We start from the raw sequence: 72,089 nt of genomic DNA, 5'->3' as shown, positions 1-72,089 counted from the left end.
GTCAACAACTTTTAAACTATTTACCTTCAACTTTTAAACTGTCTACTTTTAAACTATCATTAAACTATCTATTAAACTAGCTGTCTATCAACAACTTTTAAACTATCTACTGTCTATCAACAACTTTTAAACTATCTACATTCAGCTTTTAAACTATCAACTTTTATTAAGCTATGCAACCACCATGTCTATCCTAGCATCACCGTAGTAACCATCTCTGTATTATCTGTTTTAACTATACATGATATTTTACATCACAACTTTAGCATTTTCATGCACTGGTAATTCCTTGGAATTGCATTTCTAGTTCTTCTTCTTACGTAGGTCTTACTTAGGACAAGAGTGCTATGTATTTTTCAGCTTTGTAACTTTTATACTTTTTAAACTATTAATTAAAAACTGTTCAAAATTTCCCCATAGACTTAACATGGGCTGATGACATCACAATAGAGCCGTTAAGCAATTAGAATCCTATGGCAGGTGTTCAGGCCACCTGGATCAACTGCCAGTCTCAGGCTTTAAGCATACAAACTAGCTTTATTAAGACTACACATCCTGTTCAACTGCTTCCTCTTCCAAAAACTGTTTCAAAATAAAAGTCCTCACTACAACATTTCACTGTTAAACAATTTAACCCTTTAAACTACTGAACTTTTTAACTGTTCAGCCATTGTAACTGTTACTTGTCATCAACTATGACTCCTGTCCACTGTAGCTAGTTAGCATGGTTAGCATAATTAGCATTTTAACATTGTTAGCAAAACTGCTAAAAATGGTTAGCTAAGTAACATGGTTAACATTGTTAACATGTTAGTATTGTTAGCATGCTAGTTAGCATAGTTAGCATAACTGCTAAAAATGATTAACTAGGTTAGCTAAGTCACATGGGTTAACATAGTTAGCATGTTAGCATTGTTAACATGCTAGTTAGCATAGTAAGCATAACTACTAAAAATGATTAGCTAAGTTAGCTAAGTCACATGGTTAGCATGCTAGTTAGCATAACTATATGTATGATTGGTATGATTAGCACTTTAATAATAATAATAAAGCTTTATTTGTATAGCACCTTTCATACACAGAATGCAGCTCAAAGTGCTTTACATTTGAAGCATGTAACACAATAATAGTCAGTCAGTCATTATCAATCACTTTTCTTTGCTGTTTATGTTATACTCAGCAACATATCAAAAATATAGAAAATGACGTCATAAGACTGGCAGCCTTAACCCTCTTACCCCCCACAAGCACGCCATATGGCAACTGTGGCAAGGAAAAACTCCCATATTCCAGGAAGAAACCTTGAGCAGAACCTGACTTAATAGGGGGAGCCCATCTGCTTCTGGCTGGCTGCGCCCTCCAATAGTAGCAGATGTAGAATAATCTGAAAATGTAGTCTACAGGATAAGATGAGTTAACTAAAAGCTTTCCTGTACAGGTATGTTTTCAGATCTTTTTTAAAATATTTACTGAACTTCGCCTGCTTGATGTACAGAGGCAGGGTGTTCCATAGTTTGGGGCATAATGGATAAACGCAGCTTCTCCACTTTGTTTGTGGAGCACTTTGGGTACGATTAAAAGATTAGAATTGGATGATCTAAGTTTCCTTTGTGGTTGATAAGATATTAAAAGCTCAGAGATATATGAAGGTGCTATGCCATTCAGAGCTTTGTAAGTAATTAACATAACCTTAAAATCAATTCTATAGGAAATAGGAGCCAGTGCAGTTCAGCCAACACAGGGGTGATGTGTTCTCTCTTCTTAGTCTTAGTTAAAAGTCTAGCCGCAGAGTTCTGTATGAGTGCCAATTTCTTTAGATGTTTTTGGGAAGACCAGTGAAAAGTGCATTGCAGTAGTCTAACCTGCTAGTGATAAAGGCGTGAATTAGTTTTTCTGCATCTTGTTGAGTTAAAAGGGCCGCACTTTGGCAATGTTTCTCAAGTGGAAATAGGCTGTCTGAGTAACTTTACTGATATGGGGCTTAAAACTTAACTCTGCATCTAAGATGACACGAGGCTTGTTACTTTTGGTTTGACCTGGTGTGCCAAGTTCCCCAGATTACTAAGAATAATATCTCGCTTTAGTTTTGGTCCAACCAGAAGTACCTCTGTTTTGTCATCATTTAGTTTCAAAAAGTTTTTGCTCATCCACTGATTAATGGAGGTTAGGCATGCAGTGAGGGAGCAAAGGCCATCTGGGTTAGTTGGCTCCACAGAAAGATACAATTGGGTATCATCTCGTAGCTGTGGAAGTTTACATTATGCTGACTTATGACGTTTCCCAATGGAAGCATATATAGAGAAAATAGCAGGGGACCAAGGCAGCTCCCTGGGCCACACCAAAAGGCAAGTCATGTTTTTCAGATACATGATCTCCTAGACTGATATAAAAATCTCTGCCAGTAATGTAGGTTTGAAACCAGTTTAGAGCATTATCAGAGAGACCCACCCACTTCATAAAGGCGGTGTGAATTAGGATGCTATGATCAATGGTGTCAAATGCCGCACTCAAATCCAGAAGAATAAGGATTGAGACTTTGTTTGAGTCGGTAGCTAGTCTGAGATCATTGACTATCTTTACTAGAGCCGTTTCTGTGCTGTGATTTGATCTAAAACCTGATTGGAATTTTTCAAGGATACTGTTTTTCGTTGAGGAAGGTATTTAACTGATTGCAAACAACTTTTTCAAGTACTTTGCTCAAAAACGATAGATTTGATATAGGCCTGTAGTTGCTCAGATTGGTATGGTCAAGTTTTGACTTTTTAAGTAAAGGTTTCACAACAGCGGTTTTAAAAGCAGTTGGAAATATACCTGTTTCTAATGAGGTATTTATTACCTTGAGAAAAAAAGGGAGCTAAGCCATCATATACTTTTTGAGGAATGTAGTAGGGATTGGATCTAAAACACATGTTGAGGAGCCGGTTTGAGTTATAATTTTACCAAGCTCAGATTGAGTAATAGTGCTAAAGGACCTTAATTTTGGGGGCTGTTTTGGGTGTACTATCAAACATATTACTTGTGTTACCAATAGCCTCCCTTATAGAAATGACTTTGTTTTTGAAGAAGTCTGCAAATTCTTCGCATCTTAGAGAGGATGCCTGACTGAGTGTATCAAAAGGTGTTTGATGCAATAGCCTATCAATGGTAGAGAACAACACCCTAGAGTTTCCACTGTTTTCAGCAATTACCTTAGAGAAGTGGTTCCTCCTCTCATTCGAATAGCTCTATTATAATTTGCAATTGTTTCTTTTAGAATGGCACGGTGAACCTGTAACTTAGTTTTTCTCCATGTTCTCTCAGCTTTCCTACATGATCTTTTTAGATCATGGATATTTTCGTTCATCCAAGGTGTCAGTTTGCTACAAGGCCTTTTTTAGTCTTTAAGGGTGCCACTCTGTCAAGCAGAGCCTAATTCACGATTAAGAGCCTCTACCATTTGATCAATGGGATGATGTAAAATATCTAAATTTATGGAGTCTATAAGAGCTATGAACTGCTGTTCTGCTCTAATGTCCAAGAGTCATGATTTGATTGCAATTTCGGGATGAATTTTTGGAGTATGTAGTACAATATTAAAAGATACACAATGATGATCAGACATATTTATATCATTTACTGATAAGTCTGTGACTTCTATCCCTCTGGAAATGACTAGATCGAGGGTGTTGCCAAGGTTGTGGGTGGGTCCTGTAACATGCTGCTTTAGCTCTAAACTGTCCAACACATTAAGGAACTTACTGGCTTTAGCATCAGTTGTCTTATTGACATGAATATTGAAGTCGCCATTTACAATTATCCGATCATAGCTAGTGATGATGAGCGACATAAGTTCAGAAAACTGGTCGAGAAAGCCAGTCCATAGTTTAGAGGGCGGTATAAGGTTAATAGAAGTACAGCTGGGTCAGCCTTCAGAGTGAGGGCAATATACTCAAAGGAAGCGAATTCGCCCAAAGTTGACTCGTGTGCAACTATATTTGTTTGAGAGAATGGAGGCAATTCCACCACCTCGTTTGCCTTGTCTAATTGAGTGGAAGAAATTATAATTTGGGGACAAGTCTCAACAAGAACAGCTTCGCTGTTTGAAGTCAGCCAGGTTTCAACAAGAAACAGAAAATCCAATTTTTTTTCACTAATAAAATCATTGATTGCAAAGGTTTTGGTAGTAAGTGCACCTATATTTAGTAAACCCATGTTAGCTGAAAATGACTGGCTTTTGAGGAATATGCTGAGGTATGGAAAGAATATTTGTTAGGTTTCTAGTTTTAAATTTGTCTTTTCTTTTTACTATACGTTGGGTAGAAATCAACGTTGGAATAGAACTATAAGCATAAGTCATGCTATTGCATGACACAGCTTGATCTATGGTAGTAGTATTGTATGTTACCCTGCAGAAAACATTCTCAGACTCATCCACATGTATAATGCCATTCGAATCAATACCTGGGGGGCGTGAATCTGTAATATTTTCTACAGAATGTCAATGTCTCAGTGTGGACGCTATGTTGTCAGAGAGTAGCCTGGCTCCATGTTGGTTTGGGTGGAGACCATCACGCTTCAGCACACTGGGCCTCTCCCAGAACAAGCCCCAGTTGTTGACATAGGGGATAGGGACACAGTTGTTGACATAGGGGATTACTTTCACCTATCGCAACCAAACTTGGTATGTGGACTTGGGATTACATCCTGAGGATGCACAATTAATTTGGTATGCTTTGACCACTAGGGGCACTATATTTATCAACACTTTCACCGATTTAAACCAAACTTGGTATGTGGTCTTAGGAGTACATCTTGAGGACACACAATAAATTCGGTGACCTTTGAATCCAGTCCAGTCCAATCCAATCCAATCCAATCAAGTCCACATCCATTCCAATCTAACACAACACAGTCAAGTCCAGTCCAGTCCAATCCCAACTTCTGCTCAACTGCTTACCTGCTTGGCCCCCTCATTGCTGCTTGCAGCTATATTTAGGGGTCTGAGCAGCATAGCACCCAAAGGTGGCGCTATTGGCAAAAAAGTTAAGCTTATTTCTCCTTACCAGACGACACAAAAATAATCAAATCTTCACCAATTCTCACAGCCAATGTTTAGACCAAGACTCAGAGAAGTTACTGCTCAGAATTTTGAAACTTTGTTCCATTTCCGAGATATAGGCCAATAAACTTAGACCACTTAGGCCTTTTTTCCTAGATCACCTATATTCCTATAAACCGTAGGTCCTAGAAACTTGACATTTTCAAGTATTGTTACCAGTACCCCCCACTACCCATAACCCAAATTTGGGGTACTGCACCCAAAGGTGGCGCTCTTGTCAAAAACGCTTATTTCTCCTTACCAGATTGACCTAGACTCAAAATTCTTTCATCATATGAATCTCTACATTCAGATGCATCTTTTTCATCCTGGTCTTATGCTCTAAAAATGTTTACTTTTGGCACAATTTCAGAGAAAAGCCAAACATCATAAAAGGTTTCACAGGCTTCAAAAATTATCAAATCTTCACCAAAATTCTCACAGACAATGTTTAGACAAAGCCTCACAAAAGTTATGAGTATTTTTTTTCTTGGATAACAACCATACAACCATCATTATGTGGGTACCATTAACAGTGCACATTTCAGATCTGTACTCTTTTTTATAAAGCCCTTAATTCTATTGTCAAATGTATGCTAGGAATTTTCTTGATGTTGTGTGTTTGCCAACACACATTTTCAGCATGTGAATGTAACTGCCTAATATGTAGGATTGTCAGTGGCTCAGTGGGATAATGCCTAGTGCTGGTGTTAGGTTGAGAGTTTGAATCCCCGGTAGAGCTTTAGGCCAAAGCTCGAATACTATTGGTTATTGAAGATTCACACCATTGAACAGCACCTGAATGACATCAGGCAATCAACATACACAGTCATTAGTTGCCAAGAATCAGAATGCTGAGACACTCCAACATTTAGGGGAACTTCTTTGTTTACTATTTTTCCTTCATCATTACGTCATCATATTTATATTTCATCCATTAGTGTTCTTCTCTACAAATGTCTAATTGCCCCAGAATTTCAAAAAGTTTTCAGGTGCACCATCATTCTCATCTCATTTGCACCATCACCATGTGTTTATTTACACATTTACATTTACACATTAACATTAAATGGTTCAAGGAGGGAACGAAGCCCAATGGGCTTGTACAGAGCTCCACCCCTTTCAATAATCACACATTTAATCATGTACGGCTGGCAAATAAACCATGAGAGGAGATAAAGTACAAATATAATCAATGACAATAAGGGAAAAGAAAAACAGGAGACAAAATACAAAAACCATCCAAAATGGAAGAAGATGCGGCAGATCTATGGATTTGAAGGATGCATTAGAGATGTTAGATAGTATAATGACAAGAATTGAAGCAGGCAGGAATTAAGTAGATGATTCATGACAGGAGAAGATGTTTTTTAAGCTGTTTTTTAAAGAGAGAGTGGGAAGCTATGGCTCTTAATGGGGGAGGTAATACATTCCATAGTATGGGGCCTCTGTATGGCATATTAAATTGGTGATGAGATGAGCGAGTGAAGGGTACAAATAAATTATTATTGTGGCTGTGTCTAGTGCGATGAGAATGTATGTCTAATGACCGGGTAAAGAAAGATTGAAGGGAGGCTGGAAGATCTTGAGTACTGTAAATGAACTTGTGAATGAACAAACAAATCTGGTAAGTATTCAGTTTGTGAATAGAATAGAGAAATTAATAAAAAGTGGTGCTGATGGAGCATATCTGTTTGAATGTGAAATAAATCTTAGGAACCTTTTTTGAATAATGCATAATTTTTTGAGATGGTTTGGATATGAAGCTGCCCAGACCATGTTACAGTAGTTTAAATATGGAAACAAAAAGCTGTAGTAAAGAGTTAAGTGAGCAGAGGGATGAATTAGAGGACAGACTTTTCTTAATATACCCATCATCTTTGTGGACCTTTTGCAGACGAGGTCTATATGGTTTGTCCAGTTGAGTCTTTCATCTACTAGTACTCCCAAGAAAGATCACAAAGTTAAATTTCTTCACATTTAACGTTAACTTATTAAGTTGAAGCCATTTAGAAATAACAGATAATTCATCATTTACACTGTCAATCAAATACTTAAAATCATTATGAGTTGCTATAAGCAAATAATACAAGAAGAAGCTGTTCACAGGTCATGGCTAGGTCATTTATATAGATCAGAAATAATAACGGGCCCAGAATAGATCCCTGTGGCACCCCATGAATAATTCTGGACTTGGTAGAATTATACCCATTAACTGATACATATTGTTCTCTATTTTTTAAGTAATTTGAGAACCAGCTCAGGGCAATATCCTTAATGCCTTATCTATTTAATTTGTCAATCAAAACACTGTGATTGACAGTGTCAAATGCTTTGCTTAAGTCGAGGAAGATCCCGATGTCATACTTCCTGTAATCCATGGCAGATGAGATAATATTGGTAAGATGGAGTAATGCATGTTCTGTCGAGTGTTTCTTACGAAATCCATACTGGTGCTCATATAGAATGTTGTTCTCATTTAAGTGCTTGGATAGTCTTGTGTAAACTAATTTCTCTAATAACTTAGAAATGCAAGGCAGGATGGATATAGGTCGATAATTTCCAAAGTCGTCCGCCACACCTGTTGTAAAGATGGGAACGACTTTGGCGATTTTTAAATCATGGGGAATAACCCCAGAGTTAAGTGAAAGAGTAAGAATATGGGTTATGGGCTAAATAATCAGCAGTTTCTTTAATCAAAGAGCTCTTAACACCATCATGCCCCGGCGCAGAATTGGGACTTTTTATACGTTACCCAAGATCCACAAGAATCTTGATCAACCGCCAGGCCGACCAATAGTGGCCAGTATTGGCTCTATTACATCCAGTTTGTCGACCTATGTGGATCACTTTATTAGACTTTTGACAGAAGCTTTGCCTTCTTTCACTAAAGATACTGGTCACATTGTTAACATCATTGAGTCCATTAACTCTCTGGGAGACGAGGAAATGTAGTTAGTGTCTTTTGATATCAATGCAATATATACATCCATACCACATGATGGAGGCATGGAAGCACTGGATCATTACTTACTTGATTCTATGTGTAATCCTACTAAAACATGCATTTTGGAATTGTCCAAACTAAAATTAAGACACAATTACTGGGTATTTCAAAACACATTTTACATTCAGAGACATGGAGTACCGATGGGGAGTTCTTTTTCACCTTCTTTCTCAAATTTATATATGGGTTTATTTGAGGAAAATCATATTTATTCTAACCATACTTTTTAAAGATAATATCTTTATATGGAAGAGATATTTGGATGATTGACGGAATTGACAGATTTTTTTGCATACCTTAATTCATGTTCTGAGTTTATATCCTTTAGCATGGATTATAACGACACAAAGCTGATTTTTTTAGATTTGTGGATCATCCGAGAGGGGGAGAAATTATATACAGGATCTCTACACGAAGCCTACAGCGAGAAACTCCCTCTTAAAGGCTGACTCTGACATCCCTTGCCACTAAAAAACAGTCTACCTTTCAGCCAATTTTGTTGTTTAAAACGTATCTGTAAAAAACCTGAAGACCTGACTAAGAACATGACAACCATGAAAAATAACTTTAGAAAGAGGGGCTACAAAAACTCTGTTTTGAATGAAGCAGCTAATAAAATCAATAATACCAAGAACTGATTTATTAAAAAATAAACCAAAAAAATCTAATAAACGGGTAATATTAACCACAGAGTACTACCGAAATTTTGGACAGTTAAAGGAACCATACGTAAGAAAAATATTTCAATTAATCATAAAATGGCCCTGATATGTCACCAGACATTAAGAAATCATAATTCATTTCAAATACTTATATCACTGACAACAGTAGTCCGGCCAGGATATTGTCATTTAAAAAGAGAAGTTGCAGCCCTCAACTGATGTTGATGTTGTGTTTTGTCATGTCATGTTGTGTTTTGGCCTGATGCGCCACCCTCCACCTATCTACTAATCACAAAGTCAGTAGTGTTTCGCCATCAGGTTTGGCAACCTCGAGTCAGGGGGGAGGGGATACACCGCTCTTCAGTATTTTGAAAGTGATTGCAGTACCAGTTTTGGCCACAATCTTACATATGGTTCCTTTAAAGAATATAATCATGAAACACTGGCATATTTTGGAATCAGATGATCAACTAAAAAATGTCTTTAATGAACGACCACTTGTTGTCTACAAAAGAGGTCGAAATTTAAGAGACCAACTTGTTCATTCATATCTGTCCCCTGACCCTATTGTGTCTCAAACCACCCTAGCACCGATCCCTGATGGGAATAGGTGCTGTGGCAACTGTACCCAATGCAATTATACATATATGTAACAGTTTTAAACACCCACATACGGGGAAGGAAATTAAGATCAAAGGTAAAATTTCTTGCAGTACAACGTTTGTGATATATTTAATAACCTGTCCATGTGGTAAATCTTATGTTGGTAAAACGAGTAGATCTTTGAAGACACGTATAGCTGAGCATCGAAGCACTATTAGATGCAAAAATTTGAATTATCCTGTTGCTGCTCATTTCGTTGAATTCAATCATCCAGTTTCATCCCTTAAATACATTGGTATTGAGAAGATGTCATTGCCCCCTAGAGGGGGTGATTTAGACAATCTACTCCCCAGAAGGGAACACTGCTGGATATACCATTTAAACACCTTAACACCCTGTGGTTTAAATGTTGAATATGACCTTAAATGTTTTCAAAAACTTAACACCCTGTGGTTTAGATGTTGAATATGACCTTAAATGTTTTAAACACCTTAACACCCTGTGGTTTAGATGTTGAATATGACCTTAACCCTTTAGGCGCCAGTGTTTTTTTTCCGAAACGATCAATTTTGACATCTTCATTTCAAAAGGCTATATCTTAAAAGTGATAAGAGATAGAGACTTTCTGTAAATTAGAGAAATATTAAGGATGACCCAAAGTTTATGTAGAGATTAAATGTTTATATATAATTTGCATATTATGACATCATATGGTGGCGGCCATCTTGGATTATAGAATTTTCATGAAAAGTCGCATGTTTGAATGATAAAATGCACCACTTCTTTCCCCCCAAAATGTCCCTCACCTTCTGTATGCTATATTGCACAATACTGAATGCTCAGGTAAATAGTAAGTAGTGAACAAACTGTGTAAATCATTACTAATAAATGGCAGAAACAAACCAAATGCATGTAGCGGTAGACTGGCCTTTTGCTGTAGAGATTTTCCATTTACTACATACAGTAGGCACTCTGATTCCATGTATGGGGCACATATATATTATTCAGATGACACACAAACACAAGTAGACAAGACCTGTTTAGTTCAAAGCTCATTTGCCAATGGCAAGGCACAGATCAGGAGTGAGATGAAGAGACAAGACAAGAGACAATGTTAGTATTTTTTTTTTTTTTTTGTTGTTTTGTTGATGTTTTTTTGTTTTTTTTCTTAGCTGACAAAGACACACACATCACAAGGACATGAACACACAAAAAGGAACACATAGTGTAAATGATCAGGGAAATAGATAGCAAATCAACAGTGTAAATCATTACTAATAAATGGCTGACATTTTTTTTTTTATGTAGCAGGCCTTTTGCTGTAGAGATAATGACTCCCTATCCCTATCCATACAGGGCCGGCATTCCCATCATCTTGTGATAGACTTTGCATGACCTAATGTGTGTGTGTGTGTGTGTGTGGGGGGGAGAGGGAGAGAGCGTGTCACCACCTCCACCATGCGAGCAGCATGGCCAGATCTGCCTCGCGCGCGCCAAGTGGAGAGAATTTGCGCAGCTCGGACTAGGCCTACTGTCATTCTCATTGCGACTCGCCACACTGCCACTACGTTCCCCCCTAACTGTCCTATGAGCACTTCGACCTCGTCTAACATACCCAGTGGCATTAGACAAAGGCTCCACCACGTTACTGTAGCCGCGATTGTAGAGAGGCACACTGTTCAGAGGTCAGAAGCTAGCGCTCTGGACATTAGGCTACCTCCAGCCTCGTTCGCCACACCACTAACACCCTGCTAACTTCCCAATGAACACTCCGAACCCGTGAAACATTATTCCCACCAGTGACATTGGGCAAACGATTCAACGTTTGTGCTTGGTGTAAGCTAAACTATGGAGTAAACTCTCACTTTGTCCAGCTGCATCATTGCAAGGCAGGGACGCATCTGAAGCCTCACTAAACGAATCACCGTCATTTTCTGAAGGCAGATATTCCCCTTCAGAATCAGGGTCCGCGAATAGAAGACCCAACACTTCATTTCAGGTAAACTTTTTTGATGCCATTAGACGATAATCTAATGCAAATACTCACTGACGTTGACAATATCGCTCTGATAAAATACCTCACACGCACACTAGCTCCGGTATTGCACGCACTGATTCACTGCAGCTGTAGCGCGAAAGTTTTGTTTAAAGCATGACTTTTTTCCGACTCGGGGATGACGTATGACATGTCTGCCATCTAGTGGAGTGGAGGTTGAACGAAATATGACACCCTATTTGACTAAATCGGCCGTTTTATTCAATACCGCATCTTGTCGACTAAAGTCGACTGTGGCGCCTAGAGGGTTCAATGTTTTAAAAACCTTAACACCCTGTGGTTTAGATGTTGAATATGACCTTAAATGTTTTAAAAACCTTAACACCCTGTGGTTTAGATGTTGAATATGACCTTAAATGTTTTAAAAACCTTAACACCCTGTGGTTTAGATGTTGAATATGACCTTAAATGTTTTAAAAACCTTAACACCCTGTGGTTTAAATGTTGAATATGACCTTAAATGTTTTCATTTCAATCTGTAAACATGTGTAAATAGATGTAAATACTCTGGGTCACCCCTAATCAAGACTGATTTGCCAATGAGTGAGCCTTGTGCTCAGAGGCATTTAGGGTGATCAACCAATGGATGAGCTCTATGCACTAGGGGACCAGGTGTTCACTAATTGGGATGAATATAAAGACACTTTGGATGTTGGTGTTGTGTAAGTTTGAAGAAGGCCAGACGGCCGAAACGTCACTTCAACATTAAAACATGGAGCAGAGTGTGTGGCATTCTCTTTATTTTCTTTAACATTTGTATACACAAGAAGCCAGCACCTCAGGAAAGTCTTTATTGGTGTGCGATACCTCTTTTTTTCTAAGTCCCCTGATGGTATCAAGAACTTCCTGTACAGTTGGATGACTAAAGTTATTGAGAGAAGGATATTGCCCCCTTATGAAGTGACAAGGGTTGAATATGCAATATACTGGAAGCCAGATCAGAGCTAATATTAACGAAAAAATTGTTAAAACCATCAGCAATTTCTTTGAGGTTTGAGAAAAGCCTCTCTTTCCCACGCATCTCTGCAGGTAATTCCGCGAATGCCAAAGTCAAACGCGAAAACCAAAAGCCAGCCTACCTAATTTACCAAGATAGCTCGTTAGTCTAGGGGGGTTTAACAATAGCTGGCTAAATTGAGCCCTCAGTGCAACTTGCCCTGCGTGTATGTGGTAACTTGAGTTGGGAGTCTATATCAGTGGTGTGGGTGAAGATGTTGATATGTAACTACTAAAGACTGCAAGAGGAACCAGCTTACCGACTTCCCAGGCCAGCATGCGTACCGGGCCAGCACAGGTCTTGCTCTTTCCCGAGAGTGGCCAGCTCTCTTGCGGTTGTTCGGTTTTGGGAGTTCAAGTTTTAATTAGTAAAGTCCGGGTGTCAGACGAAAACGTTTAAAGATAAACGTATAAAGATAAACAAAAGTCGCAATAGTCCGAAGGGACGTCGGAGAAACAGGTAATCCTAGTCAGCGTTGGCGAGTAGTGTGCACACTTCCAAACTCCTGTGCGAGACTGGCGTTTTCGTGCTCCTCCAGGCATTCATCAGTGTGTGTTATCCCTCAACCTGACCATAACATGCTGCTGATTTTTTCCTATTCAATATATAATTAATGAGGTTCCACGTAGTTTTGATATCATTTGAAGCATGTGAGAATTTCTCTGCATAGTACTTTTTTTCTCTTTCCTTAGATCAGCTATAAATTTGTTTTTGTATTTCTTATAGGTTTCTATGTTAGAAGGGGTTGAGTTAGCAATAGCTTTCTTATAGAGTTTATTTTTTTTTACGAGAGCGTTTCTTAAGATCATCAGTTATCCAAGGTTTCCCTTTAGAGAATTTCATTTTAGATTTAAGGCTGATCAAATGAAAGGATGCTTCTAAAGCAGTATTAATGTGTACTAAAAATAAACAATAAGCTGCACTAACATCATCAAGCCCAAGGACCTCATCCCAGGAGACGTGGCTGTTTTAAATACTTCAAGATTGTTTCTGGAAAACTTGTGGAATTTAACTGGATTAGATACAGAATTAATGGCTTTGGAGTAAGAATCAATAGCATGGACAATTTGAAACACTGGGAGATGATCGGAGATGTCACACATTAATAGACCAGAGGTGATTTGGAAGTTCAGAGAATTAAATAGAATATTATCGATTAGAGAGAGTGATGATCTAGTAATACGAGATGGCTTAGTAATTAAAGGGAAGAAACTGACAGAGTAAAGTGTGTTAAGAAAGTCTCTTGAGGGAATCTGATCGTCCTTGAGCAAGTTGATGTTTAAGTCGCCCAGTAATGCGCATAGTTTGTGTTCCTTGTTTATAGTTTCTAAAGTAGAGTACAGTGCATCATTAAATGTATTTATATCAGAGGTGGGTGGTCTATAGATACATCCGACTATAATGTTTTTACTGCCCAGAGGAATATCAATAAATACAGATTCTGCAAGTCTCGTGTTGAAATCAGAACTTAAATCTTTCCTCGTAATAAAGTTGTAGGCATTGGAGACGTACAATGAAACTGCTCCGCCTAATCTGTTAACTCTGCAAGAGTGAGCAGCATTATAATTCGTTAAATGATAAAGACAGAGAATATCGTCGTTTAACCAAGTTTCGGAAAAAGCTAGAACTGAAAATGAGTGCGACAGAGTAGATAAATATAGGTTCAGGCAATCATAGTTTTTGGGCAAACTTCGGATATTCAAGTGAAAAGTAGAAAAAATATTTGTGTCACCAACATTAAGCAGATTATTGAACTGTGTGTGATATAGTGAAATAATTACATGACAGTTTTGCAGAGTTAGAATCAATATAATTCATATCAGGATTAGAGAAAGTCTCATAGATTCCTTCATCGTCCGTATTGAGCTCGAAGGGACTGAATAATTGTGAGTCTGTGGAGGCAGTCGCCCCGATGTTTAGGGGGAAAGAGTCAGCGGAGGACGTGAAGAGGAAAAAGATTCCTACCTGTAAAGTCACCTCGTTGGCTCCGAACCGGTTCAAGGAACGAAAACGAAAACCGAAAACGAACGGAATTTTACGGAATTTTACGAGGAGCGGAAACGGAAACGAAAACAACTGTTCCGGAACAGAAACGTTATTCTGAAATCCACAAAACCGGTTAATAACGTTTTTTTTTTTCGTTCTCTATATAACAGCTTAATAATTTGATTTCTGCAGTTTGAAATAAAAAAAACGAATAAATGGACCTTTGGTCCAAATGGGTATATTTTGTCTTGCTGTTGTAGTGTAACCTATCCGTCTGCCACTTCGGATCTTAGGCCAGCTCGTAAGCGTAGGGCCAGTGTTTCTCAAAGTGTGGTCCGGGGACCACTGGTGGTCCGCGAGCTGTTGTAAAAAATAATATAGATGCGTTGTTTGCAATATTGAACCAACTTGTATGTAAATCCAAAGTTCTGCAATACTGCCTATGTAAGCTATGCCAATTTAAATCATATGAATCCTCTGACACAATAAGCAAGGTGCAAAGACAATAAGCAAGGTGGGTTCAGTGAGTAGGCCTATTGTGTCTATTAGCTATGTGGTCCGTGAGGTTTTTTCTAATGGTTAAGTCGTCCTTGGTCTGTAAAAGTTTGAGAAACACTGGCGTAGGCTACTGAAACTGATTTGGAAATTGTTTGTAGCCTATGCGTAATAGCCTATTTTGCCTGTCCATGCCTTGTCGTTTTAAAGTCGGGATTTGAAATGTTTGCGCAATTATAGCCTATTCTATGTAGCTTAGAAGAGTTAAACAGGAAATTTGAGATAGGCCTTGTCAGCAACAGACAGGTTCGTTTATAAACAGGGTTGGAATTATAGCGCAAGCCTTTGAAGATCTCCATATGGATAAAACTCAAAAAGGCTACAACCAGGTAAGGAGTTTAGCACGTATCCAGAAATATTTTTGATAAGAAATTATTTATAGGCATTGGTTAGGCCTACAGTAAGTCTGTAGGCTATGGGATGGATAGCCCATCTGAATGTTTTTGGATGCCGCCTGTGATTTATTATTTTTGGCCATAGCTACGGTATAGGCTAAATCAAGGGGAAATAATGAGTAGCCTACGTCTATTCTAAGGTAAAGTCCACAAAAATAGACTTGATAGGCCCGCCAAACACTGCCGGAACTTTAAGAACGAACGATATTTTGCGTTCCGAACCGGTTCAGGACCGATATGTTGGTGGCGGAACGCATGCAAGAACGAAAACGTTAAACATAGGCCTATCTGAACCATTCGGAACGGAACGTTTGAAAAATAATTTCGTTTTCAAGCCCTGCTCGTTGGAAATAATTGCTCTATACCTGGGATGGTCGCGGAAGTAGCCTAGGTCTAGGCCTACTGCGGTGATTGACAGGCAGTCCTTCATATTCAATCATACTGATCCAGATCCTTAATCTCTCGTATGACAACAACTTTTTCTTCCTCTTCAGTAAGTCTAATGAAAACGTAATATTTTATTATTATTATTATTATTATTATATTGTTTCTCGAATGTACTCTTAAATCTGCACAAAGTCCTTGAGGTGAAAGTGCTGTGGAGAAATTGGAGGATTGTTTGGCTCTGCCACCTAACCAGGCCCAGTTTACCTGCTGGGAAACCCTGTAGCTCTGGAGCAGGGGCTCAGACCAGGATAAATTGTTTGCTCGCCCTCAGTTCACTCTTTTAATGCTTCTAAAAGATGTTTGCCAACCGCCATTAAAAAGGAAAGAAGAAGAAGAAGAAGTTCATCTCAACCCAGCACTCCAGTGTGTCCTGCTCTGTGTGCGTCTTTGAGTTAATGTAAGTCATCACTTTAATGACCCTCACTATGACTTTTGTGATGTTTATCAGTTTGTAGAGTAGCTCTGCCATCATGTGTAAAGTTAACTTCTTTGTTTGTTGGTTTGGTGTGTTGGAGTCCCATGTGAGAGATGATTAGGTGATGTTGGTTGACTTGGGATGCCAAGTATTGTTTAGTTGTACCTTATATAGCCATATGATTTCAGTTTATTGTTCAAATGTCAATTGGTTGGTTTGTGAGTTAGGATCTGTACTGATTTACCCCATTTCACTGATTACTCCATTTTCTGTTTGTTTCCTCTTTGAATCATCACACATACAAGTAAAGAACAAAAGAACAGATGAATTGAAACTCAAATAAAGTTCACTTGTGTTGCACCGAAACCTGCCATCTCCGTGTCATCACTCCATACCATTGAGCCTTCTGACCGAGGCTCTGCCTGCTCGCCACACACTCACTCTACCTCGACCCACATCGCCCCCTACAGTTCCTTCAGTTGGGTTGTGGAGGTTAGCATACTAGAATAGAATACTGTTAACCCTTTAGGCGCCAGGTTTTAAACAAAACATCATTCGATTTTTACATCAAAATTTCAAAAGGCCATGGCTTGAAACTGGTCAGAGATAAAGTCCTACTGTAAATGTGAAAATCATTGAGTATGAACAAAAGTTTATGAAGGGGGTAAATGTACACATCTAATTTGCATATTATGACGTCACTGGATGACAACCACCTCGAATTATGCACATTTCAGTAATACTGGATGTTGAACATTATATTTGAGCAGTTTTGCTTACTTTTTTGTCATTTCACCCACATAACACCTGAACAGGAAAGCAGTCACATGTAAACCAACAATAGTAAACTATTACTATAACCACAAACCCTATTCTACAATAAAGTAGCCTGGTCAAATCAGTTCCTATCGCGGGTGACTTTGTAGTTCTTCAGAGCCCTATTTTTACTACCCCTGCTGTCTTTACTACGTCCATTACGGACACTATCGTCACCTTTACCACTGGCACCTTCAGCTACGTTGGGCAGAGGGTCGACATAAGTATGGTATGCTTAGTGAACACTGTCGGAAAGACGCAAAGACGCACCTCCATTCACTGACACAGCGTGACTAGACGGTCGCTCATATTCTCCAAAAGGCAGATATTCTCCTTCAGAATCAGACTAGGTAAATAACAGACCCAAGACTTCATCACATGTTAACTTTTTCTTCAACATTTGGTGTATTTCTGCTTCAATTTGTGCAAAACTATGGTCTGCATTGCTTCCGTGTTATGGAGGAAATGCACGTCTTCTTATGTGTTTCTCGTGTGTAATCGTGTGTAATACTACGTCCATTACGGACACTCATCATCACTATTACCACTGGCACCTACAGCTATGTTGGGCAGAGGGTCGAAATAAGCCTGGTATGCTTAGTGAACACTGTCGCAAAGACGCCAATACGCACCCATTCACAGACGCTCCGTGACTATCACTGCCAATAGACGATCGAACATATCCACCAAAATGCAGATTTTATCCTTTAGAATCAGAATAGATGAATAAAAGATCCGATACTTCATCAGACGTGAATTTTTTTTTCAACATTTGGTGTATATCTGCTTCAATTTGTGCAAAACTATGGCCTGCATCGCCTGCTATGGAGGAAATGCTGCCTTCTTCGGTGTGTTTCTGCGTGTTTCTCCTGTGCTTCCTGAACATTTTGAAAAAAAAGGTTGAGCTTGAATCGAAGCTCTGGGTGCCTGCCAACTAGTGGTGGAGAGTACAAATGAGATTTGTCACCGTACATGGATCTATCGTCTGTTTTAATCAGTGACGTTGTTTGTCGCAATTTTGCGACTTTGGCGGGTAAAGGGTTAAGAATACTGTTGGGTTGTGGAGGTGAGCACACTATAACGTTACAGCTACTTGTCAGGACTTGTCGTGCAAGGCAAGTATAACTGTATAATTATAGGCTGTTCATCGTATTGACTCCAACACAGAACCCCCCCCCCTCACCTACCACCACAAATACAATTATGTGGGAAACACTGCCTTCCATTATCAGACCCTTCATCTTATCCATGACAAATGCATAGTCCTGTAGAATAGAGTATTGTTAGAATAATATTGGGTTGTAGAGATTAGCACACTAGAATAGAGTATTGTTAGAATACTATTGGGTTGTGGAGATTAGCACACTAGAATACAGTACTGTCACAATACTGTTGGGTTGTGGGGGTTAGCACACTATAACGTTACAGCACAGGGTAATCCTAATTTTATGGATCAAATTTATTCCAATCCAACTCAAAAGTTTTGAACAACACAAAGTAAAGGTTTTATCCAGATCAAAACCAAGAATAGATGATGTGATCTGTGATGTGAATCCAATTTCAGGATCCTTGTTTCCCTTTGAACAACCCTTTTTCAAGATTTGATCCAATCCGATAGCCGAAATCCGGTAACTGAAATCCGATAACCGAAATCCCATCACGTTTCTTTTGAACAATTGGGCCCAAACAATCAAAGCATATGGAAACTAAAAAGCTATGCTACCTCATGTTCGTTTTGCTCGGACCCCGTTAATCACCGCTTGCGGTTATTGGGGGCCAAGCAGCGAAGCTGCGCGGCAACCCATAGTGATTCTACCTTTTCTTATTATTATTATTGGGGGCCAAGCAGCGAAGCTGCGCGGCAACCCCTAGTTTTTGTACCTTTTCTTATTATTATAATTCCTCTCCTCTGGAAGTCTATGGCAGCCCATAGAACCGTACAGTAAAAAGTTGTGAAATTTGGCACATTCATTCCATACATTCCCATATTCCATTTCACAAATTTTCAAGTCTGAACCCCAGGTAGTCTAGCGCCACCAATGTGTCAAAGTTGGCGTTGTATCCTTGCACTTAAAGGAACCGTATGTAAGAAATGTATTTCAATTAATCATAAAATGGCCCTAATATGTCACTAGACATTAAGAAATCATGTTCATGTCAAATACTTATATCACTGACAACAGTAGTCCGGCCAGGATATTGTCAATTAAAAAGTGAAGTTGCAGCCCTCAACTGATGTTGATATTGTCATTTTGTGTTTTGGCCTGATGCGCCGCCCTCCACCTTTCTACCAATCACGAAGTCGGTAGTGTTTCGGCATCAGGGTTGCCAGCTCCGCTCTAGTTACCAGAGCTGCAGCTGAGAACGTGTCGGTTAAAAAATGTCTAATGTTACCAAGCCTAAAAGACCTCGTTATGAATCCGAACTACGTCGTGACAAAGTCCGAAATAAAACAAGGATTTGTATAGGAGATGCCTTTGAAAGATGGAGACGGCTGAAAACGGAGAAGAATTTGAAGACAGACGTCAACGTTGCTAATTTTCTCCTGGACAGGTAAGATTCATCTATGTTTGGCTAACTTACTTGTACTTAACGTTACAGTAGAAGTAATGTAAATGGACATTAAAATATTCACGACAGTCGAACAAAGTTATGCATGTAACGCTACGTTAGCAACCAGATGGAGCCTGGTGGGTCATCAAATTGAAAAGGTAAGGAATTGTTTGGGAAACAAAACGGCGAGTCCTCATTGCTAACATTAGCAGCTAGCAATGCATTATCAGAGCCCGCTTTCTCTGTCATTATGCTGAGACGCTTGAGGAAAACAACATTAGCACGCCCATTATGGCAATGTGAAACGTAAGTTGAGACAGTAGCCTAACGCTACCTAGGTAAAAAATGATTCCTCATTCGTTCTTCTTGGCGATACTGTGGACTACACATGCTGCAAGTTGACCTGTATGCCCATTGCTAATGTTATTTAGTTAGTCTCAATCTTTTTCTGATGGGACTGAAAACAACCCTGTGATGGCCATTGGTGATATTGAACGCCGGGCATGGCGTAATTTCCCCGCGTTATACTCGCTGTGGCAAATGTGTTGGTTATTTGTTAGCCTACTTATGACAAAAACGCTTTGTCTTTTTCAGCTATTATGGCCCCAGCACCTCAACCCCCAGTAAGAGACCGTGGAAGAAGCAACACCTGACTGCACCATCACTTTCCAGTATTGATGTGCATCATCTGAAACACTTTCAAATCAGTCAGTAGTCGGTACCACAATGTTTTAATTTCCATGGCATAATTGGAAACATTTTTGGTCTAAAACAACTACACTGTACACCATTTACAGAGAGGACCTGCCGCCTATTGAGGAAAGACTGGAAGAGGATGAGCGCACCATGGATGCCTCTGAGGTTCTGGAGGAAAGGTAGATAAAGCCTCTCAAGCTTCCTAATATGCCTAATGATAAGAAATTATGTTGAACATGTACTCGTTTAAAAAAATCTATTGTGACCGGTGAATTGTTTTCTTTTAGTCTACAAAACATGAGCATTCAGGATGCTGAAACCCAGCTCATGAATGAGCAGGAGATAAATGACCTAATGAACAGTGTGTAAGTTCCACTGGGTTTGACTGTATATAGTGTAACAAGATGTTCTGCTGTGTATTAATTAACCAATATCATTTTCTTTCAAATTTGCCAGAATTGATTGGGGTGACAGTAATGATGAGGAGATTGAAGCAGATGACAGTGAAGATGAGGACTATGTCCCTCGTATTTGTATTCGGTATGTTACCATTGGATCCTCACAGATTATTCACAATACACCCTCAGACATTCATTCAATGAAATACGTAAACACATAAAGATAAAATATGTTAGTGCTTTAGAGAATTCCTGGTCCCTGTAGTACCTCAAAGAAAACCCCCTCTCTGTATTTGCCATTTTTAATTTGTTCATCTGATTGCTTTCTATCTGTAATTGGGAAATATATCTTTCATGTCTTTAGGTTGGGTGGAGCATTGCAGGCACCACCATGCCTTGACAATCTGCCTGTGATAGATGCCAGTGAGACAGTACATGACATCCCAGATGTAGAGCCTCCATCAGTCACCTTACCTCCACTTCAACAACCTGACTTTCCTGATACACAAAGGCCATGACTGAAGATGACCTAATTGGGAAACGGGCCTCCATCACTTATGAGGACTGTTTGAAGCAGCTTGCAACATTCCTTGTGCTTCCAGTCCAAAGATGCCCATACACATGTGACGCCAGCCAAGTGGAGTGTCAGTGTCGCCTCCATTTGAAGTTTCACGCCGCAGGGGTACTGCAAGCATCATGGAATGGGTAGGTGTTATAATCATACTACATTGCAAATAAGTGTCGGTTAGTGTTGGAGGCAATGGTCATACGTTGACAGTGGTTTTGTGAAACTCAATTAAGCTTCCAGAGTTGTAGTTCCACTTAGTGGAAGCAATTCTATGTTTGTATTTGATAAATAGCCTAAGTTGTGTTCCATTTATTGTCAGACCTGCCCTGTTGGCCACACTGTATGGAGATGGAGCTCACAGCCCACTGTGAGGTACGGGATGCTGGCAGGGGACTTCATGTTGGCAAGCAACATTCTACTTTCAGGAAGCAACTACGCCAAAGTCTCGCTTTTGTTTCAGTTCATGAACATGGGGATGGTGGACCGTAGTTCCTTTTTCACAATTCAGGACACGTACGGTATAGACACTGTAAAGGAGTTTTGGGAGGAGAGGAGGGCTGAGGCAATACATCGCCTAAAAAGACAAAGATGTGGTGATGGTAGGTAATGTATTGTACATGTTTTATTCATTTAAGCCAGAGTAGTGTGTTATGTCAATTTGATGTTCTGTGAAAATCCTTGATTCTTGTTTACAAATTGAATAGCTGGATGGAAGAATGGACAGCCCTGGACATTGCTTCAGTACTGTACATACACTGCCATGGAGAACTAATCCAGGGAAATCATCTCCGTCATCACTGTGGACAAAAGGGAGACTGGGCTTAAATTCTGTGATCATGGAGAGAGAGGCATTTCAGCGGACAGTGGACACTCTTTTGAATGAAGTCAAACTAGTGGAGGTCTGCACTGATGCCCATGTCCAGATCTCCGCACTAATGAGTAAGTTGGCACTGAAATTGTGTGTTACTTGTAGAATTAGAACAACTTTTTTGGAGGGGTTGGGGCATTACTATACTAATTGTACATGTTGTTTTTCCAAATAAGACAAAGGAAAGTACAAAGACCTTGGCCTGCAGCACAGCTTGGATATGTGGCATGGGGCCAAGAATTTGGCAAAAAGGATTTATGCTGTAAGTTCAGCTGTCATTTCTATGGCTTGATTTTCTGCATGACAATCTACCCTAATTTGAGCTATGTAATAATGATTACTGTTATGTCTATCCCAGGCTTCACAGGTCAAGGGTCAGTCCAGTTTGAGCAGTTGGCTGAAAGATGTTGTCAACCACTTTTGGTGGTGCTGCAAAACAGCAGATTCTTACCAAGAGTTCCTTGTAAGTTGTTATGGTTTGGCAAATAGTTATCATCTAAGGACTTTTGTCTGAAACTAACATGCAGTCTTATTAGACATACCTTGTTGGCAAAGAGAATAAGTTGGATGGTTCCTTGATGTTGGATATTGGCTTATTCATTAGGTAGTTACCCAGGGATGTCATTGTGGTCAATCATGTGACTCACTTAGATTTCAGTACTTACTGTACAAACAGCATCATCATTAGCAATGAATTATGTACAATGTGCATGCTTGTTTTTGTCTGTACATTATATTTCTATATTATTTCTAGGAGCTGTGGCTTGGGCTCCTACATCATGTCACAAATGAACACAGGTGGGTGCTGGGAGGCTGCCAGCATGCAGACTTGGAATCTGGTGGAGCTCAACAGTGGCTTGAGCGAGGCTCCATGGCACACGAGGCTCTGAAGAGCATCGTTCGAAACAAGCGGTGGCTTAATGAGGTCCACAAATACCTACACTTTAGGTAATTTACTGTAGCTAGAAAGTAATTTACTGTAGCTAGAAAGTAATTTTCAAAATCCCACAAAATGCCTCTTCTCACCCACCCCCCACAGGTCTACTGCTGATCTGGAGTCCTTCCAGAACCATATTTTAATGTACGCTAGCAAGCGCACAGCATTTAGCCCTCCTGTCTTTGAGGCCAGGATGCTCCTTGCAGCGATAGACTACAATTACCACAAGGACCGTCCAGAGTTGTGCAAATCTGATGGAAGCAAACAGTAAGTCACTTGTTCATTTCTATGCTATTGTTTTGAACAATTATACCATATTACACCATTGGAACACTATAAAACATGGGCCTTGGAATGTAAATGTCTTCTTCCCTCCCCTTTCTGTTTCTATTTCAGGTACAGGAGGCTGTACAAGAAGAATGCTCGCAGGTATATGCTTTACACTCTGAAGGCATCCAAGACGTATGGCTACATCCCAGAACTGCAAGCTATGATCCTTCAAAAGAGATTAGCTGGTAAGGGGATGCCCAGACGGAGGACACTACGACCTGATGACCCCCGAAGGTACGGCCTACGGTCCAATCCAAACTTCTGCTTATTTGCTTGGCCCCCACATTGCTGCTTGCAGCTATATTTACACATCTTTCCGCTGCCATTGAAGTCTATGGCAGCCCATAGAACCGTACAGTAAAAAGTTGTGAAATTTGGCACATTCATTCCATACCTTCCCATATTCCATTTCACAAATTTTCAAGTCTGAACCCCAGGCAGTCTAGCGCCACCAATGGGTCAAAGTTGCCGTTGCATCCATGCACTTAACTTTTGAACCGTATGTCCAATTTTGAACATCCATATACAGTTGGAACCCCTGGACCGACCTCAGTTCACTGACTCCTATTACATTACTTTCCCGCCATATTGACCTCCACCATATTGATTTCCAAAAAACCTTAAAATATAGGTCACAAATTTCATCCAAAAACTAAACTTGAAAAGTTTTCATATTGCCTTTGTCACAAACTTCATCCAATTTCCAAACAGGAAGTGAACTCAGATCTCGGCAAATCTTTCACATATCAAAACCAAACTCACTACATGGGCTCAGGACCCGATTAGGAGGAGGCTCAATAAATTTCATGGCTTTTGACCTACAGGTGGCGCTATAATTAACAAAAGTATGTTTTGGCCTCTATGGGGTGATGTGTTTGAAATTAAAACATATTAGTTATCTCTGTTAATACTTTGGGAGGGCCTTAGGCTGACACATATCAGCCATTCCATTATGCCCCCAAACTATGGAACACCCTGCCTCTGTACATCAAGCAGGCGAGTTCAGTAAATATTTTTAAAAAAGATCTGAAAACATACCTGTACAGGAAAGCTTTTAGTTAACTCATCTTATCCTGTAGACTACATTTTCAGATTATTCTACATCTGCTACTATTGAGGGCTTAGCCAGCCAGAAGCCGGATGGGCTCCCCTATTAAGTCAGGTTCTGCTCAAGGTTTCTTCCTGGAATATGGGAGTTTTTCCTTGCCACAGTTGCCATATGGCGTGCTTGTGGGGGGTAAGAGGGTTAAGGCTGCCAGTCTTATGACGTCATTTTCTATATTTTTGATATGTTGCTGAGTATAACATAAACAGCAAAGAAAAGTGATTGATAATGACTGACTGACTATTATTGTGTTACATGTTTCAAATGTAAAGCACTTTGAGCTGCATTCTGTGTATGAAAGGTGCTATACAAATAAAGCTTTATTATTATTATTATTATTATTATTATTATTATTATTATTATATCAGCTTATGACATTAACATAATTGATTGGACCGCCATATTGGATTTCATCAAAAACCTTAAAAAGTTTTCACAGGTCACAAATTTCATCCAATTTTCAATTAAACTTGGCACAGATGATTCAGACCAACCGGCCACAAACGCATTGCTTTTGGACCTATATTCAAAACAAGTCCGCCGTGATCTAATTAATTGAAACCATGCTAAGCCTCCAAACAGGAAGTGAAATGTTATCTCCGCCAAGCTTTCAACGATCAAAACCAAACTCGGTACATGGGCTCAGGACCCAATTAGGAGAAGGCACAATAAATTTGGCGACTTTTGACCACAATGGGGGCGCTATAATCACAGGAAGTTGGCTCATATCTCAGCAACACTTTCACATATCAAAACCAAACTTGGTATATGGACTTGAACCCTCCCCTGAGGACACACAATCAATTTGGTGACCTTCGACCACTAGGGGGCTTAGAGTTACAGGAAGTTAGCTCCTATCTCAGCAACGCCACATATCAAACCAAACTTGGTTCATAGACTTGGGACCCCATCCTGAGGACACACAAAACATTTGGTGTACTTTGACCACTAGGGCGCTATAATTAGCAATACTTTCTCGTGATCAACCTCAAACTTGGTATCGTGGACTCGCGGGTCACAACCTGAGGACGCACAATAAATTTGGTGACTTTTGACCACTAGGGGTGCTATAATTAGCAAGACTTTCTCGTATCAACACCAAACTTGGTACGTGGACTCATGAACACATCCTGAATAGCTACAATACATTTGGTGTCTTTTGACCACTAAGGAAAACTATGACTTGAATTAGGCTCATATCTTACTAACGCTTTTATGGATTGAAACCAAACTTTGTACATGGACTCAAGACCCAATCCCAATCCAATTCAATCCAATCCAATCAACAATCACATGAAGTAGGCTCATATCTCAACAATCCAAATCCAATCCAATCCAATCCAGTCCAATTCAATCCAATCCAATCAACAATCACATGAAGTAGGCTCATATCTCAGCAATCCCAATCCAGTCCAGTCCAATCCAATCCAATCCAGTCCAGTACAATCCAATCTAGTCCAGTCCAGTCCAGTCCAATTCAATCCAATCCAATCAACAATCACTTGAAGTAGGCTCATATCTCAGCAATGCCAATCCAATCCAGTCCATTCCAATCCAATCCAGTCCTGTCCAATTCAGTCCAGTCCAATCCCAATCCAATCCAGTCCAATTCAATCCAATCCAATCAACAATCACATGAAGTAGGCTCATATCTCAGCAATCCAAATCCAGTCCAATCAAATCTAATCCAGTCCAATCCAGTCCAATCCAATCCAATCCAATCCAATCCAGTCCAGTACAATCCAATCCAGTCGAGTCCCATTCAATCCAATCCAATCAACAATCACATGAAGTAGTCTCATATCTCAGCAATCCCAATCCAATCCAATCCAGTCCAGTCCAGTCCAGTCCATTCCAATCCAATCCAATCCAATCCTGTCCAATTCAATCCAGTCCAATCCAATGCAGTCAAATTAAATCCAATCCAATCAACAATCACATGAAGTAGGCTCATATCTCTGCAATCCCAATCTCAATCCAGTCCAGTCCAATCCATTCCAATTCAATCCAATCCAATCAACAATCACATGAAGTAGGCTCATATCTCAGCAATCCAAATCCAATCCAGTCCATTCCAATCCAATCCTGTCCAATTCAGTCCAGTCCAATCCCAATCCAATCCAGTCCAATTCAATCCAATCCAATCAACAATCACTTGAAGTAGGCTCATATCTCAGCAATCCCAATCCAATCCTGTCCATTCCAATCCAATCCAGTCCAGTCCAATCCCAATCCAATCCAATCCAATCCAATTCAGTCCAATTCAATCCAATCCAATCAACAATCACATCAAGTAGGCTCATATCTCAGCAATCCCAATCCAGTCCAATCAAATCCAATCCAGTCCAATTAAATCCAATCCAATCAACAATCACATGAAGTAGGCTCATATCTCTGCAATCCCAATCCAGTCCAGTCCAGTCCAGTCCAATCCAATCCAATCCAGTACAATCTAATCTAGTACAGTCCAATTCAATCCAATCAACAATCACATGAAGTAGTCTCATATCTCAGCAATCCCAATCCAGTCCAATCAAATCCAATCCAGTCCAGTCCAATCCAATGCAGTCCAATTAAATCCAATCCAATCAACAATCACATGAAGTAGGCTCATATCTCTGCAATCCCAATCCCAGTCCAATCCAATCCAATCCAATCCAATCAACAATCACTTGAAGTAGGCTCATATCTCAGCAATCCCAATCCAATCCAATCCAGTCCATTCCAATCCAATCCAGTCCAGTCCTGTCCAATTCAGTCCAGTCCAATCCCAATCCAATCCAATCCAGTACAATCTAATCTAGTCCAGTCCAGTCCAGTCCAATTCAATCCAATCCAATCAACAATCACATGAAGTAGTCTCATATCTCAGCAATCCCAATCCAGTCCAATCAAATCCAATCCAGTCCAGTCCAGTCCAATCCAATCCAATCCAATCAACAATCACTTGAAGTAGGCTCATATCTCAGCAATCCCAATCCAATCCAATCCAGTCCATTCCAATCCAATCCAGTCCAGTCTTGTCCAATTCAGTCCAGTCCAATCCCAATCCAATCCAATCCAGTCCAATTCAATCCAATCCAATCAACAATCACATGAAGTAGTCTCATATCTCAGCAATCCCAATCCAGTCCAATCAAATCCAATCCAGTCCAGTCCAATCCAATGCAGTCCAATTAAATCCAATCCAATCAACAATCACATGAAGTAGGCTCATATATCTGCAATCCCAATCCCAATCCAATCCAATCCAATCAACAATCACTTAAAGTAGGCTCATATCTCAGCAATCCCAATCCAATCCAATCCATTCCAATCCAATCCAGTCCAGTCCTGTCCAATTCAGTCCAGTCCAATCCCAATCCAATCCAATCCAGTCCAATTAAATCCAATCAACAATCACATGAAGTAGGCTCATATCTCTGCAATCCCAATCCCAATCCAGTCCAGTCCAATCCAATCCAGTCCAGTCCAATCCAATCCAATCCAATCCAATCTAATCCAGTCCAATTCAATCCAATGCAGTCCAGTCCAGTCCAGTCTAGTCTAGTTTAGTCTAGTCCAGTCCAATCCCAACTTCTGCTTATTTGCTTGGCCCCCACATTGCTGCTTGCAGCTATATTATTTAAGTGTGCTTGCAAAGCAGCACACTTATTGTTCTTCTTAAGTTTTATTAAGTGTGCTTGCTTGCTAGGCCCTTTGAGACAGAGACACCGTTCCAACTTTAAAACGTCCGGTCAGTACCGGTGTAAGTTGCTCGCGAAGATGACGTCATGTGGGCATGTCGTTCGTCCGCCATATTGGATTGAACAGAAAGCGAAACTAAATTTTCACAGGTCACAAATTCTGTCCGAACGCCACGAAACTTGACGTACATTATCTTTGGACCAAGCCTCACAAAAGTTACCAGAAGGATTTTTGATTTTCGAAAGCGTTTGCCCATCACAGCCAAACGAAATCGGCAGTGAAGCTCCGAAACAGGAAGTCATCCATATCTCAGGAACACTGTCACATATTGATACCGAATTTTGTATTTGAACTCGGGACTCCAATGTGAGGGTGCATAAGCTAAAAAAAAAAAAAAAAGAAAACATTCCAAAAGTTTCCAGCATTTGGCAAACCACCCACCCATTTTTTGGTAACTATCACCTTCCACATTTGCAGTTGTACTGGTACATCTATCACAATGCCTTCCAAGTATGCACAATGTCTCCGGGCAACCTTGCCCAATCATGAAATCCTTGCTCTGCCAAATATGGACTTACGAACTGAAATGGAAAGGAGAACATTAGATATTTATTGCTGACGTAGTACAGTTATTTTCACATTGACGGTATTCAAATTAAATTTTTCATTATTGTTAAATATCATGATGGGAGAGTATTATTAAAAATGTTACAAGTATGCAAATGCATATGTTTACGGGCATTTAGGTTTTACTGTGTTGTTTTGTTGTAAAGACATGCAAGGCATTCTGGGCCGTAATGAACAGTGGTCGGCAGCACTCCATAGGCTACGTATTAATATGATGTTTCTGTAAACCTAGGGACAATAAACAGCTATCTCTGTTACAAAAACGAGCTGGTAATCGCTCATTGAAGAGGGAACTATAAGATTGTTTTCCTAAAAGCATGGAGTTGACGAAAGAATAAGCAAGCAATGTCAAGTTAATGTTAAATAGCCTACATCTGAACGCTAGGTGTCAACGTTGTATTACATTTCACTAGTGTACTTGAAATACGGTGTGAGCTTCACAAGTAAGGAAGGTGCAAATATTATGTAATTTATCATGGGAAATTATTGGAAATGTTATTTCTTGTTTATTCTAATTGCAAACCACACACATCCATTCGTAATCACACATACACTTTTAATACCTTGAAAAGACTCTCATTCGTTTATTTGATGTTGCCTAGCAACACAGCGTTCAGAGCAAAGATTCTAGAACAGAGCTTCAGAGAGACACGTTTTGAGTTTGTGGCCAAGTACCTAAAATATCGGTTTCCATGTGTATGTGCTGGATGGTGTGCTTCCTTTATGAAAGTAAGTGTTTTATAGAGTTACAGACATAATGAGTCATGTTGTAGTGGTCAACATAAATGTGCCCCTTCTGTTATTAGAATGCTAAGCGGAGAAGCATGCTAAGCAGAGATTTAGTATCATTCATTTCTTGTGTGGCTAGCTATAGGGAGATGTATGTTGCTAATTGGGATTTATGTTGTTTAGCGTAATGCCATGGTCATTTGATATGAGATGCTTGCACTCGTAACTTCGTCACTTGTAACTTTAGGACTGCTATTTTTTTTTAAGTCTGTGACAGCTTAAAAGAAGTGGCGAGGACTCCTAACTCCTAACGCAATGTTTTGAAATGCGTCTACTATTGTCTACAGGAGCTTCCAATCGCGATTGAACTTGCATTGTAGGCATAACTAAGGGATGCAATAACACCACCAACAACCAGAACTAGCCTACTCATTGTCAACATGTACATGAAATGTAACGTTTCATGTGAATCAAATTAAAATGTTTTCTTTGCAAACGTAGGCATAGGCATATGGTGACAGATTTATTCAATAATGCTGCTGTGTGAATCTCGAAGTGGGCTAAGTAAAATAGAGATGTTTTAAATAGGATAAGGTTAATCAGAATTCTACAATATGCCCGCTTGACAACGGCAGAGATAGAACTGGCCTTTGGCCATAGCAACCATCCATTTAGAACGACTGGCCTTCATAGCAACCAAAGATCTGAGCTGTGTTGCAATGTGAGGCAAAGTATAGAAAGGTGATGAAATATACAGAGACAGGTCAAGAAATATAGTGCAATGTAGACAGTAGTATACAGTTGATTTACAGACGGTGGTTTAGAGTAATATGAAGTATTCCTTTATTCTGAGATACATCTGAGATAGGCTACATCAATAGGCTCTCAAAACAACCCCAGGCTCACAAAACAATCCCAAACAGACATAAGGTCTTTATAGAGCAAATCCATATAGATTATTTGTCAAATAAACCAGTAAAACATAATTTGTGGGATGGAATATAACATTCACACTCATAGCTCATATTTTTTTTAAAATAAATCAGTGAAAAAGTATCCTGACAAACAAGCAGCTTTTTAATGCCTTGGTCATATTTCATAATTTCAATTCCTCTGTAGGTTACCTGATAGCCCAGTTTGAGAGGCGCAAGACGGGTGACATTATTTATTTTTGCAGCCAATCACTGCTGTCATTTTATTTTATTGATTTGTTCTCAGTCATAGAAGCTAAATTCGAAGGCAGGCCAAAGGTAAAATCCAACGAATCGCATTCAACCCGCAAGCCAATAGTTGAATAGCCCTCTCCTAGAGCTTTTGAGATTTTGCCACTGCTCCAACACTGAAAGGCACTGTTACAATGCCTGGATCAAGCCAGGTTCAGCATAGCGTATGCCTCTGTCTGCTCACGTTGCTGACCGGACCAGGGAAAGCACACTTTCGCAGTTCCCGCCGGAAATGCAGTCTAGTTTCTAGTTGCTGTGCCTTTACTTTATGAAACTTTGCCAGGTATTAATAGTAACAGTTTTAGAAAAGCAATAAGCCACTCGAGTCCGTAGGTTACACTGATTCTACAACAGCTAAGGGGAGTTTTAGGCACTCTGCTAGCACGTCGTGCCTAACAAGGCCCCAGAGCTGTTTTAGAATCAGTGTAACCTATGGCCTTTCGGGGCTTATTGCTTAATTTTATCAGTAAAGGTAATAGGTAAAATTGTGATGCTTTTATTCACAAGCTGTCAAGTTGACATGACTTAGGTCTCACTTTCCAGACCTAGGCAGCCCATTAACAAACAACTGTGTTTTGGGAACTATTTGAGTTTACATCGGTAGCCATTCCATATACCCAAACACATAACAACACTGGCAAAGTGAAATGTCCATAATTTGTCCTGATTAAATTGTTTCAGTTGTGGGTTACAGTTTTTACAACATCCTGAAATTCATGTTGGCCATTTGATGGCCAGATAAATACGCCGGTCATCCGCACTAACAGCAGCCATGTACTTTAGGGCTCCAGGTAGGGCTGGGACAACACGTCAACGGAATCAAAAAATACGTTGGCGCAAAATATGCATGTCAATAGACCTCTGAAGTTCGCCTTCAAAAAAGCTGCCATCTTTGACATCCGGTATCTGGCGATTTTTCCTACGGGAAAATAACATGGGGATTTTGAATTATCGCACCTGTTAAACTCTCGCGGGGATGAAAAAGTCTGAAATGCAGACGTTTTCCTGAACACACTTTTGTCCTCTGCCTTCTAGTGGATACTGTGATCTCCGGTATGTGAAGGCGGCACACTTAGATTGATGCTACCTCAGAGCTAACTTGCAATGCAACTTGCCATAGGTAGTTAGCTTCAATTAACAACCGGATCTCCTTATATGGGCAAAGATGGCCGCTTTGGTTCTTTTTTGTAGGCAAACCTCAGAGGTGTATTCGTCAAGCATAACACGTGCCGCCAAATATTTTATATTTTACACCTTCAGTGTTTCCCATACATTGACTAATCTGTGGTGGGGCGCCACAAAATCAAAACCGGCCACCATATATTGATGTTCTATGTTGTACTATTTAAATTAAAGATACGATAAAATCCTTTCATTGAGCTGCGCTTTTTTACGCACGCAGGCTTTCCTTGCCCCACCCGCTCTCTCTCGTAATGAGCCCGCTGCCCCTCCTCTGCATGTGCATTTAACAAAATATTCACGATTGTTGAAGGATTGTTGTTGCCACATACAGTAGAAGCATTGCATAGAACACTGCGGGCTAAATTTCTATTAAATCCGCTTAGCATCGTGACCATGCTGCGCAAATTTGTTCAAAAACTGCTGCATTAAAGTTAACTCTGCTAAGGTCTTATCACAACATAGTACATTGAGGAGACTAAACCAAATTCCTTTTAGGCAAGTCCCTCCACTCGGCGGCCATATTGCATATTATTACGTCAACATGTGAATACATTGAGCCAATCATGTGGTGTGATGTGAATACATTGAGCCAATCATATGGTGTGTTGTGAAGACATCGTGCCAATCATGTGTTGTGAACTCGCCGCTGGAGCAAGATTGGTGTCGTGAAGCCTTGCGCATGCACATTTCTGCCGAACAGGATGCCCGATGAGTGACCAAAAAGCGTTGCAATATGGCGCCGAAAGTGGAGGGACTTGCCTAAAAAGGACTTTGGGTATACCGCGTATAGTCCTGCATATCACGTAGACAACGTGCCTTTGCCTTACTGAACAAGGGATTTTCTGTGTATGGATGTTGACCGGTTCTTGGCCCCTCAGTGTATGATGTGGCCCCTTTATGGCCCGTCTCAGAAAAATCCTAGAACCGCCACTGATAACTGGTATGCGTAAGGTAATGGTAAGGTAAAAGCAACGACCGAAATGCAGTGTTGAAACACGTGTATGAAACGTATTAAATATGCAAACACAGATCTGGTATAAACACCGACACCCCCCCGAAAAAAAATTCTCCCGTTTTTGGAAAGCTAAATGTTAACAGGTATAGTTTGAGGACTTAATAAATCAGTAACCACTACCATTTCTGTGATCATGTGAGTTTGTCCTTTTGTTTTATTGATTTGCTGTTTTAATTCACAGCCATTCAAACTCCCCTATCTTAAGTCATAATACGTACACACCCATTTAAACAATGCTTTGATATCATGATGAATATGCCATGAGATGAGTGCTAGATTATTTGTACTCGTATCTATATAACACTACTGCCACCATCACATCACACTATCACACACTCTAGTGAACCACCAACACATCACACTATAACACACTCCACCACCAACACATCACACTATAGTGAACCACCAGCACATCACACTATCACAGAATTGTACTTTTAGAGGTACAAAGGCTCGTCGCTGGGGCAGTACCCTCGAGGGTACACAATTTGTACCCTTTTAGAGGTACAAAGGCTCGTCGCTGGGGCAGTACCCTCGAGGGTACACAATTTGTACCTTTTCCGCCGGGTACATGTTTGTACCCTTACAGTTTGTACCCTTCGGTGGTAAATACAAGGATACAAGGAAGTTTATTGTCACATGTGTAGCAGGTAGACCTTCTCTGCCTGCTATTTCCCCATAGCACCTGGAAGTGCTAATGAAGGGGGCGGGGCATAGGCATTTGAGCAATCTGGCGCCAGTGGAGTGCTACTTAAGAGGGGCAGTAGCCAGTAGCAATGTAGACTCCACTGGTGTAGCCCCTGCCTGCTACCGTCGGGTATGCTGTCTCCCCATAGACATTTGTGGTTTTATGTTATGTATATTGTGGTGTGTTCTTTGTTTAATCTTCTGTGTTCTGTTCTTTTAGGCAGCAGTCATGCTGATGGGGAACATGGGTCGTGCTGCTGTCTTGTCTTGTCTTGTCTTGTCTTGTCTTGGTTTTGCTTTGGTTATTTTGTTTGGTTTTTGTGTTGCCTGTCTTGTCCTTCTGTTTGTAACTTTCATCTTTATTTAGTAGGGAGGTGGCTCTGAGGGGGTCTAGTTTAACACGTGTGATGTTTTTGGTGTATTCCTTGTAGCTTTACTGTGTACCTTTGCTGTGTAACAGGTGAACCTTTCTTTATGCTTGCATGGTATTGGTCTGAATTTCCATAGTTGCCACCCTCAGATCTCCACTTCCCTACCTTTGTCTTAATAAATATTGTTTTCCTGTAATTCATGTCCACTGTGTAGTTACGAACCTCAAAGCAGTACAATCTCTTAAAGATTCCCTGATGCACTAGGCCTCAGGGTGGCGTAGTCAGGCTACTGTGATTGGCCCCTTTGGCCCTTCCTAGGTACCACCCTGTTACACATGCATATAGTTACTGGAAGTAAGAAATGCAGTGAAATTATGTCTGGTGTCAGCCTATTTGTGCAAAGGGGGGGGGGGTGGTGGTAAAAAGTGCAGTAGAAGAGGGGTTTAGTAGATTAAGTGGCAAGGGCTGCATAAGAAAGGTGAGGGAGGATAGGAATTGGGGGGGGGGGGGGCACCAACAAGGAGCACCCAAGAGCAACAGGGCAAGGAAAAACTCCCTTACCAAGGAAGAAACCTTGGGCAGATCCACGGCTCAAGGGGCTAACCCAACTGCCAGGGGTCTTGGTGTGTGTGTTGGGGGATGACAGGAGATGGGATAGTGTGCTGTGTATGTGGGGAGAGGGCAGTGTGCAATATGTGTGTTGGAGAAGCTTCCTCATGAGACAATGTGCTGTGTATTGGGGGGGGGGGGGGCAACAGTGTGCTGTAGGTATGTTGGGGATGTGTGTTGGAGAAGCTTCCTGATGAAATAATGTGCTGTGTATGTAGGGGAGAGGGGGGGGCAATGTACTGCAAGTATGGTGAAGGGACTTACTATTGCAAGCAGAGTACTGTATGTATGATGTATGTGAGTGATGAAGATGTGTATGTGGGCGGGAGGGGAGTGTAGCAGTGACTGTGTGTGTGTGTGTAGTGTGCGTGTGGGTAGGTGGTAAATATGTACCCTATAGGTACAAACTTGTACCTTTATGTAATGGATCAAAATTGTACCCTTGGAAAAGGAACAAATATGTTCTTTTCAGGGTACTGCCCCAGCGACGAACAATTTTGTACTTTAGTGTGGAAAATGTGTACCCCAAGACAACATGAAATAGTACAAGCAATATTTTGAACACGCTAATTTATTAACATTTTCACAATTTCAATATGGTGTAATACAATACATATTTTTTATTAACTAATTCCAATCTTATTCAAATGTGTCTGAAAAACAATTGTACATGATAGTCCATTTTATAGCCTGGTTTAACATGGATCAACTTTGAATGCAGGTGTGTGAATCATAAAACACTGGAACTTTTCAGAGTGAATGGAGAGGACAATACATGTTTTTCAGTGTGGTGTAATGAATCATACAGCAACATTTCAGCAAACCAGTGAGCAATTAGCTAGAAAATAAAGCACACAATGCAATGTTACAATGTTCCCTTATTCCGATCCTTACAAATACGTCGGTGTGTGGTTAAAAAAGGCCAAGACTGTCTTTTAGAGTCTAAAAAGACACCAAAGTCCAGCAAGTATAACTTAACTATATATACTCTTTTAATCCTGTGAGGGAAATTTGATCTCTGCATTTATCCCAATCCGTGAATTAGTGAAACACACTCAGCACAGAGTGAACACACAGTGAGGTGAAGCACACACTAATCTCGGCGCAGTGAGCTGCCTGCTACACAACAGCAGTGCTCGGGGAGCAGTGAGGGGTCAGGTGCCTTGCTCAAGGGCACTTGGATGTGGGCATGGGACATATTGATCTCAATGGTGCATTTTGCCCATGTTCAGGGTGGAAAATAAAAAAGAAAGATTTGCATAAGACAAGTCTAATTGGTGTCTTTAAAAAGAAGAGATCATGGAGAATAAAGAAACAAATATAAACAAATCTTTGTATATTCCCACAAGGTGTTTTTGTGCTCTGAAAATGAGAACCAAAATGATTTTTCAGACTTGTGAGGTCTGCTGTTCAGACCCTGAAGGAATGTATTTTCTATTCATTGCTTTTTATGAGTGTTTCTACTTATCACAATAAGGAAAATAAACCAAGTGCTGTATTTGAATCGTTTTCACAAAAATTTGATTTGAGATGGACTTTTATAATCATAAGCAAATTGATTATGGTGTATTCATCCTACTATGTGTCATACAGTATGAAATTATGTGTTTGTTTGTGATGGTCATGATGTGTTCTTTGGCACCTTCTAGTGGCAAAAAGGATGAATAACCAGGGAAGCACTTTTTTAACTTTTTTTGTGACCCCAGAAATAAAGGCAGGATTTGGACTTTCTGTCCCATCATCTTAACTTGAATTACTGCAGCGTTTACATGCAGAACTGGAGATACTCCGATCAGGACTCCGCAGAAAGCAAGAGCACATGCCAATGCTGCTCTGGGTGCAGCTGGAAGTCACAGTATGCACATTTGACCTTTTTTTCAACAGTAGACTTGTTTATGTTCAAGTAAACAAATTCACTTCATACACATAGCTATATAAAAATATATATAGCTGAAGCAGCACACACACACACACACACCAAGTGTGTGGTATGTGTAGAATATGAATATTGTTTTTTGCCATCTACACCTGCCTACAGTTATGGTCACTAACTGGCGGATATACTGTATCATTTTCCAAGAAGCATTGACCTTTTAAATTTTCAGAAGGCCCTATATTGTAAATGTTTATGGTTGCCATTATGATGATTATTGTTAATGCCATTGTCTATTATTTCCAGTTCAAAGTTAGGACGTCTCAGTTAGGACGTACTTGAACTTTGATACATTTCTAAGAACAAACATCTGTTTTTTATTGTTCTTTTATTTTGCTGTTCTTTTCTGAGTGCCTTGATTACTGGAATCATCTCAAAGAGAGTTATTAAACACAATAAAAAAGTGGTAGGCCAAGAAATCAAGAAATATTTTGTTAATATCAACATTTAATAATAATTTAGCAAAAAAATCACATTCAATAATGCCATGATATATAAATGACTTGTCATCAGTGTTTATATCAATAAACATTTTGATTTGGTTTGATGTGGACCGTAAGTCTTCAGTGCAAAAGCTGCTGTACTAAACCAGGCACATACAGTATGTCTACGTCACAAAGACTCGTCAATGTTTTGGTAATGCAACTCAGATCTTCCACAGATTTACACGCAGTGTCCACATGGCCGATTACGGTCACATCACCTTTATAACTGGACACACAGCTGTCATGTTTTATGTTATGACTAAAGATCTTAGAGTGTAGCACCCTAAAATCTTTGGTTATGACCATGTGATTGCTCATCCAACATTCTGACTGCTGTCATGACAACTATCGATAATGGTCACATGATATTGTTGTGCAATAGAGTCCCGAAGCCATGACGTAGCGTTGCCAAGGCAGCTAAACAAATCAATCTAACCATTGAAATCACCATTAGCGGTGGCTTTCTTAATCTATTTCAATAATTTTACAACGTTTCTAAGATGTTAGTATATTTTTTTACACTGTAGGAATCACATAGTACAACATATATTCATACCAACACAATCAAATTTGTGACTACAGAGTTTTATTTTAGCATGGGTTTCCTCTGTAAAAGAGACCTGCATGTAACTTCACAGCATGCGGTTAAAATCCTTAAATTCACGGACGTGTCTTGGCTTTATTTTTTAAGCAAAAAACATCACTCTTAACAGCCGCCAGTCTTTGAGAAGACATGAAATATCCACTGGAATTTTGTTTCTTTATATTACACCTGACAGGGAATCCGTGTTATGTGGCTAAGCTGCTGCCTAGCAGGTAAAGCACGTTTAAATTGCTATAGCCTACATTTAAAACAATTTATTAGCTAGAAACGATGCCACGTCTACATTCAATGCTATTTAAGCTACTTCGAAAGTTTGTTTAGATCCAGTGATTCTGCATGGAAACGCTACGTCAGACTTCGGTACTCAATTCATTACAACACAGAAAAATATGTCAGGATAATGTCATTGTGTCAGTAGATATTTATGAGAGATCTATGAACTGGTTATGACAGTGTTTATGTGGGAGGATTTAGTGTTACCAACACATACAAGAATAAGCATTTTAAGGAACAAAAAACATATAATAGTAATCAAAAGATCAGTACAGGTTTTTTCCAGCATTCACATAGAAAAATCACAACATAAATATGATTAAATAAGACTTGTTTACCTTTACATAGGTGTGTTTATAGGCCTGGGAACACTGCAAGGACAAGTGTACGTATTTCATAAATAAATAGCATTAGGTTTATCAACAGCAATGATCCCATCTTGGAAACACACACATGCGTGTACACACACATAAACAGTAGCAGTGTGGTTAGTCAAATAAATTCCCGCTCACTCTCTCTCTCACACACACACACATAAACACACCGTCTCACTCACAAACACACACACAAAAAGATCACAGAGTTTCAGATTACTCTAAATACCTTGATCTTACACACACACACACAATCTGTGAAAAGTCTACAGACTAAAGTCAAAAGACTATTGTGTGGACATGCACAATCATGTCCATTCATGTGAATAAATTCACGCACACCAAGGTAGCAGCAGCAGCAGCAGCGCTGGCAGCGTCCATCCTGAGGGTCTGTTCTGGGGCTCGGACTGTAACGCAGCAAAGTCTGGAAAGATTAAGACTATTCTGGGGTCAGAGTGGCTATCGGACTGAAGTCTGGAGACATTAGGCCCTGTACTTGCGGACAGTCTGGAGAGATTAGGCCTGTTCTAGAGTTAGGGGCCTTTCAACACCACACACCCGCACCCTGGCCTGATTAGTAAACACTGATTGATTATTGACTGATAAGGATAAGATGGTCTCACTACACCTGACCTGATGCCCTCGGCATCGTAGGCTATACTGGGTGCCGTGTGTGTGTGTGTGTGTGTGTGTGTGTGTGGGGTGGGGGGGCTGCGGAGCGTCTCTGATTTTCATTCCGGCCCCTACTTCATCAGGTCAGATAGTTCACCTGCCTGAGACACCTGGCTCAGGTGTGGCCCAGCCGCCCTTGAAAATCGCACGCACGCTCACCACGTGCACACACACACACACACACACACACAGACCCAACATGCTGATGTTACCCAGCTCTGCTAAAATGAGCAAAAAGTCAACAGTCACTCCCAACCAATCACAACAAGCCAGAACAACAGCAGATAACACTCACACCAGTCACCTAGAGTAGACAATTACAGAAAGAGGCATACAGTGGGGGTGTGTGTGTGTGTGTGTGTGTATAGGTTCAAAAGATTTGCTGTTCAAACAGGATCTTCTCAAAGCCCTGCGGAGCCGTGTGGTAGAAATCACTGAACTGGCAGTCCAAGATGGCACTGTCATCCACTGCAAGAGACACAGGCAAAAAAAAAAAGAACACACAAAAAGTTAAACTTAAACCACAACCAACATCTAAATTTTCAAACTATGGAAAGACACACACACACACACTGCATTTGTCTACATCTCACATTACACACACTACATGACTTCCCTTAACAGACGCAACATGAACTTAAACACAACATCGCCCTCATGTGGCAAAATTGTTAATTGCATCTTCTTACATGTGCCGACTAGGATCAGTTTTAAAAAACAATAAATCTGACCACCAGAGGCCTTTATGGACCATGCCTACATTTGACAAAATGTGCACTGGGGTAGAATCAACCTCATGCAGTCTGTTAGGCAAACATCTGCCATATCTAAAGATATCAGAGATAACTGCAGTGTGTGTGTGTGTGTGTAAGCGCTTTCAGACATAACCTCCGGAGTACATGCGGAGGTTTGTCAAACGGAGGTCCTACCCTTCGGATGATTCAGATATGCTAACCTGCGGACCTAATACTGACCTTATACGGACGTATGTGTGAACGACATACACGCACATTACAGAATCTCCGTGTGGTTGTCGAGTGAGGGGTGGGGGCTTGTAGAGTTCACAAGATCATGAGATATGGCCTTAGAATAGATCGGCCGCTGCCTGTCACAGCTGCTTTTTGTTTACAAAGTGTAGCCTATGCATTATGTAGGCTAAAGAAGAGAAATCTATTGTGCGTAGGCCAATACTTGAAGTAGGCTAGTCAAGTAAGCAAACAGTATTTGTATGTGTGCTTCGAATAAACACATTTATGTTTTCAACGTTATGTAGCAGAATTACTTGGCTATAGAACCCCACATCTGGTTTGCGTTGGAGAGACAGCATGCGCACACTTTATGCTACCAGCCAATTCAGTAGGCTAACCCAAGACTTCAAGGCCATCATACAATGTTTTTAAGCAACAAACAAAATACTAACATAACAGTGAAGTTGTTCGTTTTTTCATGGATTATTTTTTCCAAAAGCATCCTCTCCCCATGTGTCTATTGCATTTACGTAAGGAGCTTGGAACAAAGTTGGCTTTTCTTCGTTTTCATTTTCTCTAGGCATATTTATGCTCAACAAATATCAGCGAGCTCAGCGAGGTATCAATGAACAGAAAACCGTGTTGGCTAACAATTTATTAAATACTCCTGTTATTGTCGTCAACGACGTCGCTGTAGGCTACTGCCTTTTCAGCGCCTTCTGCTTATGGTGATTCAGTCTTTTGAATTCGTTTGGCCTTGCCATGCAGTTGTAGGCTACAACGTCTCTTGACGTTCCCTTCGTGTGTTCTATCAAAATGCTGTCTGCCCTCATGGACAGTAGCTCCGTGATGTCTGCATCTTTCCAGGTCGGAGATTTTCTGGACAGCATTATGCCACTCCATCATAACACCGGCATTTAAGTCAAATCTAACCACATGGACGCACGAAAGAAACGTCACCAACACGCCCTCTCACTATGTGTGAATTTTAACCACATGTTCTACGCCCCGTTCAGACACAGCACATTTACATAATATCCGGAGGAAATACTAGGGGGGGAGTAGTAGAACAACCGGCTAAATTCAGACTTCCATATGACCGGTTATGTCGTTCAGATATACGGCCCCACCGTTTAACATCGGCAGAACCTCCGGTCTTACACGTATGTCTGAAAGCGCTTTGTGTGTGTGTGTGTGTGTGTGTGTGTGTGTGTGTGTGTGTACACAATAGAGGTACATTCTGATCGCCTCATAGTTCAATATGAAGTGAACTGCACAGGGTATTCATCCATGTTAAGTGTGATTCCGCTCTGTAGGTGTTCAGGGCAAAGGGAACATAGACACATCAATTCACCAGAGGGAACCGTGTGTAGGGAGCTACGGAATAGAGACACATCACTTCACAACAGGTTTTTCCACCAGAGAAAACTCAACTGACGTGAGCTTGAACCATCCAATGTAGCCAACTAGCAGCTTGAATATAAATCATTTTATCCTCTTACTACCAAGTTCCTCTTACTACCAAATTACAGTCAGTGCAATGCTGATGAAATGTGGACATTCATAACTGTAAATGCCAGTAAAATCTTTAGGGTACTGGTAATCATAGTACACAGCCTGGGCAATTTGTTATTTGTGAGTAGAGAGAACTTGAAATTTGTGTTTTTAACATTTACAAAGAAATGTATTGTTTAAAGATTAAAATTGTGTGGATATTTTAAATAGTTTTGAGTGGATAATGCATTGGACCTAGTCTTGCTTGTCTCTATGGCAACATGAGACTAGCAGGACATTCCAAATAAAACTGTTTTACAGTAGTGATCAACGTTCCTGTGAAGTGCATGTGGATTTGATACCCTGTGCAGTGGGTTGGGATTAGAGAATTCAGCGTAAGGACATTTGGGATTGGACTGCACACTAGGCTACATTAATCTAATCACTTCTAGTTTAGCTGCAAACTCCTCCTAAGTGTTCTTCAAGTCACCTAACTCTTACTAGCAATCCTAATATGGTGTGTATTGATGGAGTAACTCAGCCATGCACACTGCCTGACATTCAGATTATGACATTACAGACGTTAAACGGTCTATCTGTGTGTGTGTGTGTGTGTGCGTACAGTTTTACCATAAACAACTGGGTACACAGTCCCTCTGATGCCAGTAGCTGGACACTGCATGTCCTTCCCATTGAGGAACAGGTTCAGCTCCACATGGTCATACGTAACACCCTGGAACACACACACACACACACACAGGTTAATGCACTAGTCTGGAAGCCAGCTCGAATGTACAGTGCTCACCTACCTTATGGGGGCAGCCGTGGCCTACTGGTTAGCACTTCGGACTTGTAACCGGAGGGTTGCCGGTTCGAACCCCGACCAGTAAGCACGGCTGAAGTGCCCTTGAGCAAGGCACCTAACCCCTCACTGCTCCCCGAGCGCCGCTGTTGTTGCAGGCAGCTCACTGCGCCGGGATTAGTGTGTGCTTCACCTCACTGTGTGCTCACTGTGTGCTGACTGTGTTTCACTAATTCACTGATTGGGATAAATGCAGAGACCAAATTTCACTCACGGGATCAAAAGAGTATATATACTTATACTTATACCTACAGCAGTAACCTGAAAAGCCAGCCTGTACTTAGCCCCGCACATAACATTTGAGGTCGGGTCTCAAGTTCGGTCTGGACTTTTTACATTGACAAGCCTCTATGAAAACTTGAGCATCATATGGACCAATGGAATCGTCCGGGCAGGCTTCATACAATGATGGACAGATGAGCAATGGTGCCTATTCATTTACATGGCCTGGTGATGATGGACAGGTGAGCAATGGTGCCTATTCATTTACATGGCCTGGGTGGCGTGAGTGTGCTACGCTTCAATTTGTTTACGGCAAAAAGCTTGTAGCTGTAGCTGTCACTGACAACTGACTATCATGTCAGTTGTACAAGATATTGCCGGCGCAATAACTTTAAAAAATGAACAGAAAACAGTGATTAAGGCATTTGTCAGAAGAAGGATAACATTTCTCTGGATTTCACAGTAGGCTATTTCTTTGCTCTGATTGGTTAGGTTTATCCAATTGTGTGCAGAGGCATTTTTTCCCTCTATCGATTGAAACACGCTCCATAATCACGTTCCAATGCTTCGGTTCCAGACTCAAATTCTGAATAGAATTTTGAGTATGGCTACATCAGGCTACTACGACAGGCTACTGATGAATTTCCACATCCAAGCAAATGGGTTGCTTTAGAGTGTAGAGTTAAATGGGTTGCTTTAGAGTGTAGAGTTAAATGGTGCTGAACACCCCCCCCCTCCCTTCCCGGCACCACACACACACGCACAAGCGCAAGCACAGATACGATGAAAACCAAGTTGATGCTATACAATTCAGACCATGACAGTGCTTGTTTTTTTCTAAGGTATCAAAGTGACACAGGAGAACATGCTTCCAGACCTGCTGTTTTACTCTGCAATAGTCAGACACACTCACTCACTGGCTGAATCCCAATCTCTCCCTTTGAGGATTCACAAACTATGATGCACGTTCCCATCAACTTCATGGGTGCTTAGGGCTGTGCCACTGCAATATTCAGAAGTGCATAAGGGCTCGCCCACACCCTCTCTGTGCCATTTCCGAAGGGCGGTACCTACTCAAGGGAATTACCTACTCAATTCATAGTGTTGTGACGTGAAACACAGGGTTACCCAATGGGAGTCTGGAAGCTTGAAAAACATCAGTAAACAACTGCCATAAAATGGAAACACAACCATGTTTACAACAACACGTTTTTGGGGTTGTCAATTTAAGTGCCGTCCCATTCCTGTTATTAGCATGTTGAACCCTTACACCCTCGCAAACTTGATCACTTACTGACGGATGTCAGTTAAGTGTTTAAGGTTTCAGGGCTTAGACCTTAGGGATGAGATCGGGATTCAGCCACGCACTCTCTTTCTCTCCCTTTAAATGTGCCACCACCAGGCATACTGCAGTCTTGCACTTTAAATCTCCATTGCTAAGCTAACAAGCTAACTACCCACTGTAGGCAGACTGCAGTCTTGCACTTTAAATCTCCGTTGCTAAGCTAACAAGCTAACTACCCACTGTAGGCAGACTGCTATGGCTCTGTGCACTAGCTTACTTGAAGTCAGACAACCAGTTTCCTGTTCATGGCTGTCCACAAGCACCTGAAGATGAGAGCTTTAGAACCAAAACGTAAGAAATACAATGTACACGAGTCTTAATGTCCGTGGGTGGCTCTAAGTAGCACTGCTGTGTGCCACTGCTCGGCTTCAAGTTGTTATAAAAGCGATTTTAGCTTCCACCGTTTTCCTAAGAACGCCCGCCTACGTGCAGTGGCTGCACAAAATAAGGAGGGAAGGATTTTCGGTGAGCACACGTTTTGGTAGAACTGTAGCACTCCTCTTCAGGTGCTTGTTGACTGCGATGCCAACAAACAGGAAACTGGTTTGCCGACCTCAAGTAAGCAAGTGCACAGAGCCCATTGAAGTTTAGCAGTGAGAAGCACACTGGTCAGTTCTTGCATTCTGCGTCGATAGTTATCTTGGGAGATGCTTGTCCGTCTCCAGCTTTAAAAAGATATTTAGTCTCTTCTGTTGGCTTGATTCACCAGAAAACCTGACAACATAAAGCATAAACGGATCCCTATCATCGATTTCTTTACTCAAATTATCTGACTGCTGACTTTTGTTTTTGTTGAACCAAACTAAGAGATCATCAGCCTAGAAGGGATGCCAACACTTGACCCACTGTATTGATGTCAACAGCTGTAGTATCTCCTGTGTCTAAAGGTTGTGTTGCTCACTTTTTGCCCAATTTTACAGTTGGTGAAGAACTGCTATTATCGGTTCTGCAAGTAAGCTTAGGTAAAATGAAAACCATTAAAATTGATAAATCTCGTGATTTACACATTTAATATTAAAGTATTATCATTGAGAAGCTAGGCATAAAGACATGTTGTTGTTTTTCTTTTTAAATGGTATCAATTTGGGTACCCAGAATCAATAATTTTCAGTATCTTACATCCCTACCACACCTACACACACACTCCTGCTTCACCTCACTGTGTGTTCACTGTGTGTTCACTGTGCGCTGAGTGTGTTTCACTAATTCACAGATTGGGATAAATGCAGAGACCAAATGTCCCTCACAGGATCAAAAGAGTATATTCATACACACACACACTCACCACAACATCTCCCTCCTGTGGAAGGCTGTTGGCAGGCAAGCGGTTTTTCTCCTCGTTGTTGTGGTACACGGAGCCGTCATGCCTCAGGACCAGGCTGTGAGTGTCCCGACCCATCGGAACCTGGTTCAGGTTCACTTTCTGAGTGGCCACGCCCACTCCCCACACACCTGTGGAGAGAGAGAGAGAGAGAGAGAGAGAGAGAGAGACCAGACATTCATATTACAATAACACAAATAACACAATAATATTACAATTAAATGTACTCTTTGATCTGAACTAGCTAGGTTATATACTATTAGACATATTGTGGCTGGAGGACTATGACAGTCTAGCGGCGGCATCTGTCGACAACAACATTTTTTGTAGAGCGACACTTCTCAAGGTGGAGGTTGGCTGGGCAAAGTTCATGCATCGCCTTATCACCTGCCTGATAGATGGCACCTACCCGTAGACTGAACCTTAAACTCGAAATAGCTCTTGTTCTGATGGAGAGGGGCGTTGGCTAGGCAACCTCCGGTCCCACATATCCTTCTGCCGCTCTTGACGATGACCACATCCGTTCCTGAAAAAAATAAAATCCCAAAACAGAAGACCATTGGTTGTCTGACCGTGCCACGCAGCAAAATTTGGGTATGTAGTTCACTAAAGATAAACTCAACTTGTTAAAGAAACTATGTGTGTTACCTTTAGGGAGCAACATTATGTGTAACGAACTAACTACTCATGTCTGGCCTCGCACTGACTGATTTGCTGGCGAGCTAATGTAGCTTATCAGTGAACAACTGGCTAGCTGGAGAACACTTGTCACATGCCAATTTCCAGATGCGCAATTTCTAAATCTGTCGACAACTATATAAACGACAGAGGAATGTTCTTTAAACACTAACGTTACAATCCGGAGATGTGCAACCTTGATCTTCAATGATTGCCTAGGGCTCTTGAAGACCGGGTTAGAAGTACGGCTTCGCTTTTGCCGTGGATAAGTAATGCTATTGCTAATGCTACAACACAACAGTATGAAGTAAGAGAGCTCTTCATATCTGGTATAAATTTTGTTCCTTACCCATTTGATGCGTGTCCAGCTGAACTGTTGGCATCTCTTTGAGGGGTACATGTCCCGAGCCTCCGTCCCCACAACAGCCCAGACAACACGAAAACAGTGAGGCCATTTTTTTTTTCGTGGAGGGATGGCGGAAGTTACATAACAAACAGTACACTAAAGAATCATTGTTGCCAGAAGAGAGACGCTCAGATAGAAATAGCGACTCCTCGCGGTTTGGGGTGGCCTACATGATGACGTACACAGCCAATGAGAGCGCTGACTCAGATGGGGCGCGCTTCCTGATGGCATGGAAACAAGGGAAGAAAAATCGAGGTCAAAATATTTTTACACGTGACTGTGCAGCTATTGGTTATCAATGTGTCAAGTCCATGACACATGGCTCGGTCATATGCTGAAGAGCTTAAGACTCAAATGTAGGCTACTGCGTCACCTTTATTATAAATTAATTGCATAGATGACAATAATGCAGCTTAATGCGGACTTCAGACTAGGGTAGGCTACATACTATTCGTCAAACATTCTAGCTGCCGTTTGGATAATAACTGTTTGCTCTCTTTTACAGTGCAGGGTTTACTCTGAGACTGAGTCCTTTAAGGCTTTGCTTCAGCAAATTTTGTTGTGCCTCCAGTTAAGCTTCTCACGAGTTTTCACGCCAGTGTGAAGTGCATTTAAATTGATCAGCGTCAATAATGACGTACTGTCTGTGGAGAGGCCGTGATCAGAAACCGGGCAAGAATCGAGTGGTGGACAGACTCTCACGTTGTCATGTTTTGCATAGCAACAACCCCCCCCCTCCCCGTCACATGTGTTGGGGATCAACTGAATTTATGCTTCACTGGAGAAAAACGGGGAATTCTCTGCCAAGTGGAGAGCACCCCGCGAACCATAGACCATCTGTTTAGGACAACTGCTTAGGCATTGGACAGACGTGTCAACTAAAAGTATTAGACACATCAACGAAAGTGACGTTTTCAATTTCGGTAGAATGATTCTGCAGACACGAAGAGGTTAATCATTTCACCGCGGGAAAGGCGAAGTCTGCACAGCAACAAGCGCCATGATTGCAATGAGCGCAGTGCGCCCCGGCAGCTGGTGAGTGCTTTTGGTCCAATTGCATGTTGCTTTCCGTCTGCAAAAATCTGTCATAACCATCCCAAGCGCCGCGCCAGCAGGACCTGGGCTGTTTCATTTGAAATTAGTAACGGTAGATGGTGTCAAATCGTCACGGTTTCAACAGGATGGTAAACGTGGCATCTTTTTTTCGCGTGCCTGTGATTTTTCCCTCGGATATCACCGCACGAGAGGAAGCGCTAGTGGTCTATTATAAATGAAGCAACCGCGCATCCGAGTTCACTTGAGAGTGAACTTAACGGTCCTTATCATTCCGCGCTATATTTAGTTGAAGAAGATGCTGTGGTGTCGTGCTCTTCTTCGGGATCGCGTGACATGTCGTCTCGGAGAATAATGATCCAACACGGACACCCTTAAAAAAAGTAGGTCGACAGGAGAGAAGCGGTCCTCCACTCTTTTCTAAAAATGCGCGTTTCGCTGATGGAGTCGACGCAGCTTGGCGTTATTTGTGCAACCGACCTCCTACTGATGTGCCATTTCATACATTTAGTTAAAGTCAACTATCCGTTGTTATCTGGACGTTTGGATAAACAGCAGATGATCAGCAGCAGCTGCACACCTTGCGTTCATTCATTTTCGCGCGCAAATTAGTTGCGCTTCTGACAGCAGTCGTTACTTGGCATTTACTTGCGGTATGAACCAGCAGGGTAGCGTGCGCGCATCACTACTGATGAGCGTGCGCTTTTTTATTGACCAGGCTAGTTATGTATGTTTCTCTCACGTCTTCTTATGTTTTGGGATTTTCAGAAAACCATGGAGTTACTGGAGGAGGACCTGACATGTCCAATATGCTGCTGTCTCTTCGAGGACCCGCGCGCTCTCCCCTGCTCCCACAGCTTTTGCCGAAAATGCCTCGAGGGCATCCTGGACGGACAGCGAGGTCCCACTTGGCGCCCCCCGTTCAAATGCCCCACCTGCCGCAAAGAAACCTCCCACAATGGCATCGCGAGCTTGCAAGTCAATTACTCATTGCGGGGAATCGTTGAGAAATACAACCGAATTCGCGTGTTGCCGAGGATGTCCCTCTGCCGCGAGCATCACGGGCAACCGCTCAACATCTTTTGCGCCACCGATTTGAAACTTATTTGCGGCTTCTGCGCCACTACCGGCGACCACAAGGGACACAAATTCTGCGCTCTGCAGGACGCCTACGAGCAGGAGAGGGCTGCCTTTGAGGAGCTGTTCCGCGGGCTCGAGAACTGGCGCAGCGCCGAGGTGCTCTCGTGCCTGGAAGCGTTGGAGAGCAGCAAGAAGAAGGCGCTGCAGCTCGTGTCCAGAGACGCCGACCGGGTTACCGAGTACCTGGATAAACTTCTCCGCGCGCTGGAGCACAAGCGGAGCGAGATTCTGTCCGACTTTGAGACTCTAAAATTGACGGTGATGCAAACTTACGACCCGGAGATCAGCAAGTTGCGTGCGGTGCTGGAGGAACAGAGGCGCGCGCTCAGCATCGCTGAGTCCTTCAGGTCCCTGTCGGACCCCCTCGCATTCCTTCAGCAAATGCAGGACTTTCGCGAGACTCTGCGCGTAATCAAAGAGACGCCGCTGCCGTCACCTCCTCGGAACGACGACGTCGACGTAGGTCCCCTCGTTCGAAACTTTGACGTGCAGCAGTGGGATTCAGTGAGGCTCGGTGATGTAGACACCCTCTGCGCCCCGCACGAGAGCAACGCTCACCGGTCACCTGCTGCGCCATCTGTTCCACGCTTCCCTCTCGCGCTCTGGAGATTCGTCCTGTTCGCGTGTGTTGTGTGCCTGTCCTTCGTGTCTCTAATTCCGGTGGACTGTCTCGCACATACTACCCCAGAACGAGTGGCTGCCCTGAGTCGAGCTTACCTGCCAGCGCCCGAAGAGGTCCTCCACCTAGCCGGGCGCTGCTGGAGAGAGACGGCGGGGCTCTGCGCCTTCCTGGTGGAGTTCTGTCAGAACTGTATCCTAAACCTTATTAACACCAGTGCAGACTTCATCAGCTAATGTGAATGCGTTGACAGCCTGTTCGATTGTAGTAGTTGTTGTTGTTGTTGCGGTATTGATTGAGCCTTCCTGAACTAGCCTTAACAGTTTAGTTTCACCAGATGTGTGAAGAAATTGTGTTTTCTAAATCGTTATAATATGGTGAGTTGAATCATCCAGAGCATATGACATGTCCACCGCCTCAGAATATAATCTGAAACGTTACCGAAACAAAACGCAACTGAATTCGGCCGTTTTATTCAGCCAATGACAACAGAACCAAACTTCAGTGTAATATGTAATATGTCTATCTGATGAAACCTGCCTTTAGCCTTTGCTGCTGGTCCGTTTAAACTCCAACTGCCGAGTAAGGGCACATGTAGGTCAGTGAAGACATTTGTTTTTACGCTTCTTTTTTTACTTGTTAATATGTGTTCTGAATGTGTCAGTTTAATGTGTGTTTGTGTTGTTATAAGAGATGTACACACGCCCTCCCCCGGTCTGTCCATATAGGCCTCCCGTTCTGCATGTGCACCAAATCACTCCCCCCTCTCCCGGGCACCTCTCTGTTTATACCGAGCCTTGCATTTTTGACAAAATAAAATAAGCAGTTTAATAAGTTTTCCCCCCCTTTTCATTTATCGGTTCATTTGTTTACGTAAGCCTGGATTCCCTCACTGCTCAGCCAGGCGCGCGCTCTGTGCCTTCCGCCCATTGTGGGATGTTCTAGGACACAATTAACAAACAATTTTAAAAACAAAAGTTGGAATTTAAATTGTACTATAGAATAATACCGACATTATTTTAGTTTATCTATATATATAGAGAGAGCGAGATAATGCAGAGGAGAGAGTATGCCTCTCCGACATCCCCACGCGCCTCGGTGGTTTCGCCTTGCCTCCCGCAGGCTGGGTGTTGCATAACAGCGCGAGACCCGTGCAAGCCGAGAAATAGCATCTCAATACACAAATGTTTCCTGCCATTTTATAAGAAGGGGGGAAAGATTTGTCGATGCTCTTGGCCAAAAGACTTTTCAGCGTTTCCAAATGCACCACCTTTAAATAAACATAAATTGTTTAACTGTGCCTCTGTGCACCTCTGACCATTTCCCTACTTGATAATGGCATGTTCTGACACATGTCCGAGAACATTTAGTGCATTTTCGTTTAAATATACTGTTTTAAGCCTGTTTATCTCTGTGAAGACCTGCAGGAATTGTGTGTGTGTGTGTGTGTGTAGTACTGCAGCACAAGCACAAGAGTGATGATGCCAGGCATAAGGCTCATCACCGGGCCTCCGAGTGCCTATAGCTCCCAAATACACCTCCTCATTCCCTTTTGCCTCTCTCTCTCACCCACTCGCCCACGCACGCACCTTCCTACCCCAGCTCCAGGGATGCCGAGCTGGGGAAGCTCTTCCTCCTCTCACCGTAAAACTGCACTAGACGCCCTGTGATTTCTTTATAAAATGCAGTCACATCAATTTCATGGTGCCGGGTTATAACTTCTCTTTTGACTTGCCAAATCAGTGATAGACTATAGAAGTGGAGCCTATCGCCAAGTAAAGGCCCGTGCAGTGTCCTCCGTTAGGCCACGTTAAAACAGTGATTCATTATTCGAAGTAATCACCTATGTGTTTATTATTTTTCCAAACAGCGTAGTGACAGAAATCCCAGGATCACTTCAGAAAATGAGCACGTGTCGTCACAACTGACCGTGGCTCCCTGCACACGTCACTGCACGTATATATATAGCCCCCTGTTACCGGGCAAACTCCGGATCAAAGAAAAATTAGTTGGTTTTTTTTACCACCCCCCTCTTCAACGCAACCTATTTATATAAATAGTGGTTATGTAATTTTAAATACATCGAATAAAACAAACTTCATGAAGAAATGGGATCATCCTTGCCGTCTGATGTGTAAGGTTTTCTCGAATATGACCTTCTTGCCAAATGCATTGCCAAAGTTATGTATCATATTTTGGATTTGGATGAACTGGACAGTCGAAAACATTATTTTAAATATAATTTTACAGAGTAAGGCTTTGAAACAATTGACCCAATATGGATTAGTGGACATTTTAAGTTCCTCTCACCTCTAGGCTAGTTGTAGTCCGATGTAACTGCCTTCAATCGTGTTTTCCTGTTTTTTTTCCTGTCTTATTTTTTTATGTTATTGTAAGCTCTGTGTAGTAAACGTTATAACACGATGTTACTCGCTTATTTCAATTCTGGAAGTTGCGCTGTCACAGACGTACGCGCCCTTTTCTGATCCAACAATACCAAGCAATTTGAACACCTTAATAAAATAATATTTTTTACTTCACCAATAATTTCAATATTATTCGCACCGTTCCTAGAACCACCAGGTTCTCTTAGCATTATTTTACAGCTGCAATGTAATTATATGCACAATTCATAGGCTAGGTGTGTGTGTAAATGGTAAAAAAATGTTTTTCATTTCAAAGAAAAAACATGTTACTAATCGATTGAAAACTATAGATAATATAAAGAGAGGGGAAAGTCCATGCTGACGACTTTTCAACACAAGTACATTAAATCCAATATTCTCGCCGGATCAGGCTGCTTTGCGAGGGTGGAAATTCTGTTTGTTTCACTGAAGTCTGTAAAATAACAAAATAATGGATAAAATCCATTATTTTTTATATAAATGTATTAGAGAAAAATACTGATGACTGGTAGTCTGGCGAATGACTGTAAGAAAGAACATGTTCAAAATGTTAGATGCGCAACTCAATCCCCCTTTGAAGCTGTCGCAATAGACAAAACCAGCAGCCATACAGTCACCACAATATTGTTTTGTATATATATGTATATATATATATATATACATATATATATACACACACATATATCAATATGTATTTCTAAGCCTCATGTTTAAAAGTACAATATTCATGGGGAAATCCAGGATGAATAACATAGGTTATTTGTCCCTCACATGCACGCGGGCTTTCACCGTCTCTCTCACAGGCACACACACACACACACAGTCTCTGCGCTTAATGACAACGTATTAAAGTGCATGAAGTCAAAATATTTATATAGGGAAAAAAATAAGTAGGCAATCCCAAATATGTCCAGACAACACACATGCAAAACACGGATGGACACCGACACTGTCAGTGCACGATGTCATTCAAGGCCCAAGGGTGCCTATCAAAACCACAGGCAACACAGTTAAATAGCCTGTAGAATTATTTCAAAGTATGTGATTTTGTCATTTTTGTGCATCGAACTATAACTCATGATGAGATAAAATGTCGAGAGTGCGTTCAGGGTCGCATAATGTCCGATTCCGACCAGGGAGAATGGAGATCGAACCATAGTCAAGATTCTAGAATCTTTGGTGCAGACTTTAGATTCTCTGAACATTAGAATTAGACCACTGAACATGTAGAATTACTGACTGGACCTATAGATTGGCAGATGCTTTTTCATCAGGGGCTAGCCCAACTCCATTGATGTCTAGATATGCATTTTGATCCGTAAAGTGCATATAGGATATGTGTGATACCCGCAGCTCGCAATGATTATGAAAGCTAACTTTATTTAAAGCAGTCTTTATTTTATTTATGTCATGTTTATCCCACTTTAAAATACCTGACGCACTTTTCAGTGCTTTGCGCACCAGACATGTGAACGCACAGCACCATTACCCTCTCACTTTAAATAAATACCTCAGAATGTGAACAAATTAGGCCACGTGTCCATAGATAACCACGGGTGCATATTGGCGTCCGGAGATACATCACCATGTCGGATGAGGTGCGTCTGTAACCACCATCGCGTGGCAAAGCAGCGTCTGCAGTTGTTTAGAGTGAAAGGTGATTTAGGCTACTCTGGCGCTGCGCTCCAAACCGATAGGAGTGGATCTCCGGGTGATATAGGCTACTCTGGCGCTGCGCTCCAGACCGATAGGAGTGGATCTCCGGGTGAAAAAGGCTACTCTGGCACTGCGCTCCAGACCGATAGGGGTGGATCTCCGGGTGAGGTGATCTCAGCCGTAGTGCCGGTCAGTGTTTACGTCCTAAATTAGCGGTGCTCACCAAGCCTACATCTCCAAACCTATTGTTTGCATCAGAAACACAAGCCCTCAAAATGCATACATACAACTCAATGTGAATTCTCTAAATTCTATTAGGAATTTTCAAAGCCATTAAAGGCCTATACATAATACATAGGGCCTAATATACATTTTCACATCTTAAATGACCCGACCCACGTCGAAGTTCGGGCACTGTGCACGAGAACTTTAAGCCCTGGTTTTATTTTATTCTTTTTAGATCTCTAGGATTTGGATTTTCGTCCCGTTCTTAACTGGTAACAAGCCGGGTAGAAAGGTAAGAGTCATGGACAATTTGCACGGTACAAATCGGCATGGCAATAAACTATCAAGACAACTAATTTTCTACATTTCGGATATGGAAAGAAACAATTGTTCATCAATTGGATATAACCATCACAGGGTACTTGAACTGTCTTTTAAAGATTGCAGGCTACCCAGTCGTCCAGCCGACTATCTCGAATAACACTTCACATCAGAGCTCGGCTGCGGGTCGGAGCTGGCTTGAGCGTCCGATTATGAGATTTAAACATGGGCGGCAATTCCGGCGCAGTGAAATACGACTTGAGAGCGTGTGCGCTTCATGAAAAGGAGCAGTGACACGGGGTTCAAGTTTTCATCACTCAGGCTTTTTTTTATTTTTGTTTTATTTCAGAATACAAGACAATTGTCAAATAAGTAGCTGATTCCATGCATTTGAAATGTGTATTTTAAAGAAAAAAAAATACTCACAGGTAATTTGGTGTATACATCCACTTCCTACAAGACTCTCCACTTCTTACACACTCCTCAACTCTACATTTCTTACATGACTATTTCAAACACACCAACACACCATGTTTTTTACAATTAACCCAGGCACATTAAATATTATATGTATTACATGCATCTTCCACATTTGCACGTTGAACCCTGTGCACTCTCAAATTTGGCTTTTCACACTCTTGACATTCACTCAGAAAACACACACACACACACACACACACACCAAAAGTTCTCCTGCATATTTTACCAGCAGCTTTTCTTCTTGACCCCGTGCATAGGTGAGATGGAGCTGCAGATGGTGGTGATGAGTCCCAGTGGGGTTCCCTTTCCAGTGAGTCATCGGGACTTGGTGACGGAGTTGCCGTGGGATACGGTCTGCCTTACTTCAGCAGCACAATCAATATTGGAGGCTTCATCCGTTGAGTAACTCCAATATTTACGTGCTGCTATAGCGAAGCAGCCAGACAAACACAAGGGGCACACATGGGTGCGCGCACACACACAGGCTTTTGTTGGGGTCCTAAGCATTACTGCTGCAGCAGAGTATGGCCTGCATCTCAGCATAACCACAAACCATTCTGTGCTGCTACAGCATCACTTGGAGATCATCCCTCTCTCGGTCTGTCTCTCACACATCACCGTCTCTCCTCTCTTTTCTGTTTCTCCAGGACTCTTCGATCTGAAACAGAGACAGATTGTGTTATGAGTAAACACACACACACACACACACACACACACACACACACACAGAGGAGAGACGACAGACGGGGGAGCCAGGAGCTGCTGCGTGCCGTCAGGTGTGGGCAGCATCACTTCCTGTTTCAACCACCCGGCCAAAATAAAGCCCTCCCACTCCACAGTAGCACCAATCACCCGGGGCCACCTTGGGATTTCTGTAGGCAAACCCAAGGATCACAGAGACTCTCTCGCTCACACACACACACACACACACACACACACACACACACACACACACACACACACACACACTCTTTGGCAAATGCCAGAACCTGGTTAGCAATCACATGCAGTACAGTGCAGGCACAAAGACAATTTGAACCATGAAAGAGTGTAAGCCACCAACACACGACCCCCAGGGCCAAATGCCCTAGTTTATCAATGCTGAGTAATTCAGGGGTGTTTTCAACTTGGAACACTTCACAACACAAAGTATGACATAATTCACCCTGTATTAGGATATGTTTTATAATACATTATGATATATATATATATATATATTATGCTGCACACATCTTCACTACATATTGTATAAGAAATTGTAAGAGTTTGGCGTTAAGATCTGACAGAGTAGGCCACCTCTCTCTGTCATTCTCCTAAGTGGCAGAACAGGCTGTAAGTGACTGCCTTCCGTTTAAGAACAGATCCCTGGCCGTTTAGTCCCTGACCAAATTGTCCCCCCCCCCCCACCATGCATGGACAGACTCATATATAGACACTTTCATGGCCACAAATGCACAGCGCATAGTAGGCTCTCCTGTCACTCACCCACACACTGTGACTGACTGTTTTTTTAATTAGAGAAGTGTTTACTGTAAGTCTTGGGGGGGCTAAACTACTAAGCACAGGTATGGTTTAATTAGAGAAGTGTTTACTGTAAGTCTTGGGGGGCTAAACTACTAAGAACAGGTATGGGCCGTGCGGATTCTCCTGGATTTTGTCCTGACGAGTGTGTGTGTGTGTGTAGTGAGGCCAGGAACTGGAGTTGTCCTCTGTGAGTCGAGTCAAGTCACAACACGGCCGAAGTGGAAATGATCTAAATCCGATTAACATGAATTCTGGCCCAAAGGCATACACCTGCAACAACTCCATTCCACACACACACACACCTCCACACCAACCCCTGCTCAGGTGAGTCTGTCACCAGTCACTCGTTCACACAGGAGATCATCAAGCTGATCAGGCCATGATTGGTCACAGGGGTGTGTGGTTACAGGGCAGGGCAGTCCTGATTCGCTGACTGTACAGGCCGCGAGGTCTTGCGTTTCTGTGTTGACAGGCCCTGTGTCTTAATAGACATCATTAAATTACCACTGTTTCTGAGCCATGCATAAACACACACACACACACATTGTCTGTCTGGATTAGCAGGCTAGCGAGTAGCTGCCCTGCCATGTCATGTGAAACAGGCAGAGCAAGCCACCAATGCTACTCAACATGTAGTTACTGTTTGGATTAAAATGGTGCATTCGCATGTGTTACCAACCATTTAAAATATACAGTAGGTCATATTTGGGCACTGTAGCTGACCCATCAGTTTACAGAAACAGAAGCTAACACACAGTTACAAGCTGTAATCAGAGCTTAACAGGTGTGTGTGTGTGTAAATTCAAAAAGACTGTTGCACGCTTTGTTACTAGAACTGCCACATTTAAATCTCTCACACACAGACGTCCAGTCTCCATGGAGTAGCCTAGATTGGATCACTCACACGAGCAATAAATACTCTTAGCAATCTGTGATCACATCATCATTGTGACATACTTTCTATGGTCACACAGACAACGGAAGTTTTAGAGAGAGAGAGAGAGAGAAAAAGAAAAAAACTCCCTTTTACTTTCCCAGTGCATCTGCCAGTGTAAAACTAATGGCTCATCATCCCTCCCGATTTAACACCAGAACAGTGTTCATTCGCCACCGCTTGGTTTAGCCACGCCCACTGTGAAGTTCCTTACGTCCGACAACAGCCAACGGTGACCAGACGAGGCAAGCTGACCCCTCCGAGAGCAACTGCACGGCACTGAAGGGCTGAAGCCCTTCACCACACACCGAAACACTCTCCACTTCCAACGAATCACTCAGATCACACACATGGCATCATTAGTTATTTTTCCAATAAACCGTTTCAGGTTATATTTTAAACACAATATTAAAACGTGGTGGCAGCGTTCCAATTGGGAGGTGATGAATGATTGCAGTATGTGCAGTATTGGTGCTGTGTCCAACATAGTTCATTTCTGCTAGGTTGGGGAGCTTCAACTGCACTGATGTGAAGTTTCTAGAAACAACCACGTATCCCTTGCTAAATATTTTTTTGGTAATCTTGAAGGCTATGAAACTCCTGAAATGTTCCTGATTGTTGCACCTCACTGGGTAGCACTCTGCAACTCTTTATTTTATTTTTGATGAATTAAAGTTGCTTATCTGCATCTGGCGTCGGCAGTACGTGGTGTGCAAGTTCCTTTTTCACTTAATCACCCACAGAGCTCTTTGTCTTTCTTTTTGTTTATTTTTTTCAACTAATCTAGTAATCAAACTCCTAAACTTTTTTGTTTGTTTACTAACCTCCAATAATGTAAATAGCTGCAACAGATCCGGCATGCGAAGCCTGTGTGCTGTATATGTAGGCGCAGGGGGAGGGGTGTTTTGGTTAAGGGGCTCTGGGCAGTCCTGGTCATTTACAGGCACCATTGGTAATAAGAGTAATGACAGCATGAGCATGACATGGCATCCTGCTCCACCGAGACGGGCTGACTCCAGGGACCCACTCACAGGCCAGCTCTGTGGTGTACATCAGGGTCACAGCACATCTTCCTCCCACACACACACACACAGCCACACACACAGCCAGTTCCCGGGTCCTCTTGACTCACTCAGGGGCTTTAAACATCAGCCGTGAACGCACAGGACTGGAGCATGCTCTCTGGCCTCTATCTTTCTATGTCCGTGTGTGTGTGTGTGTGTGTGTGCTCTCTGGCCTCTATCTTTCTATGTGTGTGTGTGTGTGTGTGTGTGTTACTTCTCCAAGATTTTCACTTCACTCGATCCACCAGATTACAAGAAGCACATCTCTCTGACATATTTAAGACAGCACAGGAGGGGGGAAAAACACACACTCAACTTCACACCAAAACTATTACACCAGTGAGATAAATTTCTGGTCAGGACACACACACCAGTCAACAGATAGAAAACACACTTTGTCTTCGCCAATCTGGCAACACAGCCAACATTTTACAAATAACATTGTGTTTTTTCACACTACCTACATTTATCAGGTTTTATTTTACATCACTCTAGCCTCCTTTTTTTCAGAAAGCCAAATTAAGTTTACACACACACACACACACTTTACAACTAAGAATAAGTTTTACACCTCTCACAGACAACACATCTAAATGAACAAATAACCTTCACACTGGTTGGACACTAAGCACACTTAAATTTACTTTCTCAACAACAACCAGGAAATACTGAAATTACTCCACACCAGGCAGGAAATTCATATTAACAGGAAAAGTAAACACACACACACCACATACACCAAAAACAATGAGAGAACCCAATAAAATAAATGAATTAGACTATACTAATTACACTATACCACTACAATAATTACACTATATCCAGTAGAGTTCTCTCTCTCTCTCTCTCACCCTCCCACAAACACACTCCTGCCAGAGAAGCACCCTATCTGGTTTTCTACATTTGGAGAGACTTGGAGAGATATTTTATGTAGTATATATTTTATAAGTACCAGACTCTGTCAACGGCAGTCCTCCTGTCATTTCACACCCTTAATAACGGACCTACTGAGTTTCCTGATTGGTCGGAGTTGAATGGTGACATCAAGTCCTTTTCTCAAACCACAGAAAGCCTATGACACAAGTTGTTAAAATAATAAATAAATAAATAAATAAATAAATAAACAAACAAACAAAATATGATTTTGACGACACACATGGATACAGAGGATAATTGTACGTGTGATCATTTAAGAACAGCTTTGGTGTGTGTGTGGTCTCCCTGATGGCTTTTGTGCTGAGCCTGGAACACACACACACAGAGACACACACACACACGCACAGTTACATGTGATCTGCTGTTGAACTAGGAGTGGTTTCTATCACCAATACGGCACAAATAACACACTGGACACGAGTCTGCTGTTTATTACACACCCACATTTACACTCTCTCTCGTTCTCACACACACACACACTCATACCCTTATTCTCTCTTTCACATACATAGACACTCTCTCTCTCTCTCTCTCTCCCTCCCTTCCACACACACACAGGACATGTTGTCTCCTCAATGTTTAATATAGGCTTTCAAATTAGAGATGACCGGTCACATCCAAAACACACAGGACCTCTGAAGCAGCTTTAGATATTGTACCATTTCTTACATACAGTACCTCAAGCTTAAGCAGCCACTCACTCTCTCTCTCTCCCCATCTCTTACTCTTCCACCACACACACACACACACCTTGATAAGACTTCAGACTAGCTACCATAAGGCCTATATAAAAAAAAAATTGCTGTACTATTTAGAGGGAAAAATACCAACTATTAGCTTGCTTGCCATTGGGAAAGAGAGAGAGTGAAGGGGGGGCATTGTGTGTGTTGTCTGTGTAGTTTAAAGGGGGCATTGTGTGTGTAGTTTAAAGGGGGGGGTGCATTGTGTGTGTTGTTTAAAGGGGGGGGCATTGTGTGTGTTGTCTGTGTAGTTTAAAGGGGGGGGGCATTGTGTGTGTTGTCTGTAGTTTAAGGGGGGGGCATTGTGTGTGTTGTCTGTGTAGTTTAAAGGGGGGGCATTGTGTGTGTTGTCTGTGTAGTTTAAGGGGGGTACATTGTGTGTGTTGTCTGTGTAGGGGGGGGGGGCATTGTGTGTGTTGTCTGTGTAGTTAAACACCATTTATTCTTCACTCTCTAGTTGAGATCAAAGGGACAAATGACCTCAGGGCCAAAGACCAAGCCGCCTGAAAGACCTCAACAATAAACACACACCACACAGACAAATCATAAAACGAACACACACACACGGACAAATCCTAAAACGAACACACTCACACACACACACACACACAACACATTCAGAAAATCACAGGTGCAATCACTTTCTTTAACCTCACCAATTCCCATTCCCTCCAAACACACACACACAATTTCCTCAATCTTGAACCCACTTGAATGAATCAGACCAAACCTGACACCACACACACACACACCAAGCAGAATAAAGGTGTGGGTGGGTCCCAGTGACTTATGGACATTTTCCCCACAAGTCCACACACACACCTCACTATCTACTCATTCCCCCATATCTGTTTTATTCTAAAATAGAATATTTTTGGTGTCAGTTATTTATGCTAAAAAGGAAATAAAAAAATATTTTGTGTGTATCTAGTTTTACACTACTGACATAATTGGCCAAATCAGAATCACTCTTTATATGACACACTACAAATGGGCAAATTACTATCATATTCCCTTATTTGTAAGTGTTTGTGTGTGTGTGTAGGAAGTGGTGTGCCATTTTAAGTTTACAGGAAAGAAAGTCCCCCCTTCTCCAACCCCCTTCAAATGCAGAAACTGTGTGTGTGTGTGTGTGTGTGAGAGAGAGAGAGAGAGTAAGTGGGGAGAGACATTACATCCTATAAAGAAGCTTTCAAACTGTGGCATCAGTAAAAGCAAAACATAACAAAAAATGTTTAGAATAACTATACATATAGATCACATATGCATACAGATCACACTCTCCTACCACACACACACAAATTTCCAAAAATGGGGTTTTCTCCCTAAAATATCCTCCTTTATAAACCATATATACACATGTGACTGAGACAAGAAAACAACGATCACAGGACAGGAATATATTTATCCGTGTCACGTGTGTGTGTGTGTGTGTGTGTGTGTGTGTGTGTGTGTGTGTGTGTGTGTGTGGGTGTGTGTGGGTGTGTGTGCAGAAGGGGATTCACATTCTAAATTAACACACCAGAAACAAAAAGTGAATAGTCAGACATTTACAAATTTAAGAATATAATAATAATAATAATAATAATAATAATAATAATAATAATAATAATAATAATAATAGACACAAGCATCCAAATAGAAAACAACATGAGGGCACACACACACACACACACACTGCTATGATTAAAGGTTCCAGTGAATTTGTGTGTATAACAAGAATAATGGGGCTGTAGAAAATAATAGTTTTCCAGACGAATGGTGATGTGAAAGCAAATAATCCTGAATCAATGCGAAAAATGACATAATTGATACAGGAAAAAGAATGTTGGCTATTTATGACATAATTGATACAGGAAAAAGAATGTTGGCTATTTATGACATAATTGATACAGGAAAAAGAATGTTGGCTATTTTTTTTTTTACTAGAAAGAAATTCAAGAGCACAGACCTCCACCAAACCCAACGCAACTAAAGTGAAACTGAATTCACACATCTGTCCAATTTAAGGGTTCTTCCCATCCTTTGACCATCTACACCATTCAAACAAGTTTCATTAAATTGTCTCTCACTTCTTAAAAACTTAAAAGGGGAAATAGAGTGAAATATGGATGCCCATACAGTATCTATTAATAATGAAAAAATAATAAACCTCAAAAGGCCAAGATGCATCATGATGCACTGTGAAACATTTAATAATTAAATCATGACCCTTTGGATCGTAATTGAATTGAATCGTGGGTCAGGTGAAGATTCACACATCTTGGGAACATATCATGATTGTGTGTGTGTGTGTGTGTGTGTGTGTGTGTGTGTGTGTGTGTGAGAGAGAGGGAGAGAGGGAAAGAAAACATCTGCTTTTTGCTTGTTTGTGATGGAGAATTAAGAGCAGAGAAAGTATTGGCCTTGTGATCAGTGGAGTCCTATAGGAGTGCAAGTGGTTGATACTTAGTGTTGTGGGGATGTCTTAAGATCAGCTTAGAACAAGCCTCAACACAAACCTCCATGGCCAAATTTTTTTTGTTTAAATCAACAGTACAATGCCTAAACACCTCGCAAGGACAGTCTACACAGATATACAGACAGGCCGAGAGAGAGAGAAAGAGAGAAAGAGTTGTGATGCTTTCAATGGAGAGTCTGAAGGGTGTCTGAGTTGCTAAATACATGACAGCCAAGCCTGATTGGTTGATTGCTGTTGGTCAACGTTCTGCTCTTTAAAGACTCTGCATCCTTCCAGTGTAGTGCACACACACACCATCATAACCATGGAAGTTCTGAAGTCTATGAAACTTCAGTCAGTTTAATTTTTACTGTTGTGTGTGTGCGTGTGTGCTGTTGTCCTCATATATGCCTTCCCATCTCTCCTGCTGTAGACATTTATGCATTTACACACACACACACACACACACACACACACACACACACACACACTTAAGACCACTTAAGTTTCACCGGCAACCCAGTAGCAAGAAATTGTTGCATAATTTTTAATTGCACAGAAAAAAAAATCTTAATATCCAATTTGGCCAAGTGATCCCTAATTATTTTTTTTGTTCAGAGAGAAACAGTTTGAGAGAGTATGGTGTGTGTTCACTACAGCATTACAGATGTTTTAAGAAACACACACAGTCCACAAACACACCTGGCCGACTAAAACACACAGATCCATAATTAGGTGCCACCTCACCCTCCCTCACAACCCTGTCAAGACTATTCCAGTCAATCAAATCAACACACACACACACACACACACACACACACAAAACTAAAGATCTGATCACTAATTCTCTCTCTCTCTCTCTCTCTCTCTCACACACACACACACACCTAAAGGTCTGATCATCACCACTCCACTTAATTCTGTGTGTGTGAATCAGTGTGTGTATTGAGAGAGAGAAGAGAGGAGAGGCCCTCCTGACTCAGCCATCTGTGACAGAGAATGCCACACACACACACACACACACACACACACACACACACACACAGGTCATGGTGCAAATGCTGCACAGAAAGCTTTAGAACTCCCCCAGATTATTAAAATTTTCTAGAAGACTTATATTGAGATGTTTCCACAATTCACAGAACCAAAAACATCTTAGTTCTTGAAACATGGATAAGACAGTTACATCAACACTCACTAACATACTATTACACCAAGGTTTATGCTAAGCAAATTACACAAATCTGACAATCTATTGAAATACATTTCACACCGTCCTTAAATAAGAATAACCGAAAAACTACTAGAAGGGGAAAAAACTAAGTACAGCAACTTTCAAGAGAAACACAACCTATCCAACCACTGGATAATATCAGTTAGGTTCCGAGAACAGACTACACTGACCCTATTCTTTGTGGTGTACATGTTAAATCTGTCAGCTAAAATGGCATCCTATCAAACTTTTGACTACAAACTTCAAAACCCCCTCTTATGTCTATATAATGCTCAAATCTAAACAAATAAGTACTATTAAGTTACCAAACTAAAAGTATAGGCTAGTACACAGTGGAAACATTTTGCTTTAATTTTTATCTACACACTTGCAGAAAAGTTCACCATACCAGGAAGTCCCCCCCTCATTCAATAAAAGTTTAACAGCTACCAAGGACAAAGTTACATCAGCCATTTAAAAAAGGATGGCACAACAGGAAATAAAATTAATTAGCAACACTCTCAAAGAACATTTATCAGTATTTCACGAGTGTATTAAACCAACATATCTCTCTAATCAACTACACTCTACTCCTGTCTTAATACACAACCCATGAACTGTCCTTATTGATATTGTAACAACATTCAGAAGAGAAAAAAAAGGGGGGGGGGGCATATTCAATATTTGCCATATTAAAGGCTTATAAAACACATGTTACATGACTATCAGACTAGAGATCATACTGCACAACTGCCTTGAGAGTAAACATCCTTTTTCCTTTGGGCTGAAATGACACTACATTGACCACTCTCTCAATTAGGCTACAATATATGACTTTAGAAACTACACACATAGATGGAGACAAAAGAGAGTGTGAGAGAGAGAGAGAGAGGCTAATGCCACCAGAAGATAGTATTTAATTAATGGTTATGAAAGAACAGACTTGATGCTGCAGATTGAGTGGCCCGCACAGTGCACTGTGGCTTGAGAGCCAAACTTATAGTATTGCACACATACACACACACACATCCAAACTTATAGTATTGCACACATACACACACATCCAAACTTATAGTATTGCACACATACACACACACACACATCCAAACTTATAGTATTGCACACATACACACACATCCAAACTTCTAGTATTGCACACATACACACACATACACACACATCCAAACTTATAGTATTGCACACATACACACACACACACATCCAATCTGATAGTATTGCACACATACACACACACACGCGCACACACACACACACATCCAAAAACACACAGCAGGAAACAGAAACTGCACGATCCATCTCACACCTAATTCTACAATTCAGGGTCGTAAGGCCACACCGTCACACAACACATGCACGCACACACCACCTCACCACATACACACACACAGTTCCAAACCCACCAACACCACACACCAACACAATTCCCAGGCCGCCACACACACTCCTAGGAGCTATGTGGCTGCTTTTTGAGGGGGCCAGGCATTTTCTATGCGAGTCCATGATGGGCTGATCTAGGCCTATCTGGGTGAGGAGCGAACATCCATCCGTCCAGCGCCTGCTGCCGTGGACGTAAGCTGGAGCCCCTCAGCCTGCTGTGTTTAGCAGCTCCATGCCTGGCAATGCTGGACCTCATAGCTGCGGTTTCACACAGGGGGCATTCCCTGCTAGTACAGAGAGAGCTGAAGCGCCGCTCACTCTCTGACCTCCCCTTCAAAACACACACACACACACACACACAGTGTGTGTCAGTTAACAAAGTACATGTGTGTGTGTGTGTGTGTGTGTGTGTGTGTGTGTGTGTGTGTGAAAGAGAGAGAGAGAGAGAGAGAGAGAGAGAGAGCGAGAGACCGGACTAAGTGATTGGTAACAGCATAGAAAAGCAAATGGGTTTTCTGGTTGAAGTGTTCCTGCATCATACTTAAACATATCCATTTAACTCACACATACGTTAGGCTAAATCAAACGAGGCAAACTCCACTGTAACTTATTCAGTCTGGCTACATCAAGACACTGAACATTAGTCTAAAGGCAAAGAAATGGGGCAAATTATTCTGGGCAAAATTATTAGGCCGTCATGACGTGCGCCCCAGGCACCAACTTTCGTTTTTAAAGATATTGCCGCTTTACCCCCCCTTGCTTATCCACACGGACACACAAGTTTGGATTTTGACGTTCACGTCTCTCTGTGCTAAATTTAGCTGAAGGCTATCCCATCGCCGATTCCGACGTGGGACAGCAATATCGCCGATGAAGAACAGGGAGACGGATAGAATGCCTCCCGCGGAGCTGAGAACGCCCCCCTGCTTTCGGATCGCCTGACCCCGGCTTGACATCACATGTTCTGGACAATGACCTTTACATCAATTAAGACAAAGCGCGGGTCACCGCCTCTCAATAATCACACACACACACATCCACACGCACGCACGCAGGTAACGTGTGAGATGTGTCGAAATAGGACAGATAAGGAATAGATAATAAAAACATGAGCAAAAAAAATCTATTCAGTTAGTTAAAAGTATTGCTGAGGGACACATAGTCCCTTGTTATATGGTCCTAAGCTGATAAGTACGACATTATTGATATGTAGGCAGCTATACGTGTGGAAGTATCTTCTGTTAAACGTAATTAATGAAAATCCTTAGACAGACAGGCCTGTTCGAGGGCAGCATCTCGCCGTGACGCTCCAGGGCTAAAGTACAACTCTAAGAAATAAAAATGGAAAAACTTCCCTTTCAACGGACAGTGAAATGACTACAAAACACTCAGATACGCGAATGAACACTGTAACTGTTGCCTCGACTAAGAACCATTTCCAAATCAATAGGAGGGGGAAAAAACTAACTTCCCCTTCCCCATTTGCCGAGGGAACGTGAGGGGGGCAGTTTAATTTTCAGCACAACGTCTTCAACTAAAACTGCAGCATTACAGTCACCACTTAGTCCTCACGAGTAAGTCTCCTAACTCACAAGTGACAAGCCATTCGAAAGGCAAGCTACGGTGCTGCTTATACTCAACTCCATCTCCTCTGTATAGGCTCTCATTCATTTCCCTCATATACTGTCGCAACGTGAATCGCCATAGGCACAAGTCTCTGGCACAGAAAAGTGCTTGTGACGCACTCAGCTTGGCCTGAATCACAGACAAAGCCAGACTGTCAAACGTTCCATTATTAGATACATAAAGGAAGAATGTTGCAACAATATGATACAGCAGATTGTTACATTGTGACGTGTACACACACTTTGTCTCAAATGGAACTCCGTTTCAACCATAAGCTAGGAAGCCAAGTCAGCAAGGTCTGAACGTAGCCTACTCACATGTATTACTTATGCAAAAATAGAAAAAGCGAAGAGAAAAAGCTTACAGGAGCATTTCACTGCCACCTTCTTCGCTTAAATACGTGTATGTCTAACGCAGCTCCCAATTGCTAAATTGTTCCTATTCCGTATCGCATTTGCTCCAAAATTCCCATCAGACTTTTACCCCAGAATACAGGCGTCCGTTTGAATTTTGCACTAAACGTACAGTTCACTGAAGTAAGAGATGCACTTACCTCAAAAGTTTTGCAATCTGGGAAGTCCACGGCATAAAAAAATGCCGCATTCGGTGAAGTCATTTTTTACTATAATCATTTTGACATTTGTGTCTTAGAAACTGATCCATCTGACTAAAATAATTTCCAAAATACTAAAACTGAATTCAGGGAAAGAGGAAAAACGCTTAAGAGGTCCAGGTGGTAGGCTGTGATGTGGTTGACAGGCTTGCAGGCAGTGCATTTCCGTGGTTCACAGTCAGAGTCGGCAATCCCGCTCAAACTGTACATTAAAATATGCCAAAAATACCCAAAATATTTCCATGAAATACCTTGACTATACTCACCTAAGTATGAACTAATTTTGAGAATTTTTAGGTATTTTTAGGTTGATCCTCTGAATTGTTGTGATTTTTCAAAAGAAAACAAAAAATGCAAGCACTTCTGTATTGCAGTCAGAAGTCAGACACTCCTTTCGTCTGGCTAACGATGCTAACAGCTAGCCAGCACACCATCTAACGTCTCCAACATACAATTTGCCGTCATTCCTCCCTTATTTAACACATTTTCCACTGCTCTCAAACTCCTGAAAACGATAAACATTTTTTGCGATTTTTTCCAACAACTAGCAAACAACTCAAAAAGGAAAAAATATGTGTCATTTCTGTAGTCAATCTACACCGAAGCTTCCTTGCGTTTCGGAGACGCTTTCCGCTGCTGTTGCCGCAATCGCCGCTCACTCGAAAATGGCGCCGAAAGCTCCACTCTTCATTCAAATTCGTTGGAGCCTCCCCCCTGCTCTAATTGGTCAGAGTGGGACTGAGCCCCCGGTCAAAGATTGGCTAACAGAAATGCACTCTCAAACCGGGTAGCAACCCACGTACAGTAGCTCTACACGGATAACGGAGAAAAATTTAACACTTGCACACCCATGGATAAGTTTTCATTTTTTATTCCAGGATAGTCTGGATCTGAGCATTAAAATCGTTGCAAAGCTTAAGGGAAGCTGGTCAATTCCAACCAGACAGAGCTCTGTATCTGAGTAGCCTATGCTATTTAAATGTAGGCTATATATTTGCGTCTCAGAGATTGGGAAATATTTGACTGATATGAAAGGCTAAACCAGGGGCCACTGAACAAGCGGTGGCGTCAGAAAGATGTCACTGATGAAATGTCAGTGGTTGTTGGTAGTGGTAGGCTACTGTAGATCGCTTGTGTCTGCGTGCGTGTGCATGTCTCTCTCTCTCTCTCTCTCTGTGTGCGCGCCCGCGTGCGTGCGCGCGCGTGGTGATGTTCACCAGCGATTTTCAAACCGCTCTATTGGCTGGCTGTGCTTGCAAAAACATTGCGATTAACAGTAGCTGGGGATTAAATGCACTGTTCCACTTCGTCTAATTTTGTGTTTTCGCCTGAAATTAACCACGATTGCTCTTTTGGCTGTAGCTTCACCCACATGTATCGCATTTAACTGTCTTGAAGGGGAACAGCCGAATTCATTGTTGTGTTGGACTGGGGATACTCGTCTTAAGACATTCGACTTATCAGACGCTGTTAAAAGCCTACTTGATTGTAAAGGACAGAAACAAGAAGAATGAATTAGGACTTGCTCCTCAACGGCCAGTTGCAGTTTACTGCTGCTGCCGCCGGTCTGCCACGGACGGTGCTGTGAAGGGATTGCACGAGTGACTCGCTCACCCCACAGGCATCGAGCGGAATGATTGGGAGAGCTGAGAGACGTCGGGCTCGCGATCGCACACGCCCCAATCCAATTATCCTGACTCAAACGGTTCAGCGCCACAAACACACGACCACGCGCAGGCTTCTCTATACTGAAACACTAACCGTCACGGTTGGAATAAGAAACCACGGTCAATGGAAGTAAGAAATATGGCTAAAGCAATAGCTGTGGCTGTTAGGCAGTCTGGGAGTCTGCAATCTAGCAGCAGTAGCCTATACGTTTTCAGGTCAGCAGCAGAGGAAGAAGTGTAGTTTTTATTCATCTGAGCCACACATCATGGATCTTCTCTCCATTGCTCACTCATTCTTCTAACTCCTTGACCATCAGCTGATCTAATCCTGTCCAAGGTGCATAAGGCCGGCCATAAATATAAAGCCATGGCGTGTGTGAGAGTCACAACTGCATGATTACTAGGGGTGTGCATTGACACTGCCCTCACAATTCGATTAGATTACGATTCACCAGGTCGATTCAATTCGATTATACGATGTATTGCAATGCATTGCGATGCATCAAAATTCTACTGCACACAACAAGGCAAATTTTGAGGTCATGAGGCAATACAAGCCGTCAGATATTAAACAGATTTTATTGGCTGCTATGTGTGTATTATCACTCTCCTGTATCTTTGACATAAATGTCATTAAATAATGGAATTTCACCATTTTAGGGGCACGGCTACTTGGCCTTCAGTTGGGCATATTTGGTGGGGGGCACAAAGGCCACATGTCAGGGCACCAAGGCCAAAGTTAACTATACAGTAGTAGGCTATAAAATGATCAAAGTTGTATTTAGCCTATTCACAGCAGTAGACCTGCATCACTGTAGCCAATGAAACATTACAAAAACATGAAACATGGCACATTACATAGAACTGTAAATCATCTGATCATCTAATATTTAGATATCAAGGATATATTTAACATTTATTTTATATTTGGCCTGTTATGAAATCATGTATTGAACAATTTAAGCTCAGTTTTAAGTTTTTAGTTTTTAGTGTTGTTGTTATGCTAGCTAGTGCTGCCGCTTAACATGTAGCTACAGGCTGCGCATGTCATTACAACGTTGCTCCGGAAATGCCCCCAGAAGTAATTGAAACTTCACAACTTTATTGTCCACTCAAGGCCAGAAAATAAACAGTGACATAATTTATTATGGCACGTTGCCGCATCGATGCTGAATCGTGCACGCATTGCAATGCATCGCCGAATCGATTTTTGTTGACACCACTAATGATTACAGTCACCCTGAAATGTAACTTCAGAAATGACAAAAGGTCATTATAAAACTTATAAGTTTAAATATAAGTTTTAAGCTACTGCCCATCGGCAAACAAACACCAGACAGTGATCAGGAGTCAACTCCAAACTGGAGCTGGATGCTATTCTACCTGACTGAGCAGGAACTTGTTACAGAGTGGACATCCTACGTGGGTCACCAAGAATTTTACATCCTTTCTCATAACCAAGATTTGCCATGTATGCAGTGAGTAGTGGGTATATGGCGTAGCACAAGATCCTGGGCCCTATGCATAGGCAGTCCTGATGGGCCCCTTATAATAAATATAATCAAATATATTCCAGACTTTTCAAGGGCCCTTCCTCCCCTTGGGGCCCTAGTAATCAGTACTGGTTTTAGCCCCAGTCAGACGCCCCTGAGTATATGAACAGCTAACTGTTCATTTCGGCCTAAAGGTTAATAACAGTTACACAAACAGATCACAAACAACTGTCAGATTAATTTAATGACATTTGCTCCCTCAAAATTACACACTTGAGCTCCACAACTGGTCAATTTAACTAAAATAGTTGTGAAGTCACCATGGCAACCTGCCAGAACACTGTCCGCTCCTGTTAGCCACCAAATATCTGGTATGACATGAGCACCCTCTGATGAAAGCTGAATATGGGCTACTGAATCAATAACAATACCAGTTGAATACTATATTATTACATTATTACACACAGTTTTATACATAGTTTTACTGCATAGTATTACACTTCTGTTTCTGACGTGGTGAAGCAGCAGTATCATCAATGGTTGGCCCAAGATCTAACCCCAAAGCTGCCATAGCGAGCCAGCGTCAGTTTGGACAACAACGGCTGATAATTACCAGTGACTTTACTTCACTTTTGCAGCATACAGGCACCTTATGCAATGTTGTAGAGAGAGGAAACAAGACAGGCCAAAGCATCAGGCACCTTATGCAATGTTGTAGAGAGAGGAAACAAGACAGGCCAAAGCATCAGACACCTTATGCAATGTTGTAGAGAGAGGAAACAAGACAGGCCAAAGCATCAGACACCTTATGCAATGTTGTAGAGAGAGGAAACAAGACAGGCCAAAGCATCAGACAAAGAGATGGACGGCAGACCTGCAGACACGAAATTCACACAGTTGAAGGAGGAAAGTAACTTGCATGGAGGAGCAGCATAGTGTCCAGAAGTGTGCCTGACATTAATAAGCTCTTTGGTGAGCAGTGTAAAAGACCAGACAGGTAATGTGTGTGTGTGTGTGTGTGTGTAACTAACTGATTCATGATAGGACCATTGGGTCACTGGGTTGCACAGCCCTTCAAATGTCTTGTTTTAACACCAACCCAACTACCCAGATGATGTCTGCTCCAGCTCCCAGACCTCAGCTTCACTGTGCACATCACTGATCAGAGTACTAAGATCCACGCAGAAAAGCATGCTGGGATACTGTTGCCCTTGCAGTGAGGGCCTTTTGGTATCCAGTCCAATCAGGGCCTTGGGGCGGGGGGGCCTGTTAAGTTAAGTACTCTATTTGTCCTCGAAGGAAATGTGTTCTCTGCATTTCACCATTCCAGAGGCAGTATACACACACACACACACACGCACACACACACACACACACACACACACACACACACATATAGACACACACTAGGATCTGTGAGCTCCAGAACACATTAGGAGCTCAGCACACACACACATGTGGAGTAGTGGGCAGCCCTCGATCCAGCACCGGCAGGTATGCAGCAGGGATTTCCCCATGAACAACTGGAGAGTGAGAGGCTGGCAGTAATGGAGTGGTTATCAGGTGAATTCTTGGTCAGCTGGTAATGTTTTGAGGCCAGGCTGATTACTGTGAGCTTAAAAAAGGGCATGATATTGCTGTCTGCATAAGTTCTTTGCTTCGGCCTACAGCGCGTGGGGAAGGGGCAGCTGGAGCTCTGTGTCTGTGTCCCGTGCGTGTGGCACGCGATCATCAACGCGCCATGCTTGTCATGCGCCTCCTGACATATGTGACTGCGCGCCAATGATGCACGTCTTCAACGCGCGTAAATGAGCACGCAGGAGTATGTCACTTCCTTCACTCAACATACGGTCCTGCGTTGACGCAGTGCGCGTATGTCCAGAGGGCCTTCCTACAGGTCGTAGCGAGAGACTTCTCTCTGTGGTGGGAAAAGCGGTACTGAAACGCACATCCAACAATACTGAAACGCACATCCAACAATACTGAAAGTAAAAATCAAAAAAAGAATGTCAGATGCTACCAGAAACTTTCATCCATAGATCCATAGATTTTTTGACAGGCATTTTAAAATCCTGACAAACCACAAGAAGGACCTGCTGCTCCGACACTTGGTCCAACTCACACATACTACATGCACAAACACAGACACAACACAACACAACAATTTTTGGGCAGCCGTGGCCCACTGGTTAGCACTCTGTACTTGTAACCGGAGATTAGTGTGTGCTTCACCTCACTGTGTGTTCACTGTGTGCTGTTTGTGTTTCACTAATTCACCGATTGGGTTAAATGCAGAGACCAAAT

The 72,089-nt window shown here is 41.7% G+C and overlaps 3 protein-coding genes and 1 long non-coding RNA gene across 8 annotated transcripts in view; 2 read left to right on the top strand and 2 right to left on the bottom strand.

Annotated features, from left to right (window-relative positions):
* The first annotated feature begins 22,067 nt into the window (after window positions 1–22,067).
* On the top strand, window positions 22,068–34,085 carry LOC125291684. Its single transcript, XM_048238505.1, has 7 exons — window positions 22,068–22,170; window positions 22,276–22,361; window positions 22,458–22,562; window positions 22,854–23,047; window positions 23,139–23,303; window positions 23,433–23,612; window positions 34,082–34,085. The coding sequence occupies exons 1-7, from the start codon at window positions 22,068–22,070 to the stop codon at window positions 34,083–34,085; spliced, it is 837 nt and encodes a 278-aa protein (XP_048094462.1).
* Window positions 34,086–38,933: 4,848 nt separating this feature from the next.
* On the bottom strand, window positions 38,934–46,377 carry spryd7b (SPRY domain containing 7b). The gene is made up of 5 exons (XM_048239056.1): window positions 46,182–46,377; window positions 45,564–45,680; window positions 45,119–45,285; window positions 42,035–42,137; window positions 38,934–39,410 (listed from the first exon to the last, which is right to left on the bottom strand). The coding sequence occupies exons 1-5, from the start codon at window positions 46,285–46,287 to the stop codon at window positions 39,313–39,315; spliced, it is 591 nt and encodes a 196-aa protein (XP_048095013.1). The 5' UTR covers window positions 46,288–46,377; the 3' UTR covers window positions 38,934–39,312.
* trim13 (tripartite motif containing 13) lies at window positions 45,665–55,515 on the top strand. 5 transcript variants are annotated; one of them, XM_048239034.1, is made up of 2 exons: window positions 45,665–45,748; window positions 48,060–51,155. In XM_048239034.1, exons 1-2 carry the CDS (start codon window positions 45,665–45,667, stop codon window positions 49,284–49,286), a joined length of 1,311 nt encoding a protein of 436 aa, XP_048094991.1. In that variant the 3' UTR covers window positions 49,287–51,155. The 5 variants fall into 5 exon arrangements, 4 of the variants coding, with proteins under 4 accessions (XP_048094991.1, XP_048094992.1, XP_048094993.1 ...); XR_007193104.1 differs by lacking the exons at window positions 45,665–45,748; window positions 48,060–51,155 and adding exons at window positions 46,447–47,273; window positions 54,395–55,515; XM_048239035.1 differs by lacking the exon at window positions 45,665–45,748 and adding an exon at window positions 46,526–47,273.
* A 14,496-nt stretch (window positions 55,516–70,011) lies between these two features.
* The window catches only part of LOC125291993, a 6,490-nt gene continuing 4,412 nt past the window's right edge, over window positions 70,012–72,089 (bottom strand). Inside the window, exon 3 of the long non-coding RNA XR_007193115.1 lies at window positions 70,012–71,767. This is a non-coding gene — a long non-coding RNA (uncharacterized LOC125291993). The remainder of the gene's footprint in view (window positions 71,768–72,089) is intronic.

This window comes from Alosa alosa, chromosome 3 (genome assembly GCF_017589495.1).
Source record: "Alosa alosa isolate M-15738 ecotype Scorff River chromosome 3, AALO_Geno_1.1, whole genome shotgun sequence".
In the NCBI taxonomy this organism is placed as follows: domain Eukaryota; kingdom Metazoa; phylum Chordata; class Actinopteri; order Clupeiformes; family Clupeidae; genus Alosa; species Alosa alosa.
Note: the sequence above shows the minus strand (reverse complement) of the source record. Positions and strands in the feature narration are given on the sequence as shown.

Excerpts from the sequence above, each read along its gene's own strand:
- trim13 (XM_048239034.1), top strand. The coding sequence starts at position 45,665 with ATGACCACATCCGTTCCTGAAAAAAATAAAATCCCAAAACAGAAGACC. Across the intron at positions 45,749-48,059 it reads TGCCACGCAGCAAAATTTGG|AAAACCATGGAGTTACTGGA; the intron begins GTATGTAGTTCA and ends TGGGATTTTCAG.
- spryd7b (XM_048239056.1), bottom strand. The coding sequence starts at position 46,287 with ATGGCCTCACTGTTTTCGTGTTGTCTGGGCTGTTGTGGGGACGGAGGC. Across the intron at positions 45,286-45,563 it reads GTTTAAGGTTCAGTCTACGG|GTGTGTGGGGAGTGGGCGTG; the intron begins GTAGGTGCCATC and ends CTCTCTCCACAG. Across the intron at positions 39,411-42,034 it reads TGTGTACCCAGTTGTTTATG|TGGATGACAGTGCCATCTTG; the intron begins GTAAAACTGTAC and ends TGTCTCTTGCAG.
- LOC125291684 (XM_048238505.1), top strand. The coding sequence starts at position 22,068 with ATGGAGAGAGAGGCATTTCAGCGGACAGTGGACACTCTTTTGAATGAA. Across the intron at positions 22,362-22,457 it reads TGGCAAAAAGGATTTATGCT|GCTTCACAGGTCAAGGGTCA; the intron begins GTAAGTTCAGCT and ends TGTCTATCCCAG. Across the intron at positions 23,048-23,138 it reads CACAAATACCTACACTTTAG|GTCTACTGCTGATCTGGAGT; the intron begins GTAATTTACTGT and ends CACCCCCCACAG.